The sequence below is a fragment of the Salmo trutta genome, chromosome 32, assembly GCF_901001165.1.
Source record: "Salmo trutta chromosome 32, fSalTru1.1, whole genome shotgun sequence".
Lineage (NCBI taxonomy): Eukaryota > Metazoa > Chordata > Actinopteri > Salmoniformes > Salmonidae > Salmo > Salmo trutta.
The window spans coordinates 12043734-12100934 of record NC_042988.1 but is presented as its reverse complement, the minus strand read 5'-3'; the positions used below and the strand labels follow the sequence as shown (position 1 = coordinate 12100934).

Here is a 57201-nt window from a genome sequence, read left to right as displayed (position 1 = left end):
ATATGGTTAAAATAAAGTATCTTTTGCATAATGATTACATTAGAGATTGTTATTTTAGAATAAATGGTCAGTGTAGAGGTAAAAAAATAAATCAACAAAAACTTTTGAAAATAATCACTACTTTTGTTTCCACCGTCACCACCATGTTTTGTTTCTCTGTGTTTGTCATCAATATAGGTAGCCAGCCTATAGTGCCCTTCTGGATGTGTCATCGAACACAAGTCAAACAAGATCAGACTCTCTCTCTCTCTCTCCACTGGACAGCTCATGAATCAGCATGATGGATCACTTCCAAATAATATATTGTACCTTATTACACCTTAGAGCACGCACCACAGGGTACATGTAGATGTCATACCTGTCTATTATGAAATGATTGGTTAGGGGGCCAGGTTTTCCACACTGATGTGATGATATCTTGCCTGAAGTGTAATAGATGATTTGAAAACAGTTTCAATCATTGCACGTTGACTAGTGCACTTGTCTTGAAATGAACACAGAGAATGAAGCCGTCTCACCAGGTAGCCTACTGATAATACGGTCTGTTTATACTTAGGCTGAATATGAAAAACACTGATCTGAATGACCCAGAGGAGGGGGAAAAAATCCTGAGCAGTCAGTGTAATGTTTTAACAGGACACTTAGGAATCTAATCCGAGAAGAGATTACATTTTTATTAATAGTTTTCAAGTTATTTTTCCCAGAAAGACAACCCTTGTGGGACGGGTTGGCCCATTTTCCACTGTCTATGTGTAAGTATCTACATGAGCATATCTAAAAGTGAGGTAGGAAGTCGGATAGAGTCAGTGAAAGGAAATAAATAGAGAAAGAGCAAGAGCGAGGGAACGAGTGAGATAGACACCAGAGCATCTTCTAGTAATGATCTTCTCTGTTCTCTTCCTGGTTTCTGTCCTCTCCTTTCTTTAACGACTATGCTCCGCTCCAAGGTTACCTGTGCTTATAAAATGAACCTCTACGTACTATCTTTGTTACAGCATCTTCCATTTAGCAGATACAGCAAATGTTGCACAGCCCATCTCCCCTTCATTTTCTCCCTGTCCTATAAAAACACAGCGGGCACAGTCACAGGCCCTATCTGTAAGGCTGCTTTATGAAGGTGAGCTCCTAATCTCCTATACAGATGTGCCTCTGATGCCTAACAAGCAGGCAGTAGCCATTCATCATGGGTCATGTGATACTGACAGGGTGATGGTTATAAGGGGGGCTACGGGTGGTGGCTGTGGTTACAAACAATTTCCTTAGTCTTTCAACCCATCACATTCATCTGTTGTTTTCCATTGATTGGTAATTTGTTCAACTGTGGGCTCACTGACAGGGACAATCAGGGACAAACTCTTCTACTTTCACATAGGTGAAAGGGGAAGAGTGATGGAGAGCCTGTGTGTGTGTGTATGTGTGTGTAAACACTGAGCTGGTAGCAGTCTGCCACAACAACAGAGAGAGCTACACTTCTGCATATGATTACAGTATTTCTATGAATGTATGCATTCCATTATTCCACCTAAGCCCTTCATCAAAGTTTGGGCTAAGCTGTCAGAAGCCATTTAATGGAGGAGAGAGAGAGAGAAGAAGAGTGAGAGGAGGAAAGGAAGCCAAGGAGAGTGACATTATTGTTGTTTTACTCCAGCCTCAGTAATTAGCAGATTGTAGTAGTCCTAGTTTTCTCCAGCGCGTCAGCAGCAAGTGCCAGCTGCATGGCGGATTGTGCAGACGCAGAGAGCAATGGAACATGCTACCTAACATAACACTGGGGCTGCAGTTTGATCTCCTGCATGTGTGTTTAGGGGAGGTATGTGTGTGCATTGTTTGTCTATTGCAACATGCATCATATTTAAGCATATGCCACAGTCTCTGAAGTGTGTGTGTGTGTATATATATATAATGGCGTTATGCTGAATGGCACGAGTGTAAGCGTGACCAATTTCCCAGAGTGTGAGTCTTGACTACAAACTTAGCCATAGGACACAGCATTCTTATTAGTCAATTGCTTTGTGTGGAGAAAACAATACACCCTCATTGAACATTCATAAGATTTTCAAGCTGCCTGCTCTGCTGTGCATTCGCAGACTAATACCCCAGGTGTCTGTAAGCCAGCTAAAAATAAAAGGTCCCCCCAATGACAAGACAGGAGGCGAAAACAAGCCACTCCATGCCAGAGGGAAGGAGGAGGAGGAACACAATATCTCCAGCAGCAGGGGGACAACTGGAGCCAAAATGGCCCCCGTGTGGCACAATGAGCCTAACAACATCACAAGCTAAGTCGCTGGTCGTCGTGGCACTGTAGGACGGGTAGCAGTGTGGTTACTCCCAATGGGGCAGACAGAATGATCCTGTTCATTCATCTAGGATTTCATCACGGACATCAGATACCCACACACCATTAGTATGAAGAAGACTTGGGTTACAAACATGTTTGAATGAAGTTTTGCTACAAAGTGGATAAATTAAGTAAAATAGCATTTAACTACTCGTAACATAGTTCCAGCCTGCTTCTTACAACCCCGCACAGTACTCAGGGTTGGGTTTCTCCACAGCCTTTTTTTGGAAAGTAGCTTATTGCTGCCCTCTAGTGTTACGCTAAGGTTGGGACAACATGCATTACATACAGTAATAGGAAAACATGTAGGACTACTACAATATAGTGGAGACTACTTGACCTGGTCAGGAAAAACCTCTGCTCCCTATTTATAGCCTATAACTGGGGCCAAGAGTTTTTCCTAGTCAGGTCAGGAAAAATTTTAGAGCAAAACAAATGAACACTTCACCATACTGCAATTACAGAAATAACAGGCAAATCTTAATAATATAGTTATATATTTATTCATACATATTCATTTATAATCAGTTAATTGTAAAAAAAAAAAGAAAAAGAAAAAGATTTACATTAATTTATATGAACTACAGTCATTGTGTAAAGTAAAAAAAAGTAAAGTAATCCCCAGGTGTCAAACTACCAAGAACACACTTTAGATTCACCATCTTGTTCACGCAGCCAGTCAGCCGTCCTTCCCAACCCCCTCCCCCTCCAACACACAGTCTAGTCATAGGGACTGAGTGGACATGAAAATGGACTGATCCAGAATTCAGTAATCTGTCATCTTCCATGTTAACTGCTGGAAAAGTCAGAGGAATGAAGTGGTATAATTGCTTTGCATGTGTTTAGCCTTGACATTCTACAGGGTAGTTTATGAGATAACCCGGTATGGACATGTTCTCGTGTGTTTGTATATTGAATAAATTCTAACGGAACCGCTTGAGGCTGAATTTGCCTGTTGTCTGTGCTGTCAATAGTGTGTATGTGTAGGCACGCATGTCTACTCTGCATACCTTCGCTCTCAACTGAGTTCTGATTCAGAGGGGACCATGGCAGTGCAAATGGTCAGTGCGTACCGCGTGTGTGTGCGTGTCTCAGTGCGTCTGTGTATGACTAAGTGAGTACAAGTGGTGCCGGTGACTCAGCAACTATGTGTGAAGAGGGCAAACAGGTGTTATGGATCCTGGCCTCACCCTGACTTCCCCTCCAGTAACTCCAGACCGTACGGAGCAGTGGGAGCAGAGTTGCATCCAGCCAGAGGGTGAGTAGTATCAGAGTACATTATGCATCTCCGCATATCCGGGCTCCTGGATGTTCTCTAATCCCCCATAAACCCGCATTCAAACAAAACAGATCAGACTGGATTAATCGCCGTTTGCATTATCCTCCTCCCACCCCCAACTGACAAATCACAAAACAGAAAATAATCATCATTAAATGTTTTGTATCTTAGAAGGAAATATGTATTTTTAGAGAACATTATAACATTCCTATTGGGCGTACCAACTCTGTTTGTTTCTACAGTGGGCTGGGCTGCATCATGGTGTTAGGGGATCCCCAAATCAAGGCATAACAAGTAAAAGGGAAAGCACATCAGGAGAGGAATCTGTTTCTGCTACATCAGCACACAACCTAGGCCCTAACCCCCAAACCCCCCCACCCCCCACGTTCCCAGACAACGCCTTCATAGCAACACATTCAATACGTTGTATAACATCCATTATACATACAAGCAACACCGGTTCATCCTCACCGACTCGTCATCAACTTATTTTACAAATTGCACTGTCTCCAACCCCAAAGGCTACACTCTGGACATTAGGTAACTACACTCTGGACATTAGGTAACTACACTCTGGACATTAGGTAACTACACTCTGGACATTAGGTAACTACACTCTGGACATTAGGTAACAAGAACTCGTCATAGAACACAAACTGCATAAGACCAAAAACCAGGGACTGCAAGAGGGCTCAAACTTAACTGGGGAAAACACTGAACTCATGACTGAATGCAAAACAAAAAAACAGCCCCACCCCAAAACACACCAAACAGAAAAGAGAGGGGAGGGGTGAGAACGAGATGTAGAAGTCACCAACTTGAACAGAAAAAGGCTAAAAAAAGACTAAAGTATAAAAAGAAAAACAGAACAGAGAATAGAAGAGGAGAGACAGAAAACAGAGAAGGTTAAAGTGTGGGAGAGGAGGAAGGATCCAGATGAAAGGCTTTGATACTCATGAACAGGGGTCAAAGTCTTTTGGTAAGGTGGTAGTCGTGGCGTTTTGGGACACATTTGTCAGCAGGCCAGTGTTGTGCACTCAGCTCACTCCAGGTCAAGATTCTAAACGACTTCCTTGTTTAGTGATCGCACCTATCCAATTCCAGCGGCCCCTTCTCCTCCCACGTCACTGGTCCCAAGCAGAAACAGGAGGGTGTTGCGCTGGTGGCAGGGTCAACTCCACTGTCACCCTCTCCCCTGCATGGCCTCATGGGAGTTGAAGGGGCATTACTGGGCATCTCCTCCTACACATGTGTGGTTTGCCAGCTCGCATTCATCAAGAATGTTCATCACCAAGAGGGGAAAAAAAGACTAAAAGCAACAAAATGAAAATACAGATACTTTGTTTTCAGTTGGCTTTTTCTTTCCGTCCTTCTGGTCTGTCTGGCATCAAACTCACAGTGACGTCAATCTTTTTTATTTTATGTGTTTGGGTCTCTATTCAATATTTTTGTTGTTGTTAAGACTAGCTTGCAGGGGCCTGGTTTATTATGTCTCCAAACTCCAGAACCGGTGATGGTTCACTGTCCAAACTACTCTCCATAGCCCCGGAACATTCTCTCACACACATTCACAAAAACACACCTGTGTGTGTACAGTATGCGTTTGGCTTAACATAGTTCATAGTGCGAGACCCATTGACATAAATCTCTCCTTCACACCATGGTCTGTGGTGTGGTTTAGCTGGCTGCAACGCTGGATTTCCACAGTACTTACATATATTACATTTAGATTTAAAAAACTAGAATTGTTACATGCAACATTTGGCATTTTCTCAAGTCCCCATGTGTAAAGTCTCAATTGGTGTCCTTTTTAGAAAAATATTTGCTTTTCTCTTTTTTATTTTTGTACAATGAAGCTTCTGACTGTAACAGAGAGAGGGGAAGGGGGAAGGTATTGAGCTGTGTGTGTGTGCGCATGTGTATGTGCAAGTGTGTGTAGTCATTTGGCAGTAAACTATTAGGTGAGTCATAGAGACTCTTTAAAAAGTGTCATCATTTTGCTGGATAAACTCAGCATACCCCCTAGCAGGCCTGCACTAAGCTGTAGCTACTTTGAGACTAGAGAAGAACTACTACCCACTGTATTTACAATATGTTTGTGTGTGTGTGCGGGGGGCTGTTTAATGGCTGAAGAAGACACCAGGACTCTTAAATTAAACTCCTTTTCCACTGGCACTTAAAATTAGGGCCAAAATTGAGATGGTTCGAATGGAATGCTCAAATTCGAACCAGCACAGCCCAGTTTCACAACTGGTGCCAGCGCGTTTAGAATTCAGGCTGGTGACGCAGTAAATAAAATAAAAATAATAAAAATCACCGCTGGATGGTGACAACGTTTAGCAGCTCATCTGGGTGTGTGCGCTGCTAGCTAGCACATGGACAAGCAGTACTGCAGTAGTCAGACATGACACGAATTACCACCACAGCTGGATCCATTCATTTTTGCATTACACAATAAACTTCTATGACAACAGTCAGCCCTAAAATGCTAGCTACCATTATTAGCTAGCATATCAGAGTTAAAACAAGCTACTGTAGCTAGCCAACGTGAGCTAGCAGGACTTTTAGCTGGCCAGTTCGTATTGAAAGCTAGCTAGCTACATCATATCAAACCTGTCGTATAAAAAAATATAATTAAATACATTTAAAAAACTCAAACCTGCCGTCTGGTTTGCTTGATTAGCTAGCTAGCTAATGGCGACGCTAACCGTTTAGCTAGTTAGCAAGCTAAATACATGGTTCTGAGTATGGCTAGCACTGACAGGAGTGTGGGTTAAAGTTAGTTACAGCATTGTGAGGGTGAATTTAAATTCTTCAACATCTTGCCAGTTAGCAACATTAGCGAAGCCAGCTGCAGTCACATATTGGCTACCTAGCAACATTACATAATTTATTATATTTGGAGGCAGTGGAAACAATTTCAGCTAGCCACCAAGGCCAGCCCAACCTGGGTTGACTTCAAAGTGCCAATGGAAACGGATCTTTAGTAAAAATAAAAATAAAAAGGTTTGGTTTGGAGTGGGCAGTCTGGAACCAGAGGCTAACAAAGAGCTACTCACATTGAAGTGCAGTTATGTCTAGAGGTAGCTTGACAGTCGTTGAAAGATTCTGAGGGCATTTCTACCAAACCAATATCCTCATAGTAGCTCTAGCCATGTTTCTGGTTATCCTCCCAACACCCACAAACACACATTGGATGCGAGTTTCTTATCCAAACCTATCTTCCTGTCTTCCTCAGTAAAAGGTCATAGTAGTTCATAGGGAACCTTGTATCAAGTGAGCACTAGCTTCATGTAGTCCATACAGTGTATTAGGAGCCTAATCTGTAAACAGCAGTGGTTCTATTATGTAATCCTCCCTGTAATGCTGGGTGGTCTTTAGAACATGGGCCTGGGGACAGCAGGGAATGTACTGACGCTCATCTGTGGTGATGTGTGTGTGGGTGTGTGTGTGTGTTTATTTGTGTGTTTGACAAAGGCTGTTGTGAGTGGGTTTGGTAATGTCGTTGGGAAGGTTCTTCCCAGACCCTGTGGTGGTTGGGCTCTCTCCCTCTCTCTGCAACGCCAATCGGGGGGGACACACCAGCATGTATACCTTGAGGCCGGATCGGACCAGGCCGAGCCAGGTTGGGTGGAGGGGCAGATGTTGAGCTGAGGGGGGTGGGGGCGCAGTCTTCACATCATAGCAGGATACAGCAGCGACAGAATCTCTGGCGACTCCCCCCGACTGAGGGGGGTGGGGTGACGGGAGCGAAATACGCGTGCACTTTGATGTTAGGTAGATGGGTCTGGAGAGAAGAGAAAGAGATAAAAAGACAAGTGTTGGTGTAAGAGTCTATACAAACGCATCTAAGAAACATTCATTCATCTACTGTAATCGTTGTGTCCGGGTGTCTGTGCACAACGCATAAGCAGCAATGTACGCTGTAGCACCAGTGCCTACCCTTAGTCTCTTGATGCCTGCGCGGGTGATCTGCTGGCAGTCGTAGAGCTCAATGCGGTCCAGGCTGTGGCAGGTCTTCAGGTGCTCCAGCGAGGCGTCCGTGATCAGGGGGCAGTTGTCCAGCTCGATCACCTCCAGCCGGTCGTGGGCACAGGGTCCGCTGCCCAGATGTCTGATGCCATCGTCAGTAATCAGCTCACAGTGAGACAGGCTCTGAGAGAGAGAGACCACAACAACAAAGGAACAGTTAAGAACAGCAATACTACGGTCACCGAACACACTGGGTTTCTTTTGTTATTAACACCACGAGACTGTGGATTATCTAAGAAACAAGTCCTTCCGACATGTATTTCATAGAATTTAAAGACATTCCTTAGATCGAACAAAGCATTAATGAGACAAGCTCCTAGGATAGAAGCCAAAAGCTAGTGCTCACCAGAACTTGCAGACGAGGGCAGTGGATGGACAACTGAATAAGTGTGCCGTCCGTGATCTGGGGAGAGACATAAACAAACGTATCCTTATGGTTGATGGTGCTACAGTGTGTTAGTGTGTGTGGAAACGTGCGTGTTGCGCAGTCTAGTTCACCTGCACACACTCTTCCAGGTCCATCTTTTCCAGCTCATGACAATTCTGCCAGGAAAAAAAACAACAAAAAAACCAGTAAGACAACACATGTACACTACCGTTCAAAAGTTTGGGGTCACTTAGAAATGTCCTTGTTTTTTGAAAAAAAAGCAAAAAAAGGGTGTCCATTAAAATAACATCAAATTGATCAGAAATACAGTGTAGACATTGTTAATGTTGTAAACGACTATTGTAGCTGGAAATGGCAGATTTTTAATGGAATATCTACATAGGCATACAGATGCCCATTATCAGCAACCATTCCTCCTGTGTTCCAATGGCACGTTGTGTTAGCTAATCCAAGTTTATAATTTTAAAAGGCTAATTGATCATTAGAAAACCCTTTTGCAATTATGTTAGCACAGCTGAAAACTGTTGTTCTGATTAAAGAAGCAATAAAACTGGCCTTCTTTAGACTAGTTGAGTATCTGCAGCGTCAGCATTTGTAGGTTCGATTACAAGCTCAAAATGGCCAGAAACAAAGAACTTTCTTCTGAAACTCGTCAGTCTATTCTTGTTCTGAGAAATGAAGGCTATTCCATGCGAGAAATTCTGACGCTCCAAATACTCAACTAGTCTAAAGGCCAGTTTTATTGCTTCTTTAAAATCAATACAACAGTTTTCAGCTGTGCTAACATAACTGCAAAAGGGTTTTCTAATGATCAATTAGCCTTTTAAAATGATAAACTTGGATTAGCTAACACAACGTGCCATTGGAACACAGGAGTGATGTTTGCTGATAACGGGCCTCTGTACGCCTATGTAGATATTCCATTAAAAACCAGCTGTTTCCAGCTACAATAGTCATTTACAACATTAACTATGTCTACACTGTATTTCTGATCAATTTGATGTTATTTTAAGAGACAAAAAATGTTTTGCTTTTCTCAAAAACAAGGACATTTCTAAGTAACCCCAAACTTTTGAACGGTAGTGTATGTCAGAGATGTGTGTGTGTGACCTGCGTCAGTTTCCACACTCACCCTTGCTAGTGTAGTGAAGCCCACATCTGTGAGCTGAGAGCAGCGAGCCACCTCTAATATTCTGAAAGGAGACAGGACATACTGTTATGGTCGGGGGAACTGCTATGTGTTGACGTGTCTGAGGAAATACAAGGTGGGTTAACTTGGGCACTAACCAGAAAGGAGAGCGGGGTGTATTTGAGTCTTAATGTATGAAGGGTTGTATGGGGTTTCTTGTGGTATTTGGAGTGAACAGGGGTTAGAAGCAGGAATGGGTGGGGGGGTAGCGTGGATGTGGGTTGGATGAGGCGGGCTTGGTGGGGGACACCTGAGACCAGTGTGGAGGGGTTGGAGCAGGGGTCGGAGGTGAGGAGGTGGACTAGGAGCAGAGGGAGTACCAACCTGAGGCGCGGGCAGTTCAGTCCCAAGGCGTGGAGGATGGCGTCTGTGATGTTGGCACAACCTGAGACACACAGCGACTGCAGATGGTGACAGCCCCGGCATATAGTAATGAGACCTTCGTCTGTGATCTGCTGCTCAGAAGGAAGCAGGCACGGGTCACTAGCAGAACTTCCACGGCGTCAAACAGCTATAACGCCATTAACAAAATGAACATAATATTACCATAACTAATGCCGTAGGCTATGAATATCCACCTCGGAAAGGGGAATGAGAATCATATCTTGTTTTTTTGTGATATATTTTCATCTCTTTTCCCTCTATAGTTCTGATCTTGCAAGATTGCAGAAAGTTGCGAGGGGGAGCCACACAAAGAAAGCACAGGTGTAAAAAGAGAGAGAGGTCAGAGGATGAAAAAGAGGCGATTCTGGCAAAAGATGAGGAAGCTGCTGAAAGATGGGAGACATTGAGAAGGAAGGAAAGAGGGAGGGAGGGAGAAAGAAAGAGGCATTTGGGGTGTAGACATAACAGGAAGGGAATTTGGAGACACAGATAAAGAGGATGCCAGAAAAACAAATGTGTTGTCTGGGTGAATTTCACACGCTATTGGTTATGTAGGTTACATGGCAGGGCAGGCCTCAGCCCACACCAGTCCCTCTACTGCAGGGCAGGATGCAGACTGACTGAGCAGCCTTGTACACAAGAAACTCCCCTCAGTCCACCAAAAAAAGAAAAACAGCAGAGGAGAGGCAGGACATGACTCATTTACCTTCCATATGGATGGCCACAACAGCTATTAGAGATTCATCATTTCTCAATGACAAACCTATTCAGGAGTTACAATCCCCCAACCCACCACAACAAAGCATTTAGCCCCAAACATGATGGGTGTTGAAATATCAAGCGAGACACTTTATTTTGGATCTGTGAGACCAGCAGGTTTTGCTGTTATGTGACCTAAACACTGAAAGAGGTGCTTGCTTACCGAACACGTCTGTAAGTTGAGAGTGACCAGCTCTGGACAGTGTGCACCAATGTGCTTCAGTGCTTCATCCTCCAACTAGTTAATTGGTGGAGATGGAAAGAAGCGAGAGAGAGAGAGCGAGAGAGGTGTCATTTGAAATCCCATTAGCAGTGCCCCAAGGTAACCCCACCAATGAGCTAGCTAGCTAACCCACTTCTGCAACTAAATGTCCTACCTGCTGTTTGGATCTACCATCCCCATCACACTGTTTGCAATACAAACCTTAGCCCTGGTCTCATATCTAGACTAGCTAAGCCCCTCTCCCCTCAGTCAGCCCTTCAGTCTACCTATATCTTAACTCCTCATCCTCCTGGCTACAATACTAATCATACGCGATCCGTTTGTTCATTTCACCTCCAAGGGTGTCTGACTACCTCTCACATATCCAGTCTGTTCTTCTGTTCATGCACCTTGCTTAGACTGAGATAGCGACCTTATGCTTTTTAAAAATGGTCCCATCTCTAGCTGACCCTTTTGTTGCCTTGCCCTGGCCCTACCTGTGTGCAGCCCTTGAGGAAAAGGCCTTTGAGTCCGGGACAGCATCGTACCAAGGCCTGGATGCCATCCTTAGTCACCTGGTCACACCACGAGATGTTAAGCTGCTCTAACAGAGGACAGCCCTCACTGCAGGGGAAGAAATGGGTCAGACCACGAGACAGATATTAGATAAAAAGCCGGCAAAACAACAACGTGTCCCATATTTATGCACATCCCCTGAATTACCTGTTCACCCTACACTTGTACAACAAATGCAACCATCTGCTCCTGCTGAGGAGACTCCCCGGTGTGTGTGTGAGTATTGTCAGAGTCCTAGAAAAACCTTGTATCTCAAAAAAGTCCCAGGATATTTTGAATGGCTTATATTAGTCCTAGAGTCAGCAAACTGTCACGGAGCATGAAGAGGGATGACTACGATCAAATCACCAAAAGGTGAGTGACAAGGTTTTTCCAGGAATGCTGACAGTATGAGTGGGAGAAAGAGAGACCCCTCACCTGAGTGCTTTGAGTGACAGGTTGGTGATTGAGGTACAGGAGGCGAGGTCCAAGTGTTTGAGCTTGGGACAGAACTTACTGAGGCTATTACATGTGCTGCATGGGAGATAAAGAGACAAGAGGCTTACATGTATAATAATGTAACACTTTAGTACATTAGCAAAACATAAATATACTAGACAAAACAAAATAAGGCATAAATGTCTGCAAATACCTATCAGTAATCTTGGTGCAGCCATTCAAACTAAGCAGCTCAATATTCCTGCAGTTCTGGGAGAAGGTTCTGTTGAAAAACAAACAGGAACAGACATATTTGCACTGGAGTGTGTGTACTTGCCCTCCAGCTCCCACATAAACCTCCTCCCCTCACCCTCCTCAGTGCCAAGAGTGCCCAGTCTAGGCCAGATTCCCAGTCAGTCCTCACCTCAGAGCGCTGTCCCCCACCCCCAGACAGCCCCTCAGACTCAACTTCCTCAGGAATCCCCCACATCGTTTCGAGATGTTCTCCACCACTCGCCCCTGCAACACACGGACACAAACGTCTCATAAAACATAGATTCATCCCCAGATCATCTTCACTTTCACATACATGCAAGAATACATGTAGCAGGAGCATAGGGTAGGAGTCTGCCTGTTCAGGCAAAACTCAACCATCTTTGTAAACACTGACTGCTTAACTTGAACCAATTTCACAGAGCCTGTTGAGTGTCTGTCTTAATATTGCACTCAAGTCTGGCAGACATGATCATACTTGACCTGGCGTTCAGGTCATTCATTCATCGTTGATTATGGCAATGTACTAAACTTGTCACGTGTGAATACATCAGTCATACCCTTCAAATGCCTTTAACATGGTCATCTGTGGTCATCCATACAGTGACAACGTCAATAGAGTGACATACAGTACATGGCATTGATTGTGGTGAACGCACAACATCAATAGTAGTCAATTCAAACTTTCCTTTGGTAGACAACCAACTGCTAAAGGTCCTGAATTCAATCTTCGATAATCACGGTATGTGGGTTTAAAGTCAATGTTGTTTGTGTTTATAAGGTCAAAGCCATGAATGTCCACTTTGTTTCCATAAAAGACAGCAAGACAGACAAAGACAATTGATAAATCAATGGCAGGTGAGGAGGAGATGGAGAGGATAGGAGAGAGAAGAGGTGAGGAAAAAGAAGGTTTATGCGAGACTTCCTGACCTCAATATCTCTCTGAAAGTCGAAAAGGTCAATCCTCTGCCAATTACTGCCGTCCAAGGCGAGCACATTCCACGACTGAGGGAGAGAGGGGCACAAGGTCAACTTCACTGGTTTCACTATTCTGTCCAACACACAATTACATACACTCTCACACTGAACCAAATACACACTTCAGAAACACAAACTCACCCGTGAGACCTGGGCACAGCGACAGAGTGTCACCACATCCAGAAAGGAGAAGATTCTGGAACACAGACAGGGATGGTTCAGAACCCCTGATACCCAGAATCAGAACCAGAGCCCTCTATGTATACAAGGCTCTACCCAGAATCCCGGTTCTACCCTATAATTACATATAGAACTCTGCTACGTATGCCACTTTATGTTTGATGAGCATATGACACTTGATTGTGTTCTTGTGTGGGTCAATTTATGTTAACTCTAGTATGGTTATTGTGTTTGAAGGCTATATAAAGGTTTACTTTTGCAGAGAGAGAGATTGTGTGGTGGGGCATTACACACACACACACACACACACACACACACACACACACACACACACACACACACACACACACACAAACGTTAAAAACACCTCTTTCTATGACAGACTGACCATGTGAATCCAGGTGAAAGATATGATCCCTCATTTGTCACTCGTTAAATCCACTTCAAATCAGTGTAGATGAAGTGGAGGAGACAGGTTAAAGAATGATTTTTGAACGGAGTATGGCAGTAGGTGCCAGGAGCACCGGTTTGTGTCGAGATCTGCAACGCTGCTGGGTTTTTCACGGTCAACAGTTTGTGTGTATCAACAATGGTCCACCACCCAAAGGACATCCAACCAACTTGACAACTGTGGGAAGCACTGTGTACGTACCTATGTATGTAATAATTCCAATAGCCTAACTGATCTTTCTGGTTCCTCCCCCCAATTGTTTAAGTGCATACACACATACATACATACATACATACATACATACATACATACATACATACATACATACATACATACATACATACATACACAGTATTCAGAAAGTATTGATAAATTGTGTAGATGAAAAGATATTCATAATTTTACAAATTAACTGAAGGTATTTGTATTGGTTACACACACACACACACACACACACCAAAAGTTTGGACACACCTACTCATTCAAAGTTTACAATTTTTTTTTACTATTTTCTACATTGTAGAATAGTGAAGACATCAAAACAATGAAATAACACATGGAATCATGTAATAACCAACACATTTGTATTCCATAGCCAATAGCCACCCTTTGCCTTGACAACTTTGCACACTCTTGGCATTCTCTCAATCAGCTTCACCTGGAATGCTTTTCCAACAGTCTTGAAGGAGTGGTTACTTTGAAGAATCTCAAATATATTTAGATTTGTTTAACACATGATTGGATACTACATGATTCCATATGTATTATTTCAAAGTTTTGATGTCTTCACAATTATTCTACAATGTAGACAATAGTAAAAATAAAGAAAAACCCTGGAATGAGTAGGTGTCCAAACTTTTGACTGGTACTGTATGTATGTATGTATGTATGTATGTATGTATGTATGTATGTATGTATGTATGTATGTATGTATGTATGTATGTATGTATGTATGTATGTAGTGTACCAGTACCTTCAGAAAGTATTCATATCCCTTGACTTTTTCCACATTGTTGTTTCAGAGAGAATTCAACATTTATTAAATTATCTCATTTACATAAGTATTCACACCCTTAAGTCAATACTTTGTAGAAGCACCTTTTACAGCAATTGCAGCTGTGAATCTTCAGGTCTTGCCATAGATTTTCAAGTAGATTTAAGTCAAACTGTCTTTTTGGTAAGCAACTCCAGCGTAGATTTGGCCTTCTGTTTTAGGTTATTGTCCTGCAGAAAGGTGAGTTAATCTAGGATTTTGCCTGTGCGTAACTCCATTCCGTTAATTTTTTATTCTGAGAAACTCCCCAGACCTTAACGATTACAAGCATACCCATAACATGATGCAGTCACCACTATGCTTGAAAATATGTAAAGTGGTACTCAGTAACATATTGGCCCCAAAAATAGCACTTTGTATTCTGGACAAAAAGTGAATTGCTTTGCCACATTTTTTGCATTATTACTTTAGTGCCTTGTTGCAAACAGGATGCATGCTTTCAAATATTTGTATTCTGTACAGGCTTTCTTTTCACTATAAAATAGGTTAGTATTGTGGAGTAACTACAATGCTGTTGATCCATCCGCAGTTCCCCTATCCCAGCCATTAAACCCTGTAACTGTTTTAAAGTCACCACCGGCCTCATGGTGAAATTCCTGAGCAGTTTCCTTCCTCTCTTGCAACCGAGTTAGAAAGGTCACCTGTATCTTTGTAGTGACTGGGTGAATTGATACAACATCCAAAGTGTAATTAATAACTTCACCATTCTCAAAGGGATATTCAATGTCTGCTTTTTAAAATTCTTTACCCATCTACCAATAGGTAGCCTTCTTTGCAAGGCATTGGAAAACCTCTCTGGTATTTGTGGTTGAATTTGTGTTTGAAATTCACTGCTCGACTGAGGGACCTTACAGATAATTGTATGTGTGGGGTACAGAGATAAGGTTGTCATTCAAAAATCATGTTAAAAACTATTATTGCACACAGAGTCCATGCAACGTATGTCACTCGTTAAGACATTTTTACTACTGAACTTATTATTGGGTATTGTGTGTAGGCCAGTGACAAAAAACATCTAAATGTTATCCATTTTTAAATTCAGGTTGTAACACAATATGTAGAAGAAGTCAAGGAGTGTGAATACTGCCTATGCCCTTCGAGAATAGGTATGCATGTGTGATGGATTAATATGTAACACATTACACTCTGCAGCCCAGTGTGATGTAGGGTGAGTATTTTGCAATTGGCCTCGGCAAGCCTGCCCGTAACCAAAAAGCCCTAGTAAATCAGAGCTCAGTCTGTGGCCCCTGCACCTTCAGCACACCCCCAACCGTCAGCACCTCTATCCCAGACCGTTCTGCTGGTGAGACCCAGGCTTGAGTTATGGCCTCCATTTTCTGTTTGCTCTGGGGCTTTTTACTTTTTTTGCTTAATCGATTAGAATGTTTTATAGCCCAGACCATCTGTGTTTAATTAGTTTTAGCATTTGGGGGGGAGGGGAAATTGGGGCAAGTGGGATGGGGCGCATGAGGGAGAGTGGCAGATGGCCGGTGATGTTGACCAAACCACTAGAGCCCAGGTATAGTGACCCTTCGTTTCTAAGGTGGCTGGCTCATGGCTCAAGTGTCACGATGTAACCTCGCTAATTGTCAGTGGCTGTGTTGTGTGGAGCAGGTGGACCAGAGTGTACACGGCTGTGTTTTGGGCACGTTAAGTTGTTTGATGGCGTTGAGCATGTGGCATGCCATATTCTGTGTGTGCATACGGCCCAGTCATTGGAAAGCCCTCGCTCACCGTAGCAACAGCTCCTTGGGCAGCTTCTTATTGATGACGGCCTCATCGCTGTTTGAGAACATCTGTGAGGAAGAGAAGAAGAAGAGCATGTTAACTTCCTCTGGCTCCATCGCTCACAGCAGGACTGGCCTAGACTTCCTCTGTTCTCTCTGCCCCACCCCAAGGAAAGCTCCAGCATATAACCAATGATAAACAATCACTGTCATCAGTAGAGATAGGTTCAATGTCAAAGCTTGATGGGAGAAAGGGGGTGATACAGTTTGTGCGATGAAGAGAGATTGAGAGGAAGGGAGACATTTTCTTTCTCCTAATCAAACAGTGACTACAGAAGAGGTGTTTTAACACACCCACAAACAGAATTATGATCCATGAGATATTCAGTCCCTTGATACACTGAAAGATGATGTCATGGAAAACAGTATCCTACTCTAGTTTGCAGAGTTCCCATATTTAGGAGCAAACCTACATTTGTCCAAGTATGAAGCACTTAATGGGTAAGTCAATTGCATTCATCTTTGATTCCTGGGGCCACTCATACAACAAAATGTTGTATAAGTAAGGCTGCATTTACACAGGCAGCCCAATTCTGATATTTTTTTTCTCTCACTCATTTGTCTTTCGACCAATCAGATCAGCTCTGAAAAAGATATATGTGAAAAGATCTGATGTGATTGGTCAAAACACCAATTAGTGGAACAAATATCTTAGTTGGCCTGTCCGTGTAAGTGCAGCCTAAGTCGCATTGGATAACTTTGGTCTGCTAAATGGCATATATTATTTTATTTTTTTATGGAGGAGTATTGTAGTCAGAATAGGACCTGTCAAATGCAGTAATGCTGAACCATGCTGGTGGTCCATGTAATGACAAAGATATCAAGCATAAACAGGAATATACTTTGTAGAGACTTGAGCAACTTTGTGACAAAGTCACAATCCCTGTTTACGTTAACACTCCGAGGGAGCAGAAAAGGACAGGCATTTCGCTTTTGAGGCAAATTCACTCTGACAGCTTGCCTTTCAGAGAACTACTCAACAGGTCAAATAATCCACGGCCATTTCCAAAATAACCAGATGCTCATGGTCTGGGGCATATAGGCTACATTGTTTTTTCCTTTGTGGTGTAACATTATATGATTGTTTGCAGGGCCACAGTAGTTATTGGTCATTTCCATGTAAAAATGACCCATGAGCACCAACATGTGAAGTCCATAGGAGCATATCAAATCTGGTGTCAAATGAAAGCTAAGACTATATTTGAGAAATTAAGGCATACACACATTTTTAAACAATTTTCCATCCTAAACATTTCAGAATAAGCAACGGTTTTGATTTCAGGCCAAACAGATGGAAAAGGGGTCTTAGAAAACATCTACCAGAAAAAGTCTTTAAAAATAAAAAATAAAAAAAGGTATTAGAAATCCATAAAAATATTAATAATGCTTAAGTAAATAAAAACCCCTGCCAACTAATATCAACATGTTTCGTTTTGTATCTTTTTTTTTTGCCTTGTGTAAGTTTAAGAAACATTGCCTTGAAATTCCTTTACCAAAAACCCACATATCTTTAAGTAACAAGTAAAAGGTCAATCAATAAGTTACTTTTACTGATATAAATTTTGTTAATTTATTAAGTGATTAACCCCCCCCAAATGTAATTGGTAAGTGATTTTCTGCAATTGAATTGGCTACAATGGTAAACTATACTCCACTGTTCTGTCCTTTACTGAGCTCCATTGTGCTGTACTATACTTTGATTGTCCAAGCTTGTGAAACATAGACGTCTATGATTGGCTTTGATTTGGTCCAACCAAATTTGGTCTCGTTTGGGGGCAGAGCTCATTAAAATAATAGCCGGTGTGTAGAATAATACCCAAATATGCAGAGGAGGACATTACATATTTATACCTTTGTGTACCTATTTTGGTCACAGAACTATGAAGAGAATGACATTCATATCCATAACTATGCATTTCTGGGTAGTACAGATCTGGGACCCATGATGAAATTCTGTTATCGCAATTCCGTTACCAGGTGTAAATCCACTTCACTTGCTGTAGTTTAATAATCAAAAGAGATTTTTCAGTCAATGTGTCATGTCATAGCTGACATTCCATTCTGTCTGCAGACATTGTTGAATCTTAATTCAGAGCAGATGTTTAGAGTTTCTGGAAAACGTTGACACAGGAAGATTTTACCAAAATTCTGTCACCAAACTTTGCATCTGCACAGTTCTTCCTGTAAATGTGTTATTGTAAATTGTTCAGTGTAAATTGTTTTCAAAAGTATTCATTCATTCTGCATAGACTTGTATGGTTTGTTAAACTTTGAAATCAATGGTTTTTGTTGGGCTTACATTTTAAGTGAAAAACCTGAGTCAACGCAATTCCGTTACCGTGGAACTGCCCTTATGGTTTGAGTATGTTGTCACATATTATTACAAAGTACATTTTCTTGAATGGTGAGAAATACTGTTCCATGTGATATAGCCTATTGTACAGTGTAGTCAGAAAGTATTCAGACCCCTTGACTTCCTCCACATTTTGTTATGTTACAGCCTTATTCTAAAATGGATTAAACTGTCCCCCCCCTCAATCTCCATACAATACCCCATGACAAAGCAAAAAGTTTTCAGATCCTTGACTCATTACTTTGTTGAAGCATCTTTGGCAGCGATTACAGTCTTGAGTCTTCTTGGGTATGACGCTACAAACTTGGCACACCTGTATTTGGGGAGTTTCTCCCATCCTTCTCTGCATATCCTCTCAAGCCATGTCAGGTTCGATGGGGAGCGTCGCTGCACAGCTATTTTTAGATCTCTCCAGAGATGTTCGATTGGGTTAAAGTGCGGGCTCTGACTGGGCCACTCAAGAACATTCAGAGACTTGTCTCGAAGTCACTCCTGCGTTGTGTTGGCTGTGAACTTATGGTAGTTGTCCTGTTGGAAGGTGAACCTTTGCCCCAGTCTGAGGTCCTGAGGGCTCTGGAGCAGGTTTTCATCAAGGAGCTCTCTGTACTTCACGTCGCTCATCTTTCCCTCAATCCTGACTAGTCTCACAGTCCCTGCCTCTGAAAAACATCCCCAAAGTATGATGCTGCCCCCACCTTGCTTCACCATAGGGATGGTGCCAGGTTTCCTCCAGACGTGACACTTGGCATTCAGGCCAAAGAGTTCAATCTTGGTTTCATCAGACCAGATAATCTTGTTCCTCATGGTCAGAGTTGTTTAGGTCCCTTTTGGCAAACTCCAAGCGGGCTGTCATGTGCCTTTTACTGAGGAGTGGCTTATGTCTGGCCACTCTACCATAAAGGCCTGATTGGTAGAGTGCTGCAGAGATGGTTGTCCTTCTGGAAGGTTCTCCCATCTCCACAGACAAACAATTCCGGAGCTCTGTCAGAGTGACCATTGGGTTCTTGGTCAACTACCTGACCAATGCCCTTCTCCCCGGATTGCTCAGTTTGGCCGGGCAGCCAGACCTAGGAAGAGTCTTGGTGGTTCCAAACTTCTTTCATTTAAGAATGATGAAGACCACTGTGTTCTTGGGGACCTTCAATGCTGAAGAAATGCTTTGGTACCCTTCCCCAGATCTGTGCCTTGACACAATCCTGTCTCAGAGCTCTACGAACAATTCCTTCTAACTCTTGGCTTGGTTTATGCTCTGACATGCACTGTCAACTATGGGACCTTATATAGACAGGTGTGTTGCCTTTCCAAATCATGTCCAATCAATTGAATTTACCACAGGTGGACTCCAATCAAGTTATAGAAACATCTCAAGAATTATCAATGGAAACAAGATGCACCTGAGCGCAATTTCAAGTCTCATAGCAAAGGGTCTGAATACTTGTGTAAATAAGGTTTCTGTTTTTGCTTTTTTATAAATTTGCAAAACATTCTAAAATCTGGTTTTCACTTTGTCATTATGGGGTATTGTGTATAGGTTGATGAGGAGATATATATATATACACTGCTCAAAAAAATAAAGGGAACACTAAAATAACACATCCTAGATCTGAATGAATGAAATTATCTTATTAAATACTTTTTTCTTTACATAGTTGAATGTGCTGACAACAAAATCACACAAAAATAATCAATGGAAATCCAATTTATCAACCCATGGAGGTCTGGATTTGGAGTCACACTCAAAATTAAAGTGGAAAACCACACTACAGGCTGATCCAACTTTGATGTAATGTCCTTAAAACAAGTCAATATGAGGCTCAGTAGTGTGTGTGGCCTCCACGTGCCTGTATGACCTCCCTACAACGCCAGGGCATGCTCCTGATGAGGTGGCGGATGGTCTCCTGAGGGATCTCCTCCCAGACCTGGACTAAAGCATCCGCCAACTCCTGGACAGTCTGTGGTGCAACGTGGCGTTGGTGGATGGAGCAAGACATGATGTCCCAGATGTGCTCAATTGGATTCAGGTCTGGGGAAAAGGCGGGCCAGTCCATAGCATCAATGCCTTCCTCTTGCAGGAACTGCTGACACACTCCAGCCACATGAGGTCTAGCATTGTCTTGCATTAGGAGGAACCCAGGGCCAACCGCACCAGCATATGGTCTCACAAGGGGTCTGAGGATCTCATCTCGGTACCTAATGGCAGTCAGGCTACCTCTGGCGAGCACATGGAGGGCTGTGCGGCCCCCCAAAGAAATGCCACCCCACACCATGACTGACCCACCGCCAAACCGGTCATGCTGGAGGATGTTGCAGGCAGCAGAACGTTCTCCACGGCGTCTCCAGACTCTGTCACGTCTGTTACATGTGTTCAGTGTGAACCTGCTTTCATCTGTGAAGAGCACAGGGCGCAAGTGGCGAATTTGCCAATCTTGGTGTTCTCTGGCAAATGCCAAACGTCCTGCATGGTGTTGGGCTGTAAGCACAACCCCCACCTGTGGACGTCGGGCCCTCATACCACCCTCATGGAGTCTGTTTCTGACCGTTTGAGCAGACACATGCACATTTGTGGCCTGCTGGAGGTCGTTTTGCAGGGCTCTGGCAGTGCTCCTCCTGTTCCTCCTTGCACAAAGGCGGAGGTAGCGGTCCTGCTGCTGGGTTGTTGCCCTCCTAAGGCCTCCTCCACGTCTCCTGATGTACTGGCCTGTCTCCTGGTAGTGCCTGCATGCTCTGGACACTACCCTGACAGACACAGCAAACCTTCTTGCCACAGCTCGCATTGATGTGCCATCCTGGATGAGCTGCACTACCTGAGCCACTTGTGTCGGTTGTAGACTCCGTCTCATGCTACCACTAGAGTGAAAGCACCGCCAGTATTCAAAAGTGACCAAAACATCAGCCAGGAAGCATAGGAACTGAGAAGTGGTCTGTGGTTACCACCTGCAGAACCACTCCTTTATTGGGGGTGTCTTGCTAATTGCCTATAATTTCCACCTGTTGTCTATTCCATTTGCACAACAGCATGTGACATTTATTGTCAATCAGTGTTGCTCCCTAAGTGGACAGTTTGATTTCACAGAAGTGTGATTGACTTGGAGTTACATTGTGTTGTTTAAGTGTTCCCTTTATTTTTTTGAGCAGTAATATATATATATAAAATCAATTTTAGAATAAGGCTGTAACGTAACAAAATGTGGAAAAAGTCAATGGGTCTGAACACTTTCGGAATGCACTGTATATCAAATGGTTTGAAATAAGGCTAAATCATGTTTGAATCTCCAATCATACTCATACTATTTAGGACGTTTTTAAATAACTTGGATCCTTTCCCAGCATGATAGATTAAAAGTTAAATGTACAAATTGCTCACTTTCCTCTACTATTTCAATATGAAATCATATCAAGAATATCTCTAGATATGAATGACTTTCTAGAATTCTCTTATAATATTTTTGTCTCTGGTCTATGAAAAACTGTTTGAAATGCTCAAGACTTATGGGATATATGTGTTGCCTTGCCTTGGTTAAAGTACATGAGCTGAGCTCACTGACTGATTCACACTAAGAATTGCTGAAGACAACACACCTCATCCCTTTGGAAACGAAATACGCACAAGGCAAGATAGTTTCTCTCTCTAACTGTAGCGTTTCAATCAACAACACTAGGCCACTTGACAATAGGCAATATGTTGATGCATTAAAAAACAGGGGCGTGAGTAAGAATAGGCCTGCCTATAAATGCAACACAATTTCAATTCTACTCTCCAAACGGTTTAAGTCCATTGTTATTGGCTAGTAAACTACAGCTCACGTATCTGCCGCAGATGTCAGCTTGTCAGGCCAGAAGGTACGGCCTGAATCTTCTGAGTCGTCAGCTGTTGCACTGTTAAAAATAAATAAAACCACACAAATCCCACGCCGCCTAGATGAGGATTAAACAACAGAGTGCTCAGGGTAGTCAGGCCAATGTCACGGCGTGAACACACACGGACGGCATTTGTTCATGAGACTGTATTTATCCAAAGCCATATTTCACATTTGGTGCATTCTTTATCGCTGCGTATAAAGCGACGAAAACTTTGCCACAACGTTGAATAACGATCGCTTGCATAAAAAAAACATGGGGCTTCTGTCAACGTAAACATCTATAGGGAAATCATAGCCTGTATGATTTGAAAAACAGATATATAGTGTTGTATTTGCTGTTGATATTCGGAGTGTGGTGGTGGACAAGCCGAGTCGTGGCCGAGCGAATGGCCCATCTGTAGCAGAATCAACCCGCAGCGGCCATGAGTCTACACAACAGAACCCTAGCTGATCAAAGACATCATTCCAATTCTCCAACTCTGTGAAATAACTCAGTCACATAGTAGGATGAAGTAGGCCCGAATATTAGCACATTTTATGTTTATAAAACGATGGGAAATATAGGGCTTCGTATCAGTGTGAAGCCTAAAAGTCTGTATTTGTGCCATTGTCTTTGTTTTGACGGCACAAAGAGAAAGCTCGGATAGGCTCTACAATTTTTTTAATCAGCCCGGAAACCTATGAATGCTTTATTAACACAAAATGTGAAACTATAACCACATTTAATAATTGTACATTCTGGTAGGCTATTGAAGAAATATTGTCGATACTTGAAAACAACATGTTTTCCCTAATCCAAACATTGACTGCGGAAGCTGCATCGGTGCGCAACCATGGACGCAGTTTAACAAACACCATAACACCAATCAAAAATAATTGTCATCTATCAATCTCCTATATTATAAACTCACCTCAAACCGGCTCCGCGAAACACCATTAACCTCCTTCCCCATCTCGGACGGTGGTTTACCCGACTCGATCAGGGGGATAAGTAATTCGGTGTTAAAATTGCAGTAACGTGTAGATATCGGCGCTCGTCTTGCAAACCCCAGTCCAAAGCTACCATGCTACCGTTGTTTCGGCAGCTGCGACGGCGGATTTCATCGTTTTTTTCGGTTTGTAACACAATTGCAATAGCCTACCTCTCGACAACTGCCCCAGCCAACAACCCGAACTCTTATATCTCCACTCACTAGTTCGCCCTCCCCTCCACCGTTCCCCCTTTATATGTGAACACTGCTTTTAGCATTAGCCTTCTTTATTATGGACACAAATAATTACATTTAGTAATAACCCTGGACGAAGTATAGCCTACATGCATTTTTCATCAGGGCAATATTCTGCCATTATTTAGAATTCTATAGAATTAGGCCAATCCTATTTCTCCCTTTAGCCTAGGCCCTGCCTACATCATTGGGCTATGGGATATCAAAACATTAACCTTAAATAACTGTGATATAAAGGAGGACACTACGCAAGAGCACTTTATTGGTAGTCCTACTGTATATGCTATTGTGCTGTCCAGTTGTCATTGGAGCCATGTGAGGCCTAGTTTTGGACAGGAGCATAACCTACCTGCGATTTGTTTTGTACTGTTTTTTGTGTTGTCTTTCATGCAGGATAAAGGGCATAATTAGTTTGCATAAATAAAGATTACATACATAATAACATCGCCTTGTGCATATACCTACTTTGTGTGTATACACATAAATGGTCATAATAATGTAGGCATATCTTTATTAAAAAATAATGCACTGTGGTGTCCATTATTTCCCATTATAAAACATGCATATATATATAACTTCAATAGCCATTGATAAAACAATGGACAACATTCTGAAACTGCCAATCTGATGATCGAATGGATACATTGTAACTTTGTTGTTGCTGTTTGGGGAAAGAGCACTTCCGCTTTGGACGGCTTCCAGCTCGCAAGAAACCAATGAAGACACATATACGTGACTTGTCATCCGATGTCATTACAGCGGGAAAATGTGCATGTAAACACAGAGTAGAAATCCATACTGAACCATTGCATTTTAAATCAAGTTGTAGTTCTTTCTGGATTGCTATTGTCGACTCACACAGTATAAAGAAAATGATTACACATAATATCTTTATAACGGAGGAAATGTACTTTGGCTATAATTTCCAACGTCGCATGCACATACGTCCAGCTGCTAAGACGTCATATATCCGGGACATGTGCCGCGTTCAAAACAACTGGGAACTCGGAAATCTCTGACTTCCGACTAGTGCGTTCAAAACAACTGGGAACTCGGAAGAAAATTAGCTCTGACTGGGAAAAACATCGATTTTAACAATCATCCAACTCGGGCCTCTTTCTAGAGCTCTGACTTTCCAACCTGAAGAAAACAAACGTCATGATTTGCCTTCATATTTTTCAGAGTTCCAAGTGGTTCTGAACACAGCAATGGACAAGCGTAGTTGGTCGAGAAATGGCAGGCTGGTCTCATAGACTAGGCGTAAACTAAAAGCCGTTTGATATGGTTACAGAAAGTAAAAAAGAAATGAGGGTGGTTGGTTGGTTGGTTGGGGTGGATATGACAAGAACATCTAGCAACCCAAAGGTTGCATGTTCAAATCTCATCACGGAAAACTTTAGAAACTTTAACTACTTACTAATTTTTAGCTACTTTGCAACTACTTAGCGTGTTAGCTAACGCAAAGGTCTAAAACCCAAAGGTTGCGGGTTTGAATCTCAAAACGGACAACTTTAGCATTTTAGCAACTTTGCAACTACTTACTACATTTGGGGCGGCAGGTAGCCTAGTGGTTAGAACGTTGGGCCAGTAACCGAAAAGGTTGCTAGATTGAATCCCCGAGCTGACAAGGTAAAAATCTGTCATTCTGCCTGAACAAGGCAGTTAACCCAATGTTCCTAGGCCGTCATTGTCAATAAGAATTTGTTCTTAACTGACGTGCCTAGTTAAATAAAGGTTAAATAAAAAAGAAAACGTTTTAACTACTCTGAAACTACTTAGCATGTTAGCTAACTCTTCCCCTAAACCTTTAACCTTAATCTTAACCCCTAGCCTAGCTAACATTAGCATTAGCCACAACAAATTGTAATTCGTAACATATCATAGAAATGGATGATGGACATCCACAAATTAATAAATACCATACTAAATGTAACGTATCATACTAATTTGTGTCCCGGATTTTATTTACTATGTTACGTCTACCCTTGAGTCCAGTTTGGAAATTGAGGTATCTGTTAGATAATTTACTATTTGGTTCAACATACAATTATGGACACTTTTTATAACACAAGTCTCTGATGGTGGAGACCGGTCTACGATAACATTAGTGTTGAAAAAAATAAGTTAGTAGTAACGCCAATGTTACATAAATACTATAAACTGTCTAATGTTGAGCACTGCGCTGATTTATTATGGAGCTAAATTAAATAATTATTGAATGTGCGGATACTTCATGGAAGCAATAGTTGGTCTCTAGTTACCATTTGTGTGGTTGTTGGTGTGACACCACTGAGTGATGTGGTTTTTGAGATGACACCACTGAGTGATAAAAAATACATTTGTTTTAAGTCGGTTAGTGTCAGTTTGCTATGTTTTACGACAGAGAGGTCTCAATATCTGTGCTTACACATCATACATAGCTAGCTGTTTCTCTTTGGTCGGCTGCACAGGGCTATGGCCACTTTCTGTTTAATTTCTCAATAAAATTAAGACACATTACTCTACCCGTATCGTTTTTGTGTTCCGTATTTTGTTGTCAACTTCAGAAGTTGTTTAAATTATTTACAAGATAGCTAATGTAGTTGGAATACAATAACGTTGACTTTCATGGAAAGAAAGTTATATTTAATTGGCCCTCTACAGGTGAAACGTTGCGTCTCGCCAAGGGCGGAAGGCGGTGCAGCTCCTTGGATAGCGCTTTGGGATAGGCTGTTGCTGAGCTACCATGAAGAATGACAGCCGTCGAGACTTCCGGTTCTAGTCATAGGGCGATAACGATAAGAGCGCAGTTGCAGAATTTATAACAGGAGCCACAATGGCGGTTGTCGTCTCTTGACAGGGCTGTGGATGTTATTAAATCCACTATCATCGCCCTAAAGATAGGCCTGGTAGATTCCCAGAGCCATTAAAAATAAACTGGAACATCTACTGCACATGAAAATACTATAATTTCTGATCAATATCAAATTAACAAGAGATAAAATTATATTAAAAGGGACCATGTAAACTGTACCAACCGGGTCAAGTTTTCATTTTGTTCGAGAAACAACATCGGCTGTTAATGACGGCTAACTGTTTGTTTATTGAACTCCAAAACCGTAAATCTAAGGAACAATAACACCTAAACTAAGCTTGGCACCGGACAAGGGAAGCTAAAAGAAAAGGGACTTATTTTTTTTCTTTCGTTTTTTTACCAAGCAGCATGCTAGCTACACAGAGCTAGCTAGCCAAATAGAAACGGAGAAGAGCGCACAATGCTCCGATTTATTGTTTGGGCCTTTTCAGCCAGTTTCTCTAACTAGCTAAATGCACAGGCCTTCATTTTAGTGACGTTTTTTGGCACTATCAACCTTGATCTTTCTGCTTTGACAAACCATGCTGCCAAACGACTTCGATAATGCGTGAGGACTAAACCTGGGCAGACTATTTTCTATTTGTCGGCCTGCTTAGAACACTGGATCTCATTTTACCGGATTTCGGAGTACTACTCTCCCGTTAATGTATTATCTCGGCTACAGAGGCCCACGCTCGGGAGAGGTTCCGCCGCTGACGTGAGGAATGCCTGGGTCGGATAGACACCATGGGACCAAGAGGAAGCCGGAATCCAACAGTAGCATTGCCCTGCCGCCCCAAACAACGAGTGGTAACAGCGGGCAACACCAGCCCCTGGTCCTGCCTCATACCTCTGCGGGCAACATGACGAGCAAGGACGGTAACCTCCAGTCAAAGTCGTCAGTGCCATCTTCTTCCAAGCGCAAACGGCATAAGTCAGCCAAACATGGACGTGAGTCCGAGGTGGCTCAGGGCCCTGGTTTTTCTGCCCTCACCTCCACAGCGCCTCCTTCCGTTAGCGCCGTGAAGCCGCTGGTAGAATATGACGACATAAGTTCCGATTCGGATACTTTTTCGGACCCGCCTGCTGAAAGAGGGTCTGGGGATCGGTTAGAACCCGTCCCAGATTATAGTAAAGGGGATGGGGGCGGGGCTGTTGGTAGAGATGGTCGGGAACACAAGCACCGACACTCTCGCAAAAAGTCGAAGGATCCCAACAAAGTTAGAGACTCTGGGGAAGGGGGTCAGAGTACCAAGAAAAAAAGCAGCAAAGACCGTGAGAGAGGGAGCTCTGGGAAAGTCAAGGAGAAGGTGGCCTCCCTGTCCTCTGTAGCATCCCTGTCCTCCGGGTCACGACGTCAGGGTCAGCTGGAGGCTGACTTGGGGCCAAAGCGTGGAGAGTTGCCCCCTTCCTCCCAGGCCCAAACTGCAGCCAGTGTGGGAAGCACCACATCCTCCTCCTCGTCATCTCGCAGCAAGGAGGGTGGCCGCTCCGGGAAGTCTCGCAAGGATAAGCCACAGAAGACAGAGGGACGTGAGGGTCGGGGGGATGCAACCGCCAGCCAGAGCACCTCTGCCTCTCAGAAGGTCCGGACGGAGAGGAGCCAACGCAAGTCCTCAAAGAGCCACAAGTCCAGCCCTAAGGGCAAGGGGCAGCCTTCCTCGAGCAGGGGGAGCCCTCGCCGGAAGGTAACAGCCCCTACACAGTCCCCCAGCCCCCCAAGGAGAGGGGGTAATGGAAGCCCCATGGTCGGTGGTTACAGCCAGGAGGTGGACAGCTACCACCACCAGAGACGCAGGCCGGCCCCACAGAGCCCCAGCCCCTACAGGGAGATGTCAAGGCGGAGCAGGCAGAGGTCGGACAGCCCCTACGCCAGCAGGCAGAGGTCTTCCAGCTATGAGCGAGACGACAGCCCCTACTCCAGGAGACGCTCCATCAGTCCCTATGGTAACCGCAGGTCCTCCAGCGCTAGCCCTGTGTCCCGGTGAGTATTCTAGCCTGGCCCAGGCACCTTCCATTCAGCCTGCCTCATATTCACATTTATGCTAGTGTAATACATACCAAATCACACTCTATTCCCTTTATTCAGCACTACTTTTGACCAGGCCCCATGAGACTGGTCAAAAGTAGTGGACTACAAAGGGAATATGGTGTCGTTTGAGACACAGCCTAGTACTAACATGTAGCTATGGACTACTACTAGCCACCCAATCTGTTGGTTATTGGTTATTCACTCACTGTATGTATGGCATGCACCTCCACACACAGAGGCATATTCACCAGTGCTGTCTAACACACACATTGATTCTCACAAATGCCCAAAGTGCCTTTTTACAGAGGCCCAGTAAGGACGCGAACGTGATAATAAACTGGTGGTGTTACTGTTGATGATCTTATTGGTCATACTGGAACATGGCCAGGCCACTGGAGGAGACACCAGGTCCACTCTGACTGTTTCTACTGTTTGTTTTCTACCCCCTTTTGTTTGTGTGCTAAGGAAGTGCTTGTACTATGTGTTTGATAAAGCTGCAATATGTAACTTTTTGGGCGACCTGACCAAATTCACATAGAAATGTGAGTTATAGATCTGTCATTCTTATTGGAAGTAAGTTTAAGAAGCAGTAGATCTGTTTTATATGCGCTATTTCTATGCTTCCTGTTAAGTTTCGTTTTTGCGTCTTTTACTTTCGGTTTTGTACACCAGCTGAAAATACAATATTTTGGGTTATAGACAATATTTCACAGTGAGTTTAGTTGGTACAATGATGCATTGCTTGTTTTGTAACAAACTGAAATTAGGACAACTAATAGAATTTTTGCAAACAGGAAATGGCAGAGAGATTTCTGCATATTATACCTTTTTTTAAATCGTAAGTGGTTGAGACAGCACTTTAGACAGCTGAGGATTGAGCCATGGGTAACAGAGGGTACCTGTAGCTTCCTCTCCTGTGCTCCTAGCCTCAGGGTGTTGGAAAGGGAATGGCTAGGCCAGGTTGCAATGACCTGCACTGGCTACTTTAAACTATGGTCAGGGAAGAGACATTGATTCTATGTTCAGATGTGTCTTTGTGACACGCAGGGCTGTTTCTGCCAGGGAGTTGTTGCCTCTTGCCATGTGGTGTAGAGGGGGAAGGGAAACCAATGGACGTCGGGAGAGGCATCACATTGGGCTCAGACAGACAGGCAAGTCCTGTGTGCTCCAGTCTAGGGAAACCGTATGAGGAGCTGTGGACTTTGGAGCAGGAGAGGGCATGGGTTGGGGGATAGGCTACACTAGCCAGGCAGCGGGGGGATGTTAGCTCTAGGAACAGGCTTGGAGAGCCTTGGGTTAGGCTGTTGACATTCAGCCATTTTGATTTTGTGTTGCATCAGTGAGTGGACCTTGAGCTTCTGTTGGTGAGAGGTGGCATAGCTGTACGATAAAACTAGGCCCTCCGTAGTGATTGTTAAAAGGTTCTCTGCTGTCAGTAGACTCTATTGAAAGATGCTGCTGGTGAATCATGTTGGTGTAGTCTTTTTATTTCATTTTCTTTTCTTTAACCTTTTTATTTAACTAGTCAAGTCAGTGAAGAACAAATTGTTATTTACAATGACGGCCTACCCCAGCCAAACCCTAACCAGGACGACGCTAGGCCAATTGTGCGCCGCCCTATGGGACTCCCAATCATTGCCGGTTGTGATACAGCCTGGAATCGAACCAGGGTCTGTAGTGACACCTCTAACACTGAGATGCAGTGCCTTAGACCACTGCGCCACTCGGGTGCCAGTCGAGCATGTAGCTAACTGTAGGCCATTTGTTTAGTCTCGCTAATTAACTTCAATGTCCCAGTTATTAACTTATAATAATCACATTTTAGATTTAGTTTGTATACTTGTATAAGTTTTCATGCTCAGGGACATATTCACTTGCTACTAGTTCATTTGTTTTCCTAACCTTCAAACAAATGATGGAATCTGAATGTTGTCTCCGCAATTAAAGGGATACTTAATGATTTTCGTCAGTGCCATCTTCTTCCAAGCGCCCTTTATGAGGCCGTCATTGTAAATAAGAATTTGTTCTTAACTGATTTGCCTAGTGAAATAAAAAAAGCATGTACTTCCCCAGAGTCAGATCTACTTGTGGATACCATTTTTATGTCTGCATGCAGTTTGAAGGAAGTTGCCATCTAGCGCCAGCAGAATTGCTTACTAGTTAGCATTGTCTCGCAAAACTACCTCTAACTTCCTTCATACTGGACACAGATAAAAATGGTATAGATGAGTTTCTCACTCTGCCAAAATCCCCAAGTATCCCTTTAAGTATGTTCAGAATCTTCATACTTTTCATCTTACATCTCCCACATTTGAATAAGGGTTACTTTGATGGTTATCAAAAGTATGTATGGTGATGAGGTGTTTGAATTTATGTCCCTAAGCTATTTGGAATGTTGAGGTTAACCCACAAGTAGACTTCTGGAGTACGTTTGTACACACATTGCTTTTGTCTGAACTTAAAGTAGCCAAAGGTTGTCCCCCTGACTGACCTAATTGTATGTTTGTATGCTGACTAAGGGAATGGGAAGTGTAGCTTATATGGAAGGAGACACAACTCCTTTTATGTGTAAACGCAGTCAGTGTGCTATCTCAGCAAATGGCGCTACCTCTCTGAACTTGTCTCTAACGTAGCTTGGACCAGGGTCCTGCCTCTCCAACACACGTGAGCGCCAGTTGACCACTTACGAACCAGTTGAGTTACAGAAAAGGATCCAATTCGGTAGCACAATTGGTGAAATGTCAAGCTAGCTGTGGAGTGAGCTTGCCACATGGTCTTACCTCATTATATAAACATAACACACGTTCCGTACTTATCATTTGCAGTGGTGTGCCATTTGTTGTTTTTATTAATACACAAGTGCACAATGCCCCAGTAATGTCAAATGGCCTCCCTTCTAATTCCTCTTTCTTGTTGCTCACTCCCAACTTAGAGAGAACTTGCAGCCAACAAGAAATTATTGTTTTCCTGACATCTTCCCTCTCTCTCCAGGCGCTCAGTTCGCTCCCGGAGTCGTTCGCCGCCTTTCTCCTCTTCCCGTCGCTCCTCCTCTCGCTCTCGCAACAAGAAGCATTCATCCTCTGCCGGGGGGGGCGGGTCTCACAGCAGCCGGCCCACCAGCCGCTCCCCACCCTCCTCCCGCCTGCCACTCAACTCCAGCCTGGGGGCGGAGCTTAGCCGGAGGAAGAAGGAGCGCCAGGCTGCGGTGGCTGCAGCTCGCCCCCCCTCCCCTCCACCTTCCTCACGCAAGACCAAGGGGTCCACCTCACGCCCCCCTAAAGCTGAGCCCGAGAGACTACCTGAGAGAGACTTTGTCCAAGTCACGGACCTCCAGCCTCCACCCATTGCGCCCCAGGACACTCTTGTTGGCGAAGAACACGGCTCTGCATCTCCACCCTCCACCTTCTCATCTCCTGCACCCCCTTTGCCCCCCGGTCAGACGACCCCACTACCTCCACCTCCTCTGCCCTCCACCCCTGTCACCCAACTTCAGCCACCTACACCCCAGGGCCAGACTGAGACCAGCCTCGCACCCTCCACAGCCCTCTCCTCCTCATTGTCGTCTCCCCAGTCCAAATCTCCTGCCCCCATGCCCACACGCAGCCCTGCCCGCCTGACACCCATCCACAAGACCTCCACTCTGCCCCCCCTGCCTTTACCACCCATGCTAGTGGGAGACTGCCAGGACAGGTAAGCCATGAAACACACACACACACAACTCTCCTCTCCCCAGTCCTGTTGCTTGGCAAACCAGTAGTCATCAACAGAACAGCCATTAGGCCAATACAGTAGGCTCAGGTTTCACCCAACAGTCAGTCTCTCTGAAACACACACCTGCCTGCAGTACAGTACTGGAATTCTGAACAGATTACCTGAATGCTCTGTAGGCGATGTTTTAGCTGCCATTAGACCACGAGTATGTCAAGTAGTAAAAACAGGCCTACATGGGACTTAAAAATGATCACTAACTCCTTGCAGCCTTGTCAAATTCAGTGCTTCCTCTACAGTGGACTGCACTGGCCAAAATGGCTGCCAAAGTGAAACTGTAGTTCATGGGCCCCACATCCCTTTGTCATGGTAATTGGGGATACATTTGTGCTACAGACACATAAGGAAAAGAAAATCCATACTCACTAGAGAAACGATGATGCGGTGGAGTAATGAAATGCTCTTTTTCTCTCCTTCCTTCTTTACCGTCGATCTCTCGCTCTCCCTTTTTCTCTCTCTTCCGCCATCAGTCCGAAGAAGTCCACTCCTCCTCAGAGGTCTTCCAGGAAGGAGAAAGAGGTGCGGAATCGGCCGTCTCTGATCGACCTCCCGCTGCCCCCCACGCTGGCCGGAGGAGACCCCTCTCCCCCTCAGTCCCCCGTCTACCGAGCTCCACCTCCACCCCTGTCCGCTCTCAAGAAGAGACCAAAGTGAGTTCCTACCTGCTCAACCTAACCTACCCTTCTCCTTATCAATTCCCACAAACCACCTCTCTACACTCCTCTTTTCCACAGCCCTCCTCTCCCATCGCAGCCTATTTCCTTTCAATAAAAAATAAGCACAAGATGGTACAAAGTTATCATCAAGGGCTTATTCCGTGAGGTAAAACGTTTCCTAATACCAAGTCTCCTCGGCTCTCCTGTCTAGGTTTTGCTGTCCTCGCTATGGCGAACGCAAACAGACACAGAGCGACTGGGGCAAACGCTGCGTGGACAAGTTTGACATCATCGGCATTATCGGGGAGGGCACCTACGGCCAGGTGTACAAGGCCAAGGACAAAGACACCGGTGAGAGCCCCGTGTGCTGCCCTTTCACTGGCATACCTGTGTTTCGTTGTTCTTGAGAGCGGCACAAATGATCACCACGCCTGCGGTATGTGTGTATGCTATGGGGTGTTGTGACTGATCTCGCCTCCCCGTGTCCCCTTTGCTCTAGCCTCTCTGTGTGTGTCTTTCAGAGGAATTTGAAATTAAGCAGAAGACACATTTCCGTTGGGCGTCCGTGTACATTGGACAAATGTGTTTTTATTTAGCACATTTATTAAACTTTTGATCGGGACAATCAACAGAGTTGGTACAGTAAAACGGACGTTTTCATCCACCCCCTACATTGGACAGTGACGTAATCTGTAATGTTCATGTTCTCCTGTCCTCCAGGTGAGCTGGTGGCTCTGAAGAAGGTGCGTCTGGACAATGAGAAGGAGGGCTTCCCCATCACGGCCATCCGAGAGATCAAGATCCTCCGCCAGCTCAACCACCGCAGCGTGGTCAACATGAAGGAGATCGTCACAGACAAACAGGACGCGCTGGACTTCAAGAAGGACAAAGGTGTGTGGAAAGGGGGACTGTGTGTGTGTGGGGTTTGTGCTTGGTGTATGTCTGTGCCTGTATGCGTGTGTATGCGCATCCCCCTTATCCCTGCCTGTTCCGTCAGGTGCCTTCTACCTGGTGTTTGAGTACATGGATCATGACCTGATGGGTCTGCTGGAGTCAGGACTGTGTCAGTTCTCCCAGGAACACGTGAGGAGCTTCATGAGACAGCTGATGGAGGGACTGGACTACTGCCACAAGAAGAACTTCCTGCATAGAGACATCAAGTGCTCCAACATACTGCTCAACAACAGGTACTGGTGTAGCATGGTAATATCACGGTACCAAAACGCCATGATACTTATGATACCAACATTTTAACATACCTTAGTACTGTTTCGTATGATACCACTGAATCTTTCAGCCCTACCGATCTAAAGAACCTGCTGCCGCCTGTTATAAAATCTTTATAAAGTCATTTGGGTTTATAAAGTCAGTTGAATTGAAGCGTCAGCCACTAGTCTCTTATATGCACAGGTCCAATGCCACTTCACTTTCATGCTCATATCACGTATGGCAGCTATAATCAGCCAGCCTCATCCCCTCCCAGCCCTCACTCACCTACTTCTCTCAGCATCCCCTACCAGTCCTCATTAACCTGCTTCTCTCAGCATCCCCTACCAGTCCTCACTCACCTGCTTCTCTCAGCATCCCCTCCCAGTCCTCACCTACTTCTCTCAGCATCCCCTACCAGTCCTCACTCACCTGCTTCTCTCAGCATCCCCTCCCAGTCCTCACCTGCTTCTCTCAGCATCCCCTCCCAGCCCTCATTAACCTGCTTCTCTCAGCATCCCCTCCCAGCCCTCACTCACCTGCTTCTCTCAGCATCCCCTCCCAGCCCTCATTAACCTGCTTCTCTCAGCATCCCCTCCCAGCCCTCACTCACCTGCTTCTCTCAGCATCCCCTCCCAGCCCTCACTCACCTGCTTCTCTCAGCATCCCCTCCCAGCCCTCATTAACCTGCTTCTCTCAGCATCCCCTCCCAGTCCTCACCTGCTTCTCTCAGCATCCCCTCCCAGCCCTCATTAACCTGCTTCTCTCAGCATCCCCTCCCAGCCCTCACTCACCTGCTTCTCTCAGCATCCCCTACCAGTCCTCACTCACCTGCTTTTCTCAGCATCCCCTCCCAGCCGTCACTCACCTGCTTCTCTCAGCATCCCCTCCCAGCCCTCACTCACCTGCTTCTCTCAGCATCCCCTCCCAGCCGTCACTCACCTGCTTCTCTCAGCATCCCCTCCCAGCCCTCACTCACCTGCTTCTCTCAGCATCCCCTCCCAGCCCTTACTCACCTGCTTCTCTCAGCATCCCCTACCAGTCCTCACTCACCTGCTTCTCTCAGCATCCCCTACCAGCCCTCACTCACCTGCTTCTCTCAGCATCCCCTCCCAGTCCTCACTCACCTGCTTCTCTCAGCATCCCCTACCAGCCCTCACTCACCTGCTTCTCTCAGCATCCCCTACCAGCCCTCACTCACCTGCTTCTCTCAGCATCCCCTACCAGCCCTCACTGACCTGCTTCTCTCAGCATCCCCTACCAGTCCTCACTCACCTGCTTCTCTCAGCATCCCCTACCAGTCCTCACTCACCTGCTTCTCTCAGCATCCCCTACCAGTCCTCACTCACCTGCTTCTCTCAGCATCCCCTCCCAGTCCTCACCTGCTTCTCTCAGCATCCCCTCCCAGCCCTCACTCACCTGCTTCTCTCTCCGTGCCCTCTACATGTACATCTATTCCTCCATGAGTTTTTTAAATATAATTTATCCGTGATGGCGAGTGGGGAGAGACCCTGATAAGTCTTCTGTTAGATTTGTACATTTTGTTACATTGGAGCAGCGAGCAGTTCAAGCAGTGTTGAAACATTGTATAATTTCATCGCCTGTTATAACCAAGAACACAGGTCAGTCTGAGTAGACTTTGCAAGTTCACTGTCATACAGCCCCTGAGTGTCAGAGAGGGGAAATGGAGCACAGCTTCACGACAGGCGTGCTTGCAGCTTTACAGAAAAGAAAAGAGCTCGTCTCTAGCCTAAACTGCAACAACAACAAAACATCTGAGCAATATTACCAGAGATACCTTTCTGTCTTTCTAGCAGGATTCATGCGCATTTTATATAATTTCACAAACCATGTTGCGGGCAGTTTTAAACTAATCCCCAGTCTCTGACGTTGTTCAGTCATGTTACCTACCTAGCTAACAACCTGGTAACTTGACAGTAGGTTTAGACTAATGTGATTGGCCCAGGAAGAAAGGAAAAGGGTCTCCTACTCATGAGATGTCCTTCAAAGCTAGATTCATATAGGCCTAATGGAAGCCTAAACTGTATCAAAAAAATATTTCTTTCTGGGGCTCCTTAAATTCTGTTTGGTTCCTAACGTTTTAAAAGTTGGGAGCAGTGTGTGTGTTTGAGAGAGAGAGAGAGAGGCGTGTGTGTTTATGAGAGAGGGAGACAGAGTGTGTGTGTTAACTGAAGAGAAAGGTGTTGTGCAGCGTTTTCCCCTTACTGCTACAATTTAATAAAAAAAGTGATTTTACCTTTATTTAACTAGGCAAGTCAGTTAAGAACAAATTCTTCTTTTCAATGACGGCCTAGGAACAGTGGGTTGACTGCCTTGTTCAGGGGCAGAACAGCAGCTCAGGGATTCGATCTTGCAACCTTTTGGTTACTAGTCCAACGCTCTAACCACTAGGCTACCAGCCGATCATTATGCATGTCTTTTCCTCCAGACAAATCACAGGTAGACCTTTACAAATATGAGCAAATCGGCCATTTTATGCAGTTAAATGCAATGTGTTGTATTGAGTAGAAGTGTGAATTTCAGTGACAGATTTTTGCGTAGCACATGCGCTGAACGTTTAGAAAAAAACGGGAACAAGTGTCCGGGAGACGGGGCGAACAGGATGCTAAGCCACGGGGCCGGTCCGTGAGATGTTACTGGCTGGTCGCTGAGATGCTTCACTGTCCATTTTAAATGATACAGTTCCGCAGTGCTAGTTTTAAAGGTAGACTCAACGAGATGGCGAGCAGCACCGCAGATAATGAGATGAGCGTGACGCAAGACTTTCCTGTCACACAGAGTATCTGCGATTCACGCTGCTACAACATAGCATGTACGGGACAAAAACAGCGGCCGAGTTCAGCCTCGCGCTTCAACGCTCTTAGTTGTCGTGGAAATTGACCCACTACTGCTGAATACTTTGTGCATCTACGTCATCTCGCTGAGTCTACCTTTAATGTAAGCAGTTCCCCAAGGAGGGAAAAGCATAGCTTTGCCGGTCCCCGCTATTAACAATTGACACACTAACCTAGAATGTTATGGTAATGGAAACGGTAGTAGTTTGTGTGGTTTTAGTAGTAAGCACAGGGAGTTGTTTGAAATTATTGTTGGAGCTATAGTAGGATTGGGTTTTTCCTTTTGATTGGTGCTTCTGTCAATGTGCAACGTTCTACCATGGGAATTCAAATGCCCTTTCCTCTGCCTCGCTGTTGTGATTGAATTATTCACTTCTGTAGTTAGGGTTGTGTAAGGTAACAGCTGTAGAATGTAATGTGTTGTCTTGTTATGGAGTTTGATTCTGTCTCTAACTTCTTTATCTCTCTCCTTGTGCAGTGGTCAGATCAAACTGGCTGACTTCGGTTTGGCCCGCCTCTACAACTCAGAGGAAAGGTGAGACTTGGATTTCTCAAGTTGCTTTGGAGCAACGATGACATCACCATAAAGTCAGAGGTCCTTCCTGCCCCTGGTTCAATCCTTTTGAACTGTGACCCTCACACGGGCCTTTTCTCATTTGGGAAAAAGCCCGTCCTTCACCCTCTCCTATGTCCGCTCTCCTCTGTGATCCGGAAACCAATAAGTGGTCAAGGAAATGTCAATTCGTTAGTAGGCGACCGGAACAGTGTCCTTCCCTCCTTGATAGCCACCTTTCATGAGGATTGTCATGTGTATCCTACCAGAGTCCTTCACGGAAGAGTTTTGATATCTGCCACACCCCCTTTGAATCCACTTTTGTTTTGTTGGAGGAGAAAAGCATGCACACAAACAATATGCTGCTTATCGTTTTATCTGTATCTATTTTTATCACGTTACTCATTTGGGATCCACCCCTGTAAACCTAATTTGCCTGATAATCGTGAGTGGAGGAGTCTCATTTCATACACGCACATTTTCATCCATGTTCCTTCGCCTCTCCTCGATTACCTTTTTCAAAAGAAGGCGAGAGAGGACGTGGGAGTTGAGCAAATCACGTTTAGAAAAGGCCTCTGTTGCCATTGCGGTCAGAATGAAAACATCTATCTATTCCAGTGATTCCCCACTAGGTGGTGCTGTGTCCTGTATAAAGAGGTTTTGCCTTCATCAGCCCATTGTTGAGAGATGAATTGTGGGTGTTTTGGCACTGGAGGGCATAGTAAAGGTACTTTATCTGTGTGTTATATCTGAATGTCCCCTTCCCTGCTCCCTCCAGTCGACCCTACACTAATAAAGTAATCACGCTATGGTACCGCCCCCCTGAGCTCCTCCTGGGAGAGGAGAGGTACTCGCCAGCCATCGATGTCTGGAGCTGCGGGTTAGTACAAACTCACCTTGCACACACACACCGTCATGCACCTGGACACTGATTCTGTACATGCCCAAGAACACTCATTCCCTGTGCAGGTTTATTGGTGCACAAACATTTAATTCACACATATATTCTCCAATCGAGCAAGCGCCACGTTGGGAAACAGATTGTACTTACCTTGTTTTTCCACATGGTGTCACTATAAAACAGCTATATCTTTTTGACTGAAGTAGTCAGAGCTCTAAACCTAATGATTGGCAGATAATTATCACTTAACAAATCCTAACTCAAGATTTGTGAATGCTTTTTTTTTTTATGTGAGTGGCCAACATTGTCCATTGACTGTTTGTGCACAGGTGTATTCTGGGAGAATTGTTCACCAAGAAGCCCATCTTCCAGGCCAATCAGGAGCTGCTGCAGTTAGAGTTGATCAGGTATGCTGCTATTGCCCCCTGCTGCCTGGAAGACTGCATCTCCACATTACAATCCTGTCTGACATGGCAACCTATTTCTTATATAGCAGCCATACTCAACAGGTAGAACGCAGTCCAGACCCAGAATGGGGTGAATATGGACCGCAGGTCCTGACTTTCTTGTTTTTGGAACTCAGTCGGGCTTTCAACCTACTGCGGTTGAGTGCAATTTCTAAATTTGGAAGTGCATGGGCAGGTTTCCTCATGTCATTCACTGACAGATCTTAAAGAGATGTTTTTAACTTGTCATAAATGTCCAGTTGAGGTTAACTAGATGGGTAAGTTGACCAGCTACCTAAATCTTGTAGTTATCATGGCCAAATGATGTGCCCAGGGGCCTCGACCCACATTGGTCCCCCATTTTAGATTTTGTTGAGTCACTCGGGTATCATTTGAACACACAAGAAATGGCCAAATGTGTAGAATTGCAGGAAATTAGCTTATTAAAAGTATGTTCTCTCCGCCAACAAGAGGGGTGTGAACCATTTTGGGTCGTATGGGTTGCAAGGTTGGGGGTTGTTACTACGGTGATAAATGACTTCCCATCCGGGCCTTTGCCGCCTAGGATATTTGTGTGACTGGATCTTCTCAAATAGGAGTTGAATAGCCCTGCTATATATTGCACTACTTTTGACCAGAGCTCTAAGGGCCTTGGTCAAAAGCATTGCACTATATAGGGAATAGGGTGCCATCTGGGATAGGACCCATGTTTACCACAGCTTTAACTCTCTCCCTGTCTCAGTCGTCTGTGTGGGAGCCCCTGTCCCGCTGCCTGGCCTGACGTCATCAAGCTGCCCTACTTCAACACCATGAAGCCCAAGAAACAGTACCGCCGACGGCTACGCGAGGAGTTTGCCTTGTACGCCACATGACATACACACCATGGGATTTTCTTGTCCTTTCATCAATATGATAGTTGTGGCAGTACATCAGTTGTTGATGCTATTTGTTTGACTCGCGTTCTCTAATTTTGCTCTCTCTCTCGCACTCTCTGTCAGTCTGCCTGCTCAGGCCCTGGACCTGCTGGACCGCATGCTGACCCTTGACCCTGCGCGGCGCTGCACGGCCGAACAGGCCCTCAATAGTGACTTCCTGTGTAACGTGGAACCCAGCAAGATGTCCCCGCCCAAGTGAGGACCTCGTCTTTGCCCTGTCCTTTCCTGGGCCCATTACATCTAGAGAACAACCTCAAACTATCTACCACCATTCTCCCAACACCCTTATTGCTTTCTTTCTGTCACACCAACACCCCTCTCGATTTCTTTTCCATACACCTAACTTTGCCTCTCTTTCTGTATCTCTCCCTCATGCATTCATCACCCCGTTTTTGCTTCTGTATCACTCTCTCTCTCTCTCTCTCTCGCTCTCTCTCTCCAGTCTCCCTCACTGGCAAGACTGCCACGAGCTGTGGAGTAAGAAACGGCGGCGCCAGCGGCAGAGTGGGCTGCCCGAGGATGTGCCTGTGCCCAAAGTGCCCCGTAAGGACCCCTCGGGGGCTTCCAGTGGAGAGAACAGCCGGCCCCAAGCCAGCCCAGCTGGAGCCCCGCCGCCTCCACCCGGAAGACCACCCTCCTCAGCCATCTCAGCCAATGAGCTAGCAGGTCAGGCCGACACAGTAGTCACAGTTCGCTACTATAGAAGAACATACCCTTATCCAAATATCTCCTTGGTTAGATAGTGGCTGCACAGGCAGACGAGGGTTGTAAGCCTATAATGTGAACACATGTTGTCTCCATACACTCTCAGCAGGCTTCTGTCTACAGTATGTGTGACCATTGTCTCTCTTCCATCAGGCCTGGGTGCTGCAGCGGAGCAGCTGAACCAGACAGAGCTGGCTGTACTGTTGAACCTGCTGCAGAGACAGACAGACCTCAGCCTGCCTCAGATGGCTCAGCTCCTCAACGTCTCCTCCAACCCAGAGAGCCAGCAGCAGCTAGAGACCCTTAGCCAGTCCCTGTCTGCCCTGACCGAGGCCTCCCACCACCGGGGGGCCTCAGAGGACCAGGGTCCGGCTAGGTCCCAGCCCCCCGAACCTCCCCCAGAGCCTCAGGAGCCCTCCCCGCACCACAGCGAGCCGCCCCTCAGCCAGGACGACCAGACCAACCTCCTGGCCCTCCTATTGGGCCAGCTCATTAAGCCGCAGGCCGAGGGGGCTGAGCAAGGCGACGAGAGCAATGGCGTCCAATCAGAGGAGGCGGTGCCTCGCGGTTCGTCTGCCTCCACTGCTGACCGCAAGGGCAAGTCTGGGTTCAGTCTCTAGGGGGAGGGGCAGAGAGCACTGGGTCAGGGGGATCTCACAGGGGACTGGTGGACGAGGGGGAGGAGACTGGGCGGAGGGTGACGCCCCGTCATAGCTTCCCTGTCATGGTGCGGATCTTGTCATCAATTATTTTTCTGCTTACCATAAAGCAGTTGTAAATTCCTTTATAAACGAGCTGATGAGATGAAAGATCTTAACTAAATGGCAAACCGGAAGAAAGATTCCATGGTTACTTTAAATATTTTTTGAGGAAGATGAGTTTTATGTTGTCTAGACCCACCTCCTATCAACAACAGTTTCACCCCCCTACCCACCTTTTGTCTGTCTCACCTGTCTCCTACTTAAAAGGCTACTTTCACCCACTCAGTCACACATAGGTGGAAACATACCATACATGAAGTTGGCAAGTTCTCAAGATGTCTGACCAGAGAGTGGCTTCGGACGCCCAGGTCACATGGACTGGGCTTTGGGCACAAGGACTTTTCTCATTGGTGTGAATGTAAACTAAGAGAAGGTTTGTAGTTTTACAGCGTTAGAAAGAAAATGGTTCACTCTTCCTTTCACTCTGCCTCTTTATCACCCTGTTTTCTTTTCCCATTCCCTCTTTCTCTCTCATTTCTCCATTTGTTAAAGCAGGTTTCTTGGATTGTTCTTCCTTCCATAAAAAAATATTGATTTAAAACCAGTCTGTAATGTCAATGTTTTATGAAGAAAGTCTAATAAATTATCAAGCAAAAATATATGTTTTGAACCTTAGACTTCACCTGCATGTCTTTCTTTTAACTTTTATTTAAATCACACATTTAATTTTATTTTTGTATGTTGTCTTTTACATTAGACCTCGGAATCATCCAACGCTAGTAAAGCGCTCTCCTCTGTAGTCTGTCTATCTGTAGTCACCCTACTGTTGGCACATAAAGCAACAACCCTGTTGCCTAGGAAACAAATGTAGCAGCAGTGTTGCCCGGTAGCCATGACAGCAGACTGAGAATACATCTCTCTCTGTCTCAGCTTTATGGCCTGCATGGAGCTTTATGCACCTCTCTCCCTGTAGTGTCATCCCCCTCCCCAAACGTCAGGTTTTACCCCTCCCTAGCCATAATAACCCATGCTCGTATTGTTGTTGAAATATAACTGAGTCTGTCAGGGTTGAACAAACCCTAAGGTAAGAATCTCCCTCTACTATGTAAAGCGCTTTGGGTGTCTCGAAAAGCGCTATATAAGTCCAATCGATTATTATTGTTATAAACACCCCCCCATGTCCTGCGTCTTTCTTGTGTTGTTCACATACGTGTGAATAAATGTTATGTTGATTATTTAGGCCACCATGAGTCTTTTGATATCCCATCATCTCTCAACATTACAACTTGTCTGTCAACATTCAAAAATGTTACCTGCTTAAGGATTTTATAACATACCAGTCACCATGAACCAAGAGGGGAGAAATAACGTAGGTGGCACACCTCTAGACTAATTTAGGGAATGAACATTTATCATAATCACAATTCTGGTATTTAGTAGCAATATCAACCCATGACAACTACATGTTTTACTCATCCAATTAAAACGGTAGCCTATTGAAAACATTTATCCAACTGAAACGACGTTGTTGAGTGGATGGTGAGGATCCAGCGGTAGGAATGGTACATGATCTCCCTCTGCTGGCCAAGGTGGGAAATACAGCTGTACGTTGTCTAGACCCCACTCGCAAACACTTACCTGGTTCTCTGGGACGTTTCACTAAAGGGAATTGAATAAAAATGTGTCTGTAGTGTAGATGGTGCAAATGTCCAGGTGAAATCTCACTGTAACTGTGTGCTTTGTGTTTCTTGTAAATATCTGATTGACTTGTTTTCTCTGACCCCCCCCTCAGACTGTGCAGTCACCAAGCGGAAGCAGCCGATCGGAACAAATCAGGTCCCTCCATCCTCCGAGCGACGTCCCCCCTCTCCGCCTGGCCCTCCACCCTCAGCCCTCCTCCCCCCTGGCCAGCAGCAGCCCAGCTCTGAGCCCGGGCCCGGTCAGGACATCAGCCCAGCGGTGGCAGCCGCCCTGCTGCAGCTCATCTCCCAGCAGGACCCAGAGGCTGGGGCCCCCCAGCGCAGCAGGGACCACTCCCCCGCCGTGGGTACCCCTGTCCGGGGACAGCCACCCCCTGCCTGGACGACTGACTCCCCTAAACCATCTCCTGCCAGAGAGCCTCCTACTGGCATGGAACCCGCTGCCTCTGCTATCCCAGCACAGTTCCCCAAGGACCAGGACCTCCGCTTTGCCCACAGAACCGCTCGCTGATCCTGGGTGGGCCTGTTTAGAGACCTGGGGTACAATGGGCCGACAAACAGGAGCCAGGGACACCTACTGTACTGATAATGATGATACTATAGACCAGTCTCTCTAGGTGGGCACAGAAGAGCATCTCACCTGAGCAGGTTGTGTATATTGGAAGATGTGAGGTAGATGGCTGTGAGATTGTTAGTCTGGAGGAAAGAGCAGGTCTTTGGGTTAGGATGTTATTGTGAAGATGGACAGTGTTGGTTTGGCTAAAGGACAAGCTAAGCCCCACTCTAGACAGACAGACTGGGGTTGGGCCTTGGTGAGGTGCTAGACCTGGAGGTGGGACAAACTTCCACACCCTTCAATCACTAACACTGCCCCTCCTCCTGGACCTCCTGACTTGCTGAAGAAGTTGGATCCTAACGAGTTCCACACTTGGAATGTGATCAGCTGTGATTTTTTTGGTTTAATTTGCAACTCAAATGATTGTTATGTCTACTGCAGTGCCCTCTAACGATGAGGCTATCAGTGGGTTTTGGAGTCTGGTGTCCTCACTCCTCTTCATCTGCAGTTGAATGGGTGGGGGTTGGTGTCTGCTACGTATGACACCGGTGGAACAAAGAACAAGTCTGAAATGTAGAGGTGGTTAACTGGGGGTCAGTGGGGGTGCAGATGTAAAACACTGGGACTGAGAGTGAGTTAACTACTCAGTCAGTCTCATGCTAGCTGGCTCCTGACTTTTGACCTTGTGCCTCCTTTGTGACCTTAGCAACCCCTGAATGATCTTTGCCCGCAGGGAAGAGTTGGGTTGTTTCTTCTGTTCTGGAAGGCACATTAACAAGAGAAGGCATGGCTCAAAATACATTAGCATACCTTGTGTGTCCTTGGCCAAAGGTACTGTAAAATAAGGTATTTGGGTCTCAGTCCTATCTCCCCTTGTTGTCTCTCTCGCTCAATCTATGTATGTCAGCCTCAGTTAGCTTTCCCATGTAGAAATGAAAATATTCATTCTCGAACGCTCTCTCTCTCTAGTAACAGGTACATGTGCCTCTCTAACCCTCATACTCACTCTGCTACACTCTGACACTGTCTCATTAACTGCTCTACTATACTCACTAGTCTTTCATTGACCCTCTGGTCACAGCTAGCAAGCCGGTCACCCCACCCCGTAGCAACTGGACACCTATAGACCTACACACACATACACCTCTCCAAAGCTTTCCCTGACGATCTCAGATAGCCTTGTTATCTTTTGCCTCCCTGCCTAATTCTGTGCAGCAAATACTTTTTTGTGTGATTTATTTTCTACTTTAAAGACAAAGTTAGATGTTAAAAAGATGGTCCATGGTTTTGTTTCCTTTGTTTTGTTTTGGGAAGGGAGAAATTGGGAAGAGATCTGACTTTGGGTTTCATGTGACCACGTGACTGTAAAAGATGATATTTTGTAATATGTGTTTTCTCGGTTCAATTTATTAAAGGAAATCATGCGACCAGAAAGTTTTAAAGTGATGTGCTTTATTCTCTTGTCATGTACACGGAGTGTACAAAACATTAGGAACACCTTCATAATATTGAGTTACACCCCCTTTTGCCCTCAGAACAGCCTCAATTAGTCATGGCATGGACTCTACAAGGTGTCGAAAGCATTCCACAGGTTGAGAGCTTCATGTTCCTTGGTGTCCACATCACCAACAAACTAGAATGGTCCAAACACACCAAGACGGTTGTAAAGAGGGCACGACAAAGCCTATTCCCCCTCAGGAAACTAAAAAGATGTGGCATGGGTCCTCAGATCCTCAAAAGGTTCTACAGCTGCAACATCGCGTACGGCCCAGTACATCACTGGGGCTAAGCTGCCTGCCATCCAGGATCTCTACACCAGGCGGTGTCAGAGGAAGGCCCTAAACATTGTCAAAGACCCCACCCACCCCAGTCATAGACTGTTCTCTCTACTACCACATGGCAAGCGGTACCGGAGTGCCAAGTCTAGGACAAAAAGGCTTAACAGTTTTTACCCCAAAGCCGTAAGACTCCTTAACAGGTAATCAAATGGCTACCCAGACTATTTGCATTGTGTGTCCCCTGACTGCTGCTACTCTGTTTACCATGTATGCATAGTCACTTTAACTATACATTCATGTACATACTACCTCAATTAGCCCGACTAACCTGTGCCCCCGGACATTGGCTAACCAGAATATCTGCATTGTGTCCCACCACCCGCCAACCCCTCTTTTACGCTACTGCTACTCTCTGTTTATCATATATGCATAGTCACTTTAACCATACCTACATGTACATACTACCTAACCGGTGCCTATATATAGCCTCGCTACTGTTACTATTCAGTTTTTACTGTTTTTTAAAATTTATTTCCTTATCTATTGTTCACCTAATACCTGTTTTTTACTTAAATTGCACTGTTGGTTAGGACCTGTAAGTAAGCATTTCTCTACACCTGTTGTATTCGGCGCACGTGACAAAGAAACTTTGATTTGATTTGTTCTTAATGTTTTGTATGCTCAGTGTATTTTGCTTGTTAGAATTCAGAATGGCCACTAGGTGGCACATTGAATCATCTTTCTCTCAAATGCTTTCTCTCACACACATACACATACACACAGGGCCGCCGGAAAACGTGTGGCTATGCATGCACATACACACAGGGCCGCTGGAAAACGTGTGGCTATGCATGCACATACACACAGGGCCGCTGGAAAACGTGTGGCTATGCATGCACATACACACAGGGGCGCTGGAAAACATGTGGCTATGCATGCACATACACACAGGGCCGCCGGAAAACGTGTGGCTATGCATGCACATACACACAGGGCCGCCGGAAAACGTGTGGCTATGCATGCACATACACACAGGGCCGCTGGAAAACGTGTGGCAAGGCATAATTTGCCACAGGAGTTTTCAATCAGGTGTGGCGATACTATTGATTTAGTTTAATAAAATGTATTGCCGCACATTTTTTAAAAGGGGCAAATAACCCTTTTTTTTATCGATTTGAGAACTCATGCACAATTTCAGTACTTAACATCGAGTGCTGCTGCAGGCTCTGTGCGTGTCTTGACCAATCAGTCACGTAAATTGCAGTTTCGAGCTGGCAGGGCACAAATCTCTCCACTTTCTTCCGGTATTTATTTAGAAAGCGCGATGAGCAAAAATTCATACATAAATGTAGCAGCATTAGTGATCTGACATGCTTTATTGGATGGAAACGAGACCATTTTTCAGTCTGATCAACTGTAGGCTACTAACAGCAGCTGTCCCTCTGGCCAAGGTAAACGAAGCGGTAACGTTGTGCATTCATAGCCCATTTGTTTGTGAGAATGTGGATGGGATCAAATTTGGTTTATACTGAGAAAAAAATATAAACTCAATCATTTCAAAGATATTACTGAGTTACAGTTTATACACGGAAATGAGTCAATCTCGAGAAATGCAAATGACTGGGCAGGGGTGCAACCATGGGTGGGTCTTGGAGGGCATAAGCTCAACCACTTGGCAACCAGGCCCAGCCAATCAGAATGATCGACAAATTCTCAAAAATTATGTTGGAAGCAGCTTGCAGTAGAGAAATGAACATTCAGTTCTCTATCAATAGCTCGGGTGGACATTCATGCAGTCAGCATGCCAATTGCACGCCCCTTCAACTTGAGACATCTGTGGCATTTTGTTGCGTGAGAAAACTGCACATTCTAAAGTGGCCTTTTACTGTCCCCAGCACAAGGTGCACCTGTGTAATGATCATGCTGTTTAATCAGCTTCTTGATATGCCACACCTGTCAGGTGGATGAATTATCTTGGCAAAGGAGAAATGCTCACTAACATGGATGTAAACAAATTTGTGCACCACATTTTTGAGAAATAAGCTTTTTGTGCATATGAAAAATGTCTGGGATTTTTTATTGCAGCTCATGAAACATGGAACCAACACTTTTACATGTCGTGTTTATATTTTTGTTCAGGGTATATTCCAATTTGGGCAGACTAGGCTAGACTTTTTCAATCCCAAATTATTAACTGGAATGAATCAATAAACGCAATAGCTGACAAGACTGTGAGTAATTGTTTTATTAGACCTACAGTTGCATAGGGCAGGACTACGCGAGATGCAAACCTGCGTGATGCAAGCTCAGCCCTGTGAGTTTTACAGTCCAATCATGTTGCTTTCTCTGTGTGTCACAGGAGGTTGGGGAGGACAGGCTCATGGTAATGGCTGGAGCAGAATGTTATCAAACACATGGTTTCCATGTGATTATTCCATTCACTCGGTTTCAGACATTATTATGAGCCGTTCTCCCCTCAGCAGACTCCAGTGGCTGTGTTTAGGAACCCCCCAAGTCCTTCTTTAAGATATACAGCACCAGTCAAAAGTTTGGACACCTACTCATTCAAGGGTTTTTCTTAATTTTTTACTATTTTCTACATTGTAGGATAATAGTGAAGACATCAAAACTATGAAATAACACAAATGGAATCATGTAATAACCAAAAAAGTGTTCGAAAATCCTTCAAAGTAGCCACCCTTTGCCTTGATGACAGCTTTGCGCACTCTTGGCATTCTCTCAACCAGCTTCACCTGGAATAGATTTCCAACAGTCTTGAAGGAGTTCCCACATATGCTGTGCACCTGTTGGCTGCTTTCCCTTTAATCTGCGGCCCATCTGTTTTGCACTTAGTGGGACTATCATTTGTTTTTCAACAGTACAATGATCCAACACACATCCAGGCTGTGTGAGGGCTATTTGACCAAGGAGAGTGATGGAGTGCTGTATCAGATGACCTGGCCTCCACAATCACCCGACCTCAACACAATTGAGATGGTTTGGCATGAGTTGGACGGCAGAGTGAAGGAAAAGCAGCCAACAAGTGCTCAGCATTTGTGGGAACTCCTTCAAGACAGTTGGAAAAGCATTCCAGGTGAAGCTGGTTAAGAGAATGCCAAGAGTGTGCAAAGCTGTCACCTTTTATACAACAGATTAATCCTGTCATATGATATTAGGTCTGGAGTTTTACCTGGTTAGCTTACCAGATCAGGAAAAACTACAGGCCCCAGAAAATGTTTTTCATCCCACACACCCACACACACACACAATTCATTCAACTCTTTTCTCTGTATACATCAATGATGTCGCTCTTGCTGCTGGTGATTCTCTGATCCACCTCTATGCAGACGACACCATTCTGTATACTTCTGGCCCTTCTTTGGACACTGTGTTAACCAACCTCCAGACGAGCTTCAATGCCATACAACTCTTCATCCATGGCCTCCAACTGCTCTTAAATGCAAGTAAAAGTAAATGCATGCTCTTCAACCGATCACTGTCCACACCTGCCCGCCTGTCCAGCATCACTACTCTGGACGGTTCTGACTTAGAATATGTGGACTACAAATACTTAGGTGTCTGGTTAGACTGTAAACTCTCCTTCCAGACTCACATTTAGCATCTCCAATCCAAAATGAAATCTAGAATCGACTTCCTATTTCGCAACAAAGCATCCTTCACTCATGCTGCCAAACATACCCTCGTAAAACTGACTATCCTGCCGATCCTTGACTTCGGCGAAGTCATTTACAAAATAGCCTCCAACACTCTACTCAGCAAATTGGATGCAGTCTATCACAGTGCCATCCGTTTTGTCACCAAAGCCCCATATACTACCTACCACTGTGACCTGTATGCTCTCGTTGGCTGGCCCTCGCTTCGTATTCATTGCCAAACCCACTGGCTCCAGGTCATCTATAAGTCTTTGCTAGGTAAAGCCCCGCCTTATCTCAGCTCACTGGTCGCCATAGCAGCACCCACCCGTAGCACGCACTCCAGCAGGTATATTTCACTGGTCACCCCCAAAGCCAATTCCTCCTTCGGCCGCCTTTCCTTCCAGTTCTCTGCTGCCAATGACTGGAACGAACTGCAAAAATCACTGAAGCTGGAGACTCATAACTCCCTCACTAGCTTTAAGCACCAGCTGTCAGAGCAGCTCACAGATCACTGCACCTGTACATAGCCCATCTGTAAATAGCCCATCCAACTACCTCATCCCCATACTGTTATTTATTTTATTTTGCTCCTTTGCACCCCAGTATCTCTAATTGCACACTCATCTTCTGCACATCTATCACTCCAGTGTTTAATTGCTATATTGTAATTATTTCGCCACTATGGCCTATTTATTGCCTTACCTCCCTTATCCTACCTCATTTGCACACACTGTATATAGACTTTTTCTATTGTATTATTGACTGTGTTTGTTTATTCCATGTGTAACTCTGTGTTGTTTGTGTCGCACTGCTTTGCTTTATCTTGACCAGGTCGCAGTTGTAAATGAGAACTTGTTCTCAACTAGCCTGCCTGGTTAAATAAAGGTGAAATAATGTATTTATTTTTTATTATAAAAAAACTGCATTAATACACAAAATCTGATTTCATGGAATACTTGATATGATTAATCATGTAGTATACAGTACTGTATTGCTAACAAGCAAACATTTACAGTTGAAGTCGGAAGTTTACATACACTTAGGTTGGAGTCATTAAAACTTGTTTTTCAACCACTCCACAAATTTCTTGTTAACATTCTATAGTTTTGGCAAGTTGGTTCAGACATCTACTTTATGCATGACACAAGTAATTTTTCCAACAATTGTTTACAGACAGATTATTTCACTTATAATTCACTGTATCACAATTCCAGTGGGTCAGAAGTTTACATACACTAAGTTGACTGTGCTTTTAAACAGCATGGAAAATTCCAGAAAATGATGTGGCTTTAGAAGCTTCTGATAGACTAATTGACATCATTTGAGTCAATTTGAGGTGTAACTGTGGATGTATTTCAAGACCTACCTTCAAACTCAGTGCCTCTTTGCTTGACATCATGGGAAAATCAAAAGAAATCAGCCAAGACCAAACAATAATTGTTTGTCCTCCACAAGTCTGGTTCATCCTTGCGAGCAATTTCCAAACGCCTGAAGGTACCGCGTTCATCTGTACAAACAATAGTACGCAAGTATAAACACCATGGGATCACGCAGCCATCATACCGCTCAGGAAGGAGATGCGTTCTGTCTCCTAGAGATTAACGTACTTTGGTGCGAAAAGTGCAAATCAATCCCAGAACAACAGCAAAGGACCTTGTGAAGATGCTGGAGGAAACCGGTACAAAAGTATCTATATGCACAGTAAACCGAGTCCTATATCGACATAACCTGAAAGGCCGCTCAGCAAGGAAGAAGCCACTGCTCCAAAACCGCCATAAAAAAGCCAGACTACAGTTTGCAACTACACATAGGGACAAAGATTGTACTTTTTGGAGAAATGTCCTCTGGTCTGATGAAACAAAAATAGAACTGTTTGGCCATAATGACCATCGTTATGTTTGGAGGAAAAAGGGGGAGGCTTGCAAGCCAAAGAACACCATCCCAACCGTGAAGCACGGGGGTGGCAGCATCATGTTGTGGGGGTGCTTTGCTGCAGGAGGGACTGGTGCACTTCACAAAATTGACATCATGAGGTAGGAAAATTATGTGGATATATTTAAGCAACATCTCAAGACATCAGTCAGGAATTTAAAGCATGGTCGCAAATGAGTCTTCCAAATGGACAATGACCCAAAGCATACTTCCAAAGTTGTGGCAAAATGGCTTAAGGACAACAAAGTCTAGGTATTGGAGTGGCCATCACAAAGCCCTGACCTCAATCCTATAGAAAATGTGTGGGCAGAACTGAAAAAGCGTGTGTGAGCACTAAGTTACACCAGCTCTGTCAGGAAGAATGGGCCAAAATTCACCCAATTTATTGTGGGAAGCTTGTAGAAGGCTACCCGAAACGTTTGACCCAAGTTAAACAATCTAAAGGCAATGCTACCAAATACTAATTGAGTGTATGTAAACTTCTGACCCACTGGGAATGTGATTTAAAGAAATAAAAGCTGAAATACATAATTATCTTAATTAACTAATATTCTGACATTTCACATTCTTAAAATAAAGTGGTGATCCTAACTGACCTAAAACAGGGAATTTTTACTCTGATTAAATGTCAGGAATTGTGAAAAACTGAGTTTAAATGTATTTGGCTAAACTGTATGTAAACTTCTGACTTCAACTGTACATTGCTTTAAATTGAGATAAATCCTCTATTTCAGTTCTGATTACTGGGAGTTCGCTCAAGGTGTTGTTCTGTTGTCCACTGACAGAATAAGGTGTTGGATATGCCAGGCTATTTGCAGTTTAGTTTTAGCCTGGAGCTGGGGCGTTACTCAAAGTAGGTTGATGTCCATTCGTGTCCACTGACTGTGACCGTGGAGCGGCAGGTGAGCTGGACTGTCTCTGTCCTTGCCTTGCCTTGAATGTGCTGTAGGTATACCCTGTGGAAGAGATAGCAAGGGCTTAGACAAATCCACGACACATTCAACAAAAGTATCGATATCTGAATAGTAGGCTCATATAGTTCAAATATTGAAGTAGCCAAATTAAATATGTTAGCCTAATGAGAAAAGAGACGATACATGCAACAGTTTTGCTTACATATGAGAGCAGAGAAGGACACACCCTGGCCCTGTTCCGTCTCCTTCCCTTATACCGGGGTGTTTTCTCAGTAGGCCCGGTCTCGTTCACTAACACCAGTCCAACGGAGGGTGCGGCACGTCTTTGTCCTAGGGGAATGATAAACTGACCCTGCGCGCTCTTCCGAATTTAGGTTGACAACCCGTTGGGACCTCCGTAGTCTAGGGAGGGCAATGTTTGGACCCTGAGAGACATGGGGTTTAGTCTTCTGGGTGACAGAGGCACATTATGTTGCAAGGACTGTGTTGAAGATGCCGGCTCCGCATATTCCTCCTGTGGGAGCAACAACAAAAAACGGTGCGCAAAAACCTTAAACGTAGTCCAGCCTAGACCTACCTGTATTTCATCCAGACGGTAACACGGTTTATTCGGTTGTAACCACAGTCTTCTAAAAATATCGTTGTCCTGTCCAGCACTTTATGGGCAGCACGGCCATTAGCACCTTTTGATGAGGCGGGAAGCATGAGCAACCGTGTTATTTACTGTGACAAAGACAACACTTGAATGTCAAGAGCACATTACATTAAAAAAACTGTATCCCATAGACTCCCAACGTAAATGTAGATGGCACATCATGTACGCAATGAATACCTACAGCATGCTATGGATGCTCAGTCATGAGAGGAGGACCTAAGGCCGAAACTGTAATAGATCGGCTGTAATTTTCTTAACTCCATGGCTTAAACATTTGGTTGCAATTCAAAAGTAGCTTGACATCATGTGAAATTGAGGATGATACCTGGTTAAAGAGTTTGTCTAACTCAGGGAGGAACATAAGGGAAGCCAGGGGGAAGGTCACTCAATACAAGATACTACATACAGTAGGTTATATTGGACTCCAACAAGGCTTCATAAAATGGGTTTTATCGACAATAATCTGTGCTGGAAATGTACATTTGACACAGAGACATCCTTACATGCTATATAGGAATGCATAACTACGTTTCTGGAAGGATATTCTGAGACATTTGGGAGAATGGTCAGAATCAACAATCCCGGTTTCACCAATAATATGTCTCTCAGGTGACAACATAATTACCTAATGTATCAAATGAGGAACTTTCACTGATCACTGTTGGTATCATTACAGCTTCTAGATAGATCCTTCTACTTTGGCCACTCCTACTCTGAAACAGTGGATAGAATAAATGCTGGAAGTGGCATCTTATGAACAAATGCTTGCTAGAATCACTGGTAGAAATGAAAACGTTAAGAGAATCCGGACACACTTTCTTTGTCATGTCGTTTCTGGGACTGGGAGGAGATAGCCCATGTTGTATGTTAATACTGTGCTTGTGAACCCATGTTGTATTGTATCTTATGCGATGCTGAAGTAGTATTAGATTGTGAATGCGTGTTATCCTGGAGGGTATGTCTAGATGTCATGCTCAATGTTTTTATGCTTTACAATATGTTTCTTAAAAAAAAGGACTAAACTAATAACTGAAATACCCCCAATTTGTTTTTGCTGGACATCATTCTAGCCTGTGTAGCCTAATGAACAGTAGAAAGTAAAGAATGGGGCAAATGTAGAGGTGGGGCTGAACAGTCTAATGGCAGACTGTGTGTGTTGGTGTTGAGTTCTCCTCGCGCCCTATTTTGCCCACAGACTAGTTCTACATTTGGCACGCGTACAGACACGCTTACCCCCTGCCCCACCAGCCAGACACAGGCCCAGCTGAGCCCTCTGGGTGAGTGATCCTTTATGAGTGTTGATGGTGGGGGGCTCACCTGCCCCAAATGCAGAGTGTGTGACTGAGATGGTTGTGTGTGTGTGTGTGTGCGCATATATATGTCTGTTTGTGCGTTCCCATGCTTGTGTGTGTGTGTGTGTCCTATAGGGGCTTTATATAATAGTGAATGTGCCCGCGGGGAGTTGCCACAGGAGAAGTAGTGGGCATGCCAGTGCCAAGTCTTACAGACAAGAGGAATACATTGAGGAGCGGGGGTAGACATGGTTTAACCATCAATCAGGGAATGCCCATAAAAGTGGCACCCTGCCATTTTGATTCTCATACTCACTATTGCCCATCCAGACAACCCATGGACTATGTCTGTGCTAAGACCCTCCATTTTGACTGTTGTCATCGGTTTCATCCCACAGCTTGTTCTACACACTTCTTTTTTATATGGTTCTGGAGGAATAAGAAATATTATAAACTGGGTGGCTCGAGCCCTGAATGCTGATTGGCTGACAGCTGTGGTATATCTGACCATATAGCCCATATGATAAAACATGTATTTTTACTGCTCTAATTATGTTGGTAACCAGTTTATAATAGCAATAAAGCACCTCTGAGGTTTGTGGGAAATGGCCAATATACCACGGTTAAAGGCTGTATCCAGGCACTCCGCGTTGCATCGTGCATAAGAACAGCCCTTAGCCGTGGTATATTGGCCATATACCCCCCCCCCCCCCCCCCCCGGGCCTTATTGCTTAATTCTACCACTAGTCATTTTTTGTACCCATAGAGCAGTAGACCAAGATACTTTAATTAGTTCGTCTGGAATATTGTGTGTGTGTGTATTTTTTGCTTATGATTGTTGTACCTCCTGAGTGTTTGCTTGTGTCTGGGCCACAGTTGCCTCCCTGCGCCCTGCTAGAGTTTGATGTTCAGTTTGATGACTGAGGCTCTTTGATCCAAGGCTGTGTAAATTCAGGGAGCGGAGACAGACTCCTGCGGCCCCAGAGCTAAGACATAGTTATATATACGCACGCACGCACGCACAGACACACACACCACTGGAACACAGAGAAGGGAACAGGCATCGCAGCTGAGCACGTGTCACGTTCAAAGCCCATATAGAGTTGCATGAACAGCAAAATTGCAACATTTTGTTTATTAATGGCTGAACACTTACGACGAACCTCTCCTCTCATGGCTTAACCTAACGTTGTGGAGTCCTTACTTCCTTTTTTCAGGGGAAACGGAAGTTAGGTTGAAAAATACTGTATCCCTGAAAACCAGAAACATCTGCATTCTGCCAACGCCGCTAAGGGCGCTCATGGCTAACACACAAGTATAAACGTAGAAAAATATTTAAATTATGAATTCAACTCAGGCCATGTGGTGAAAGTTAAGCACAATATCTAATTAGCTGTCTCTTCTCACCATCTTTGCAACAAAGTTGTGTGTCAGTCGTTCCAGTTCTGGTTACATATTTATTGATGGGCTCTTTGAAAAACACTGACTTTATTCCTCTAGTGATATATGTTTTACTGCTGCAGCAGAGTGCTTTATTGCTGTTTTAACACCAAATACTAATCCTCCTCAGTTTATAGTTCAGAGCCAAAATGGTGCCACAGTTTCTTGTTCACTGTTTTATCACTAATGAGTAACAGCCACAGAAAGACAGTAACATAATCGCTAGTTGAACCACTAGACAGAGATTAGAGAAAGCGATCAGTATCCATAGTGTTTGAGAGGGGTGGGTTAAGACTGGGGTTAGTCAAGCTCCATCGACCAAAAAAAGTCACTGCATAATCCCACATTTCCGGTGGATAAAAGTGACCATTGTCACCAATCGCTCTGCCACTTTCTATTTCTCACTCAGGTCTGCCTCTTTAAGGGAGCAGGGGCTGCTGGGATGGCAGACTGTTGGGGGGAGGGGGGGGTGGCCCTGCAGGACCATTTGTGCTGAAGCTCATTTGCACAGCGACACTTAATTGGCTACAACAATTAATTAATGTGTTGGAAAGTTGGCACAAAAAGTTCATTTAAGAGGGTTTTAATAAGCAATTAGAGGAAAACCAGGAGAGAAAGGGAATTACTAGACTGGAAAAGAGGAGAGATGGACAGGAGAGATGGAGGGAGGAGGAGAAATAGAGATGGAGGGGAAAACCTGATCACAAAAGGCAGGTATATTTTATCAAAACATACATCGGTCAAGTTCAACTCTCTCTCATGACTGAATGTGAAAACCATCGTTTTGAATACATAGCAAATGATCTGAGGTCATTATTCTCCTTTCTGAGAATGTCGTTACTGTTATTAAGTAGACTTAAGCCTCATGCTATATGTAGTGTGTGCTGCACCCTGACCCCTGACCCCAGACCCAACTTGTCCCGGCGCCAGCCAGGCCCAGTGTAAAATATCACATGACTAATGAGAGGAGGTGGTTGGAATCCTGGGGAAGATGTCCTTGGAAGACGAATGCATTTTCAGCAGAATAATTAACTTAATTAACAAATTCACATGCATATTCATCAGCCTATTAATGTCTGCTCCGCGCTGCTTGATGAGCAATGCGGTAATAACCATTTCATTTGCATACTGCGATCACACTACTCTCTCCCGTCCCAAAAAAAGAGAGAGGGAAGGAAATTCAAAAAAACGGGTGAAATAGGACACACTCATGACCACTCCTACTGTCGCTCAAACTTACGTACACTTTCATATACTATACACACAGGTACATGTATTCAGTACCTACAGTACTCACAACCCCACGTTCTAACGTACAGTTTAACTAGAGCTTCTGCTAGTTGTGTATGCAGTGAATAATGTAGTTCCTGCTGTCTATTAAGTTTCAACAGCTGTGAGTGTTGGTATTAGGCTCAATAGAAAAGTGAGATGGGGGTCTACCTCCCCAGCTGTCTCTGTCTTCACTCTCTCTCGCTCTTGTTTCCTGTTTGCATCTCTCTCTCCTTGTTATTAATTCATCTCTAACATACTTGTCTTTTATTTATTTATTTGTTGCTTTTTGAAGTTTCTCTCGTCTGCCTGTCAGTCCGTGTTTGTGGGAGAGTGTTTGTGTGGCTGACTGTGTGAGCACTTGTGACAGTTATTTTTTGTGCTTGTGAACGTGTGGAACCTTCTCCTTTTTACAGGATGTGTGTGTGTGTGTGTGTGTGTGTGTGTGTGTGTTTACGTTCTCTCTCTCTCCATTGGTGTTCTGAGTGGCACTGATTCTGTATGTGCTGTTGTCACTGATTAACTGTTTGTGTGTATTACCTCAGAGTCTGTACACGCATCATGGGCTTGCATAGATGTCTGTGTATTTGTGTTAATGTCTTTGATGGAACTTGTATTTGATGGTGTTTGTATTGGGAGATTGCATGTCAAAATACAGCTTGTTCTTTATCTATGATGTGAGCTTGAAAGAA

The 57201-nt window shown here is 44.5% G+C and overlaps 2 protein-coding genes and 1 non-coding gene across 4 annotated transcripts; 2 read left to right on the top strand and 1 right to left on the bottom strand.

Annotated features, from left to right (window-relative positions):
• Positions 1–2895: 2895 nt before the first annotated feature.
• On the bottom strand, positions 2896–27494 carry LOC115171091 (F-box/LRR-repeat protein 20). Of its 2 annotated transcripts, none has more exons than XM_029727594.1 (15): positions 23412–23727; positions 16235–16296; positions 12957–13011; positions 12768–12842; positions 11989–12083; positions 11779–11847; positions 11565–11660; positions 11069–11195; positions 10533–10607; positions 9551–9681; positions 9170–9230; positions 8148–8192; positions 7996–8052; positions 7560–7772; positions 2896–7404 (listed from the first exon to the last, which is right to left on the bottom strand). In XM_029727594.1, the coding sequence occupies exons 1-15, from the start codon at positions 23451–23453 to the stop codon at positions 7297–7299; spliced, it is 1311 nt and encodes a 436-aa protein (XP_029583454.1). In that variant the 5' UTR covers positions 23454–23727; the 3' UTR covers positions 2896–7296. The 2 variants fall into 2 exon arrangements, with proteins under 2 accessions (XP_029583454.1, XP_029583455.1); XM_029727595.1 differs by lacking the exon at positions 23412–23727 and adding an exon at positions 27410–27494 and having other exon boundaries at positions 5028–7404.
• On the top strand, positions 26498–45007 carry LOC115171090 (cyclin-dependent kinase 12). The gene is made up of 14 exons (XM_029727593.1): positions 26498–28543; positions 31583–32281; positions 32830–33009; positions 33227–33366; positions 33736–33906; positions 34013–34202; positions 37555–37611; positions 38408–38509; positions 38860–38937; positions 39719–39835; positions 39975–40106; positions 40354–40577; positions 40770–41213; positions 43110–45007. The coding sequence occupies exons 1-14, from the start codon at positions 27285–27287 to the stop codon at positions 43526–43528; spliced, it is 4212 nt and encodes a 1403-aa protein (XP_029583453.1). The 5' UTR covers positions 26498–27284; the 3' UTR covers positions 43529–45007.
• On the top strand, positions 32565–32701 carry LOC115172023 (small nucleolar RNA SNORA5). The gene has a single exon (XR_003871362.1). It is a non-coding gene; the product is annotated as a small nucleolar RNA SNORA5 (small nucleolar RNA).
• Positions 45008–57201: the final 12194 nt, after the last annotated feature.

Excerpts from the sequence above, each read along its gene's own strand:
- LOC115171091 (XM_029727594.1), bottom strand. The coding sequence starts at position 23,453 with ATGGGGAAGGAGGTTAATGGTGTTTCGCGGAGCCGGTTTGAG. Across the intron at positions 16,297-23,411 it reads TTTCGCGGAGCCGGTTTGAG|ATGTTCTCAAACAGCGATGA; the intron begins GTGAGTTTATAA and ends TCTTCCTCACAG. Across the intron at positions 8,193-9,169 it reads GCTTCACTACACTAGCAAGG|AATTGTCATGAGCTGGAAAA; the intron begins GTGAGTGTGGAA and ends TTTTCCTGGCAG.
- LOC115171090 (XM_029727593.1), top strand. The coding sequence starts at position 27,285 with ATGCCTGGGTCGGATAGACACCATGGGACCAAGAGGAAGCCGGAATCC. Across the intron at positions 33,907-34,012 it reads GGACTTCAAGAAGGACAAAG|GTGCCTTCTACCTGGTGTTT; the intron begins GTGTGTGGAAAG and ends CTGTTCCGTCAG. Across the intron at positions 39,836-39,974 it reads CTACGCGAGGAGTTTGCCTT|TCTGCCTGCTCAGGCCCTGG; the intron begins GTACGCCACATG and ends ACTCTCTGTCAG.